Source organism: Apium graveolens, chromosome 3 (genome assembly GCF_009905375.1).
Source record: "Apium graveolens cultivar Ventura chromosome 3, ASM990537v1, whole genome shotgun sequence".
NCBI classification, from domain to species: Eukaryota; Viridiplantae; Streptophyta; class Magnoliopsida; order Apiales; family Apiaceae; genus Apium; species Apium graveolens.
Window position 1 is genome coordinate 4686040 of NC_133649.1, and position 71423 is coordinate 4757462.

The 71423-nt window shown below is 33.5% G+C and overlaps 8 protein-coding genes across 16 annotated transcripts in view; 4 read left to right on the forward strand and 4 right to left on the reverse strand.

The window, feature by feature from the left end:
- Positions 1–853, forward strand: part of LOC141713761 (small RNA degrading nuclease 5-like) — an 8449-nt gene extending 7596 nt beyond the window's left edge. Inside the window, exons 9-10 of the mRNA XM_074517336.1 lie at positions 329–364; positions 812–853. The gene's annotated coding sequence lies outside the window, so the exon portion shown is untranslated. The remainder of the gene's footprint in view (positions 1–328; positions 365–811) is intronic.
- Positions 854–13502: 12649 nt separating this feature from the next.
- On the forward strand, positions 13503–27385 carry LOC141711502 (uncharacterized). 2 transcript variants are annotated; one of them, XM_074513971.1, is made up of 7 exons: positions 13503–13632; positions 22393–22521; positions 25471–25596; positions 25707–26048; positions 26141–26224; positions 26789–27055; positions 27168–27385. In XM_074513971.1, exons 3-7 carry the CDS (start codon positions 25510–25512, stop codon positions 27213–27215), a joined length of 828 nt encoding a protein of 275 aa, XP_074370072.1. In that variant the 5' UTR covers positions 13503–13632; positions 22393–22521; positions 25471–25509; the 3' UTR covers positions 27216–27385. The 2 variants fall into 2 exon arrangements, with proteins under 2 accessions (XP_074370072.1, XP_074370071.1); XM_074513970.1 differs by lacking the exons at positions 22393–22521; positions 25471–25596; positions 25707–26048; ... (1 more) ...; positions 26789–27055; positions 27168–27385 and adding exons at positions 18378–20961; positions 21048–21147; positions 21233–22384.
- A 1737-nt stretch (positions 27386–29122) lies between these two features.
- LOC141710539 (syntaxin-61-like) lies at positions 29123–31798 on the forward strand. Of its 2 annotated transcripts, none has more exons than XM_074513100.1 (8): positions 29123–29267; positions 29365–29439; positions 29539–29652; positions 30138–30251; positions 30433–30611; positions 31005–31095; positions 31268–31333; positions 31467–31798. In XM_074513100.1, exons 2-8 carry the CDS (start codon positions 29386–29388, stop codon positions 31575–31577), a joined length of 729 nt encoding a protein of 242 aa, XP_074369201.1. In that variant the 5' UTR covers positions 29123–29267; positions 29365–29385; the 3' UTR covers positions 31578–31798. The 2 variants fall into 2 exon arrangements, with proteins under 2 accessions (XP_074369201.1, XP_074369203.1); XM_074513102.1 differs by having other exon boundaries at positions 29186–29267; positions 30134–30251.
- Positions 31799–33642: 1844 nt separating this feature from the next.
- Positions 33643–39537, forward strand: LOC141711503 (glutamate receptor 3.4-like). Of its 7 annotated transcripts, XM_074513973.1 has the most exons (8): positions 33897–34033; positions 34225–34566; positions 35196–36535; positions 37140–37417; positions 37511–37542; positions 37672–38081; positions 38707–39171; positions 39351–39537. In XM_074513973.1, the coding sequence occupies exons 1-7, from the start codon at positions 34003–34005 to the stop codon at positions 39160–39162; spliced, it is 2889 nt and encodes a 962-aa protein (XP_074370074.1). In that variant the 5' UTR covers positions 33897–34002; the 3' UTR covers positions 39163–39171; positions 39351–39537. The 7 variants fall into 7 exon arrangements, with proteins under 7 accessions (XP_074370079.1, XP_074370078.1, XP_074370077.1 ...); XM_074513978.1 differs by lacking the exon at positions 33897–34033 and adding an exon at positions 33643–33791 and having other exon boundaries at positions 38707–39537; XM_074513977.1 differs by lacking the exon at positions 33897–34033 and adding an exon at positions 33687–33791 and having other exon boundaries at positions 34199–34566; positions 38707–39537.
- Positions 39538–44293: 4756 nt separating this feature from the next.
- Positions 44294–47733, reverse strand: LOC141710540 (cyclic nucleotide-gated ion channel 4-like). Its single transcript, XM_074513103.1, has 7 exons — positions 47151–47733; positions 46332–46541; positions 45915–46234; positions 45719–45827; positions 45335–45571; positions 45139–45225; positions 44294–45059 (listed from the first exon to the last, which is right to left on the reverse strand). Exons 1-7 carry the CDS (start codon positions 47661–47663, stop codon positions 44547–44549), a joined length of 1989 nt encoding a protein of 662 aa, XP_074369204.1. The 5' UTR covers positions 47664–47733; the 3' UTR covers positions 44294–44546.
- Positions 47734–59636: 11903 nt separating this feature from the next.
- Positions 59637–60111, reverse strand: LOC141713762 (uncharacterized protein At2g29880-like). The gene is made up of 2 exons (XM_074517337.1): positions 60028–60111; positions 59637–59936 (listed from the first exon to the last, which is right to left on the reverse strand). Exons 1-2 carry the CDS (start codon positions 60109–60111, stop codon positions 59637–59639), a joined length of 384 nt encoding a protein of 127 aa, XP_074373438.1.
- Positions 60112–66516: 6405 nt separating this feature from the next.
- Positions 66517–67144, reverse strand: LOC141713763 (uncharacterized). Its single transcript, XM_074517338.1, has 2 exons — positions 66950–67144; positions 66517–66882 (listed from the first exon to the last, which is right to left on the reverse strand). Exons 1-2 carry the CDS (start codon positions 67142–67144, stop codon positions 66517–66519), a joined length of 561 nt encoding a protein of 186 aa, XP_074373439.1.
- A 114-nt stretch (positions 67145–67258) lies between these two features.
- LOC141713764 (uncharacterized) lies at positions 67259–67867 on the reverse strand. Its single transcript, XM_074517339.1, has one exon. The coding sequence runs from the start codon at positions 67865–67867 to the stop codon at positions 67259–67261; it is 609 nt and encodes a 202-aa protein (XP_074373440.1).
- Between the last annotated feature and the right edge of the window lie 3556 nt (positions 67868–71423).

Below are 71423 nucleotides of genomic sequence, written 5' to 3' on the forward strand. Positions count from 1 at the left end.
TTCAAACTGGTAACATATCAGTATGTGTATGTGACTGATAGCCTCTGCATATATACTATACACAATCAGAACAATACACTGTTCTATATTTAGAAAGGTAACAATGTCAAAGAAGTTAATTAGAAAACAATGGCTAGCTATACAAAAATCAGCCGAGTGTGTAGTAAAATTATCAATTTTCTAAACTGATTACTTTAATTTTTTTAACCTCGCCCATAAAATTTAACAATAATTTAGTTTATTTAGAAATATTTCTTTTCTTTTCTGCTCCCATCTAATAAGTTATAAATGATTATACACTTATATGTATGTTGTCACTGTGTCACAGGCTATGGCTGAACAAATGGAGGAGCTCCGCAGCAAGGTATCTGAACTAACTGTTACATATTAACATGAACCTCCCTATATATTTCTGCTTTCTATGAAGTATAAGAACCTATAGAGTAGTGTAGTATAAAAAGTCCTATTAAGAATTAATGAATGTAAATAAAAACCTGACCAAACATCCAATATGTACTCCATCTTACAACTCTTTAAATCTTGTACTAAAAGAATAACACTATTGAGATTAGTTTTTATAGATGTATACAAAAGGTGAAAAGCTGACCAAACATTAAATGTATTCAAAGACCCTTCAAGTGCTGGTCTGATTAGTTAGGCTTAGCTTGCAGGGATTTTATTAAGTGTGAAATTACTGGGAGCTATATGAATTATTAATTGTATGATCAGTTCTAATCTTCTATCATTTCAATCATTCACATATTGTAATAAATAAAGAGCCAAATTCTGTTTTACTGTTTTGTATTGGCAGGAACGTCATCTTGGAGATGTCAACAAACAGCTGAAAATCAAGGTTTCTTTTAAATTGTCTTTGGTACTCATTATCCCTATGAATTTAACATGTGTAGACCTGTGGTAGTGTATTTGCTATTTTTAGTGACAAGTAGTAACTTTTTGATTGTTTTGAAAAATGCAGAAAAAGTCAGGAGAAAGAGTCAGGAGGACAAGAGTATAGGGGTGCTCCTGCATTTGGATTTTAAAAATTGAAATAATTATATAACTTTAGATACTTGGGTATCATGTAACATGGATCACTAAAGATCCCTGTTTTATCATTCAGGAGTGTTTCACTTACCACTTTGAACTTGTATTTGCTTTTGCGTTTGATGTAATAAAATCATAAAAGTATACGTTGTTGGAATTATGCTTAGGAAAAATGTCTTTGGTTTAGAGTTTGTGATTGCATTAGACTTTGAAAGGTTTAGAATTTAAATTGGAAGCTGAAAATGGCTGAAAACTAAAAAATCAGAATTTGGTTATTCTCGAAATACAAACTTACGACGGTCGTTCATCACATATTCTGTCGTAAGTTGGCCCCAGTTCCTAACATACGACAGTTTTTTCTGTCGGAAGTTTCTAATTTACGACGTAAATTTGCGTCGTATATTTATGTTATATTTTATTAAGGTGGGACCCACAAGAAAATATCCGACGATTTTTCCGTCGTAAGTAACTAACATACGACGATATTTTCCGTCGTAAGTAGATTTATTATTTTATTGAGTATGTGGGCCCCTTCTTCCTAACTTGCTACGCAATTTTATCTTGTGACGAAAAAACGAACTTACTACTCGACCAAAAACGACGATTTTTTTCCGTCGTAAATGGCTCAATTACGACGATTTCAGTTCAAAAAAACCGTCGTAAATGGCCAAATTTCTTGTAGTGTATGGTTGATATTATAAATATTTACTATTTTGAAAATAATAATAAGAATAAGAAAATAATGAAGTAAGAGTGAGTCAAAAATACCCATCAAGTACCATAATTTGGTTTCCAGGTATCAGTATCAAAAGAAACCACTGGAAATAATTTTTGAATAGTTTTATAAACATCTTTGTTCATTGAAATAATTGAGCGAATAAAATATATTGGACCTTATTAGCCTTCAATCATTGATCATATTTCTCTGGAAAAGAGTAACAAATAATTCACTTATTCATCTCCTGAATCAATTATTTGTTCGATTTTACAATCATGAAACTTTTAAAGAAGAAATGTTGTTAATGACGATCAACAATAAATTATACTTTACACTAGAACCAACATATGTACTATACTCCGCTGATCAGTCGAAATATAATACATATATATGCCCATCCACATAGACCCACCATCATTTCGGGTACATAGACACACTTTGGCCTAATAAATCATAGGGTTCAGTCCATCCCTGACCCTTTTCGAAACCATCCAGTCCAACTTTGTTTAAAGGTGCTCATCAGTTTATTTTGAAATGTGATCGATGTGAACGTGTGGGTAATATGTCCAAGAGGGATGAGATGCCTCTTAATGTTCTTTTTGAGGTTGAAGTCTTCAATGTTTGGGGAATTGACTTCATGGGGCCATTTGTCTCATCTTGTAGCAATCAGTATATCTTGTTAGCGGTCGTTATGTGTCGAAATGGGTGGAAGTCAAGGCGTTTCCAACAAACGATGCGAATGTAGTGCTTAATTTTCTTCATAAGAAGATATTGACAAGATTTGGAACTCCGATAGTCATAATCAGTGATGAGGGGTCGCATTTTTGCAATCGCAAGTTCACTGCTATAATGCAAAGATATAATGTGAATTATCGCATTGCTACATCTTATCATCCTCAGACGAATGGTCAAGCTGAGGTATCTAACAGAGAGATCAAGCGCATTTTAGAGAAGGTTGTGTGTCCATCAAGGAAATATTGGTCTTTGAAGCTTGATGAAGCTATTTGGGCAACAGCTATTATGAAACTAAATTACACCTAATTAAACATGTTAAACATATCATGAGCTATGTTTTTTGTCACAAAAACATCGATTTTAGTGAAAAACACTGATGTCTATGTGATGATTTTTTTTAAAAAATGCTATAACAAAATTATTTAATAACTAAATTACACCTATTAAAACATATTAAACATATATTGAGCTATGTTTTTTGTCACAAAAATATCGATAATTTTGACATAGGTGGTGTAAAATGACATATTAAACATTTATTTCTTTAATGAAAGGTGATGTCTAATTTAGCGTCTAGACATCAGTGTTTTCTAAAATGAAGTGATTCTATGTATCATTTAGACTTGAACATGTTAGTCTTTTACATCAGTTGTTTGTCTGAAACTGATGTACATTGTGTTTTTTGACATTAGTTTTGTTTGGTTAAAAGTGATGTTTATAATGTTACTTGACATCAGTTTTATCTTAAACAAAGTGATTTATATGTTTCATTTAGACTTGAACCTAAATTTCGTTGACATCAGTTTTTTACCTTAAAGTGATGTACATTATCTTTTTTGACATCATCTTTTCTTAATTGAAAGTGATGTGTAAGAAGTTTATAGACCAAAGTGTGTAAAGGTTTACATCACTAATTTTCTAAAAAAGCGATGTATTCGTTATTATTAGACATTTGTTATAAATAAAACCGGTCCTTTACTACATAACCAAAACTAAAACATGGGAATAACAAACATCCACACAAATCCAACAAGTCAGTCATTCATACATTTAACCATTCAATCATCCAAAAACCACCAACACCAACCTCATCATCTGCATCAATCATCCAAAAATCATCTACACCAACCCCATCATCTGCATCAATCATTCAAAAACTACAGAATCGACATTACCAAATGTACAACCCCCAACATTTGCAAACCTATACACCAACCCCAGCATTCATACACTTACATTCTTACTACACCAAACTGTCTAAATTACCAAATGTACGACTACGCAAAAGAAAAGACCTTGAGTACAAGAATTGATCAGATATGCTCTTTGATGAACTGCATGGCCTCAATGTAAACTTCATCTGGTTGTTCAATGCTGTAACACGATCGAGTCTTGGTCAACCACTACAAATTCCAAACAAACAAAATTCAGTACATGAGTGAAAAGTAACCATATCGAAAAGTAACCATATCTCAGTATATAGCAAACTGGAAACGTCAAAATAATACCTTTTTAGCATTTTCTTGGGACAAGGAATTAGAGTAGTGTGCACAAGGACAAGGAATTTTCTTGGGGGTTTTAGTATTTTTCTCGGCAAATATCAAGAAGTTCTCAACACCAATTTCATACTGTAGAGAATTCCTATCGGCTTTTATCCAAGACTTATCCATTTAAAACCACCTGGCATGTCACTAAAAAATTCAGTATAAGACTTATATTTATTTTATAAGTCTAATATTTATTTTATAAGTCTAATTTGATTTTAAGTATGACAACCACACATAGGGCAGACTATAAACGACATAAAAAAACTGAGAATTCATATTATACATAATGCATATTATACATTTTAATGTTATACATTTTATTATAATATGAATCGATTTGTAATGCATTATGTAATTCATATTATACATTTAATTATAGTACTAGTATTATATATTAACTAGTTATTCAATACTTAATGTATAATCACTATATAATTAACTATAATTAATCATAGTATAATAGTCAGATCACGGATGCAAATTATCAAATTATAAATGTACTATTTTCAACTAAACACTTGCATACACAGTGACTAAATTAAGAACACGAAACTGAGATTTCACACCACACACTTGCATACAAAATTCAGAACACGACTACATTTAAATATAACATACTAATACCAAAATGAATTCTCCTGCACATAATTGCAAACAAAAGAAAACTGAGATTTCATATTATACATAATGCATATTGTACACAACACATATATCAACATAAGAACCAACTACATAGCACATAGACAAAAAAAACACCATATCAAAACTAACAAAACAAATCAAATGTATAAGCGTACAAAACAGAGTTGGAAAAGAAAACTCACTGAAGATCGAAAAATCAAACAACACTAATGTCCTGCAAAAACAAATCACAACATTACAAACAAATGAAAACCTAATTTACAAAAATAAAAAAAAACAAACAAAAATACAAATTTACAACCAAAAACACTCAAATTACCTAAAATTTTAAATCTTTTTCTCAGATTAGGTCCTGTATACAACAAGAAGAAAAGTATTAGCAACAAGTTTAGATACTAAATTAATAAAAAAATAAGGGCTACGAATTAGAAAAAACCCCAATTTACAAAATTAGGGTTTTGAATTCAAAAATCCTCAACTTTTAAAACTGGTCTTCATGCAGAGAAGACCAGTTCGATTCAAGTAGATACAACACTTACCGAAGTAGAGAGGTTAACTGAAAGAGACTTAAGGGAGAGATGTTCAGAGAGAGTGAGAGAGAGAGAGAGGTTCCAGAGACAGGTTTGAGAGAGAGAAAGAGAGGTTCGAGAGATTGTGATGGTGAGATCATGGCCGGAGTTCAGAGAGATTGTGAGAGGAGAGAGGTTCGATCGATCGAGAGAGAACAGTTTTCTGTTTTTTAGTTTTTAGTTTTTTGTTTTGATTTTGTGTCTGAAGATTGATTTGGGGGAACCAAAATTTGGTTAAGGGGGGAGAATTTTGGGATTAGGGGGGGAATTTAGAACTAAAATTGAATGAAAATTTGACGAGGGGAGAAGAAAAGATGGGCGTGAAATTATTATTTTTTGGTGAATTTTAGACATCGGTTTAATTATAACCGATGTCTACAAAGAACAAAGACATCACAAAAATACGGGGTGATGTCAATACTTCTTTTAACATCAGTGACAAAGTTAACCGATGTCTAATGTGTGATGTCTACTGACATTATTTTTGTAATGATATCATTTTTATCAAACTTATTATTTTATAAATTATTATTTCATCAAGGTTAATTTAACCTTGGCTAGCTTAAATAAGTTCTAACGAGTATTCAGGGAGTATTTGGAGTACTTACTTGAACTTATTTTCGACCCGATTTTGATATACTTAACAGTAACTCGGTTTTTACTTCATTTGGCTCAAACTCGGGCAAAACTCATGTTACTCGGGAAAAACTCGATTTTAGAAGGATTTTTTTTTAAAAAAAAAGTAATGTTTCCAAAAAAAACTCGTAAGTGGGTACTAATTTATAATAGATAAAAAAAACTTTTAAATATTTTTAATGTTAAAATGATTGTAAAATGCTAGCAAAAAAAGAAAATAATAATTAATTATATTGCATATCATTTATAAAATATTATAAGTTCAATTCATACAAAATTAAAAGTTATCGGTCGTTTAAAATTTTGAGTTTTATATTGAGTACTATTTTGAAATACTCGAAAACATAATTAATTATCTTGTATATCATTTATTTAAATATTTTTTAAGTTAAATAAATATTAAAATTAAAAATTAATATTTTATTATTCGAATTTTTAACCGAATACTCTTTTTGAATACTCTCCGAATATTCCGAATATTCGTTACTTTATTTTTTTTTCTGAGCCAAACCGAGTACCGATTTCTAGAACACATGTGAGTTTCAGTTTGGCCTTTTGGGATACTTTCCTTGCTTGCAGCTGTTGGGAATGGGGTCAGTTCAGTGTACCACAATCTTCTTTCAAAGCTTTAAGCAATACACTACCAAAGCTGCCAATGCACCGGACCAAACTGTTGGCCACAATTCTAGGTCGGATGCATCTCAAAGGAACTTCTTCCGCACTTCTAACCTAACTATGCACATTTTTAATTAACTAATCATTCTAAAATCTAAAACTATCACAAAAATATTGATTACTAGAGTTTGGTTTTTATTTTGATTTTTTACTATTCATCATGTCTGAAATTATAATTCTATGAGATTTTAATAATATTGATTTAGTTATAAGGGTTTTTTTTATAATCGATTGTTCAAAAGAATAATGGGAGGATTACAACATATATCTATATATCTATCTATACTATTATATTAAAGATAAAATAATAAAAAATTGGTTGGTAGTCGGTCTGGTCACCGTAATTATAATTTTATTTAAAATAAAATACTCTCATAAATATATTAATATTCACAATATAATTATATAAATACAGATAGAATTATAATATGTTTGATGGTTTTGATTTAAATAAAATAATATATAATATAAATAAAATTATACTATTGATCCAATCCTAAATAAAAAATAAAAATAAATTACGTACAATTAGTTGGATTTGCATCCTCAAATTAAAATAAAACAATAGAGACTGGTAAAAATTTGAAAGCAAATTCGTTTGGTCAATATAATTTCATCAGGCTAAAAAAAATAAAAATAAACGAGCTAAAACAAAACAAATTGAAAGTAAATTCGTTTGGTAGATATAATGCCATCAAATTAAAATAAAATTATACATATTATCAATTCGGTCTAAAACATAATAATATTCATTCCGGAATAAAGTAAAATTAAAAAATATATATATAATTATCTGGATTTTGTTGACATAACGGGTTTGAGACTAAATCAAGATTTGTTTTTTCAGGCTAAAAAAATATAATAAATACTACCGATTTAGCTAAAAAATATTTTATCAAACCGGGTTATAACATAATGCGTTGGTTGATATAATGTCATCAGAATAAAATAAAATATATTATCTATTTTATTTAAAATAAAATAATATTTAATTAGAGCTGAAATAAAATAAAATAAAAACTCAATGTAATTAGATGATTGATATAATGGGCCTAAATTTAAAACAAAATAATGTATATTATTGATCTACCGTAAAACTAAAATTAAATTTAAACTAAAGGTAATTCTTATATTATTGATATGTGTTAAAATAAAATTAAAATCTACCTAATTCGTTGTTAAGTATAATATAGGCTTAGGATTGTGGGATAACTGGGATACGACCTTAATAGCCGAAATTTTAAAAAGTTGATTGGAGATTTGTGTGTAAAATGTTTGGGTTTATATAATTATGGGGGTTTTCAATTTCTATATATCCAAAACTATTTTAATAAAATGAAAATGAAGATGATTCCTTAGTTAGTATAATTGCGTCGTACCAAAATAAATCAATACATGTTATGCATCCAGACTAAACTAATTATACAATTAATTCATGATTAATCAAAATTAAAATAAGAAAATAATTATATCAGTTGAAATAAAATAATATGTACTTTTATTCGGGTTGACATAATTTTTTTACTATTGATACATAAACTTTTTATCATTGATCCGGGTTTAAACAAATTAAACCAAAATAAATTGGAATATATTTAGTTAGATTTGTTCGGTATACCAAAGTGAAGATAATTCGTTTACTATTGATATGAGTTAAAGTTTATCTTTTAATTAAAATATAATTATTTTTTGTAAACACACCTATGAATTTCAACAAAACTAAATATTTCAATCCGTGATATTTTTTTAAAAACTAAAATTTCACTAAATTATACACATGCATATTTAAAATAATTATCAAATCATATTATCAAATATTTTCAGTGTTGTAAAAATGCTCGATTTTTTAAAAATCCGTGATTAATCTTTAAAAAATATTTGACCGAGCTATTTTTTGAAATCCGATTAATATTTATAATTTATTTTTGAATTATATATTTCATAATAAATAAGGTATATATATTATTAAAAAAATATTTAAATATATCCGATTTTTATTTCGATTAATCCATCCGATTAATCACAGATTTACCGATTAATCCCTAATTGGTACCTAAACCGTTTAGTGCCGATTACCGATTTTTACAATCATGAATATTTCTGATAAATAAATTTTAGATCTTAAAATTTATACTTTAAATTAAATTCAAAAATTATATAAGTTTAAAAATAATATGTGCATCACACGAGTTTTAGATTAGTATATAAATATTTAAAAAAATTGCTTGGTCTTATCCAAGATTAAATGATTTAACAGAAATCTTATTACGCGTTTATTCAATTTTGTTTATGTGTAGATGTTGTATGATTTTTTATTATTAAAATATTTTTATTAAAAAAAAGAAAAAGAAAATTGAAGGTAAAAGATTAGCGAGCAGAGGACACAAGGACAATATGGAATGGAGGACAATGTGGGCAGATAATAGAGTTTATGTTTTTGTATTCAACTGTTTGTATTTTATTTTACTTTTGTATAAATAAATTGGAAATGAATGAAGATCAAATTATATATGAAAGTCAAGTTTTGGGAGCTAATAAGGTGGTGGGTTTGGCCGGCATTTCATGTTGGCTCACTGATTATTGTAATAAATAAAAGTTCAATTTACCGGTCCTTTAATTTTCTTTTTCTCGCTTTCAGTTCTTTTGATTTTAAATATCAGAGGTTACAAGTTGCTCAAACTTTAGGGGGCTTTATTCAATGCACTTGTAATAATTTGTAGATATCTGATCAGACGGAACACATGTAAACATTCATGTTGGGCCTCCGAGGAAATGGGCTGAATAAATCTTGGGCTTCAGCCACCGAGCGTGCTATAAAAACTGTACAAAAGTCCGAAACTTTGATAATTTTGTGGCCTTTTTTATGAGGGCTAAACAATTTTTTTTGCTAAGTTGCATATATATATATATATATAATAGAGGAAAAGACTAAGTTAAATTGACAAATCCAAGTAAGTTGTATTATAATCTTAATTTGTATTTTGTACTTGTAACATTTAAAATCTGTAAAGATGTCAAAAGAGCAGACTGAAGTCTTTTTCTGTAAACAGAGTCAAGCCTAATAATTCTATCTGAAAAAAGATCAAGAAGATCATGCCTCGGAAGAATTATGAAGAAGTTTGGAGTTGAATAAATCTGTTTTGAGAAAAATATTTCTAAGTCAAGATCTCTACAAGTCACGGATTTAGTGTTATAGAGAAGTCACTCGAGAACTCTAAATGACTTATAGAGAACTCAGGAAACCTACTAGAGAACTCAGAGATATCGACAAGTCAAATTGAAGACATGAAGACTGGAGATATTGACAAGTCAATTCTTCACCAGAGAACTCAGAGTTATCGACAAGTCAACATTCATTAGAGAACTCTGAGTTATCGATAAATCGAATTCCACTAGAGAACTTAGAGATATCGACAAACCAAAATTCACAAGAGAACTCTGAGTTATCGACAAGTCAAATTTGACTAGAGAACTCTGAGTTATCGACAAGTCAATAAGTCACTAGAGAACTCAGAGATATAGATAAGTCAAAGTGAAGATATGAAGATTAGAGATCTCGATAAACCAAATTCTCTTATAGAGATCTCAGAGATCTCTACAAGTCAAATCAACTATGGAGTATTGGAGATCTCGATAAGTCATTATACTTATCGAGATGTCAAGATCTCTATATGCCTAACTGGAGATTTCGAGATAAAATCTCAAAGTACAAATTGCAGACCAGTTCAATATCCAAGATTAACAATCAGCAAACAATCCAACCACTTGGATTGACAAGTCCACAAAAGAAGCTTGAAGAGTGTGCAAGATCAATGATGAAGATTAACTGACAAAGGAAGATTAAAGTTAACACAGTATGCAGAGATATGCTAAGCCAGAAATGGAAGATATACTTTTCCTAAAATGGAAATGATAAGTAACAGTTTACTAAAGTAAAAAACATGTCTTATTATACATTGTATAAACCAGAAGTTAACTGAGATATAAAGTTAACACTGGTACTTTATTAGGTGTAACAATTAGATCAGGATTTCTTGTATTTTCTCTCAAGTAGAAGCTAAGCTCTTTATCACAAAGAGCCTAGAAATTTTGTAGCAAAACATTCTTAATTTTAATATAAAATTAAGTGAATTTTAAAAGATCTGTGTTATTCATAGCTGCATGTTTAATTTCTGTTATAACACATCTTACTACAAGATTTGATTTACTTTGTTCAAAACCAAAACAGTTCGAGAAAAGCATAAAAACACTAAAACACATTCACCCCTCCTCTGTGTGTAATTCATTACCTAACATAGAACCCCAAGTTTGAGCAGGATCAGGTTGGTGTAATAGACGAGCCAACCTAGTCAAAATATAACGACTATATATGCAATGAACAAACAGGTGTGGAGAATCTTCCTGACCACCAACACATAAGTAACAGTGCTAAAGAATATTTATCCCAAAAGAAGCCAATCAAGTAAGAGTAGGTAATCTATTGTGGCAAATAAGCCATTCATCATGTGCATACCTAGACACACGAAGACGATGCCAAACAATGTCATGCCAAGGAATTTGAGGAAGCTGATAACGAATTGAAAATCATATATGCCAAGTTTTAAACTTAGAAAGAGAGATCCCATTCCAAGCAATAAAATCCCTCATTGCAAGATTAAAAGGTTGATGAATAAAGTGGGCAGTCCAATGAAGCAAGTTAGCAGCCATGTGATGATGCCTACGGTTTGGTAAGGATAACCTCCTTTCTCCCGTATGAACTATACTATGCAACATGGCTATAAAAAAAGGGGCTGATTGGATGATTGGGAGGTCTCTATCATGCTGGGCAATACAACGACCACCCCACCATATATCAAACCAAAGGGAAACATCACGACCATCTTGAATATGGTATTAAATGGACTGAAGAGTTAAAGGGCGCGGTTTGAGAACCTGTCGAAAAATTCAGGAACAATTTGTAGGAATGGCCATAGTCCAAAAATGTGAGTATTTAAGGGCTGTATTATTAACCTAAAGAGGCCACATAGAAGTTGATTTGTTGATGATTTTATACAGATGTGAGAGAATTTGAGCTTTGTTCCACTCGAGAAAGTTCATAAGGCTTAACCCCCCTTCCATTCGGGGCAAACAAACCACATCCCATCGAACATTAGCTCCACCTTTATTCTTAATGTCACCTTTCCATAAGAATCTAGTTAAAATTGTTTGAAGTTTTTTATTAACCTCACAGGGTAACAAGAAGTGATTACTCCAAAATGATTGCATGAAAAAGGTACACTACAAGAAAAATGCCTATCTGCGACCAAGTTTATCAGCGACCGCAAAAGCAGTAGCTATTGTTTTGGATCAGCGACGGGTTTCAGCGACCGCCGTTGAAGTCGTCGCTAATTTAAAGTTAGCGACCACCTTTGGTCGCTAATCTGTAGAAACATTTGTTTTCCCCATAAAAAAATGCGGGAATAAATTAGCGCCAGTTGATTAGCTACTGAATCTTATTTTGCGACCGACTACAGTTGCAGAAAGTGCCACATCAGCAATAAAAGCAGCAACCGACGTCCGTAGCTAAAACCAGCGACCGAATACTGTTTTTTCAGCGACCGCAGTCGGTCCCAGATAGTTTAAAACAAATATGATTTTGACGCTTTTTTTTTAGCGACCAAAGAGCATCGGCGACCGACAGTAGTCACAGATACCAAAATATTAAAAATACCATTTTTTTACTATAAATATTTTCTTATTCATATATTATTTTTTTATTCAATTATATTTAAAAAATTCTTCAATTTTATTTGAATTAAAAAGGCAAAATTTATTTCTTTTAAATTTCGAAAAAGGTTTGACGCACTTCTTTTAGCGACCGAACTGCATTTGCAACTGAATGTAGTCACATATACCAAATATTAAAATTATAATTTTAAACAATAAGTAGTATTTATTTAAATATAATATTTTTAAATAAAATTACTGTTATAAATATTTATTAAATTTTTTTAATAAAAAATCAAATACTTTTCCTTTATATGTGGGAAAAATGTTTGGCTTAATTTTGTTAGCGACCGAAGAGAATTTGCGACCGAATGCATTCAGAGATATCAAGTATTAAAAAATTATTTTTTTAATATAAAAATTATTTGTTTAAATATAATTTTCTAAATCATATTATGATTATAAAAAATATATTTTAAAATTTTATTTTTTTAAATTAAAATTTATTTCTTTTAAATTTTGGAAAACAAATTTGGTGCGCTTTTGTTAACAACTAAAGATCATTTCTGACTAAATCAAGTCATACATACCAAAGTATTAAAAATATTATTTTTTAACTATAAATTATATTATTTTATTTATATTTATTTTTTTGAATAAAAGTTTTATTAAAAATATATTTTAAAAAATTTTTAGTAAAAAAATAAAAAAATTGGCGTAGTTTTGTAAGGGACTAAAGAGTATATTCAACCAAATGGAGTCATAGATACCAAGTACTGAAAATATTAATGTTTTAATTGTAATGGTATTTTAATTGAATCTATTTTTTCAATTTTTTTTTATTATTAATAAAAATATATCTTAGAATTAGTTCTTGATTGAAAAATTTAAAATTCATTTCATTTAAATTTGAAAATACAAATTTGGGACAATTTTTTTAGCGAACAAAGAACATTTGCGACTTAATGCATTCTTAGATACCAATAATTAAAAATAATATAAACCTAAAATAATACTTAATTTTAATTTTAAATTTAATTTTTTATTAAAAAAATATAATAAAATTCAATAAATAATTAAAGTTTATTTTTGTGAATAGTGATATATATACATTATGATTATGAATATATGTATACATAAATATTATTAGTTCCAAAAATTTAAAGAAAATTATAAAAATATAAATTTTAGATAATATATAGAACAAATACTTTTAATTGGCCCATAGCTGATGTTCCCACTTCCGACGACCCGTTCCAAACCCTTGCTCTTGATCATCTCATCTGCTCCTACTTACAAACCCACCCAGGCAACATCGTTCCATTCTCTAACTCCAGGACGTTCCCTTCTCTTACTCCAGGTAATCGATTCTCCCTTTTGTTTTGTAATCTTTTATTTAAGTGTCCCTCTCTCTGTCTCTATATATCTCTCTGTCTCTATATATTATCTATATTGTTGTATAATCAATATGTATTTATATAGATTACAACCGATTTGATTATCAACTACAACATCTGTGTGTGTAATATATGTGTATCTTGTGTTATACTTGATAATACTTGTAATATGCTTGTGTCAATTTCAAAATTTATATGATATGCGTGTGTTATACTTGTGTGTTTAATCTTCTCTGATTATGATTAGTTCATGTATGTTGATCAGAATACAAGTTGGAATATCAAAGGAGAATAGTTTAATATTTAGTACTTTTTACTGTGTTGTATATGTGACTCTGCTAATTTGCATACATTGACATTATTGTATTGAAGAGTACATACACTCTTCACCTTATACGATGTTTTTTTCTGTAAAATTAATAGGGTTGGTGTCAAAATAGTTTTTAAGCAGGTACACTACTGACCATCTGCATAGGATTAAAATTGGTTGTGTAGTCTAAATTTAAGATAGTGGAGAAAATGGTAAAATACAATATTTTTAATGATATTAATTATATAATCTGCCAAATGCTAAAAAATTTGGTAGTATTACTTGTAATGTTGTGTTGCTATCTGTGGTGACAAATGCTAAAAAATTAATTTTAAAATTTTAAAATAGGTTGGTAGTGATAAAACAATTTATCATTATATACGTATCATGATATCATGGTAAAACACTCACTACTACAAATTTGAGCTTGCATAGCATTTATTTTTTAGCTTCCATAGCACTTTTAAGTGCTATATAAGGCAGTGCTATTCAAGTGAAAGACAATTACATAGCTCTTTAATATATGCTATTGAAGTTTATCACTTGGACAATGGTTTTTCAAGTGTTATGTAAGCAAGAGTCTTCTAAGTAAAATTGCACTTGGATAGCACGTACAGGAACATTATGTGTTACACTTGCACAGCTCTTAGAGAAACGCTATGCAAGTACAATATTTTTTTAAAAAGAATAAATTAATTCTTTAGCATTTAAATGAAACAACTGATTTGCAATTTTTTATAATTTCAATTTAATTTTTTCTCTTTCATATTTGTACTTGAAAATAATCCTAAAACAATAATGAATTAAAAAAATGTATACATGAACCAAAATCGCAACAAAAACTAGTGTGACAACACATATTGACTTCACTATAATTCAAATAATTATTTAAATAAATTCTAAATATCATAATATACAAAACAATATATAAAAAGGGTATAGTAAACAAAGGCATCTTGATTAGTACAATACTTAACAAAATATTAAGTAGCAGCAACCAATTGCAATAACACATAATGCCCTTAGCAACCAGTTGTACAAGTATCATGCATAATTCTTTTCTCAAAACGAAATTAAGAAAGTAATCTTTCCTTGATTCTGATTTAACAAAAATCGATAAGAACCCCATGTATCCCTTCTGATACTGGATACTTTGGAGCACCATGTCCCTCATCAACATTTACATTCCTATGATATTACACTGATATATGTACCTATAAAAGATGGTACGAAATTATTAAATATATTGAGTTCCTGCTTCCTTTAATACATTAAATAATCTTATCATAAGTTTCATAAGAGATGAAGTAATCTACAAGGCATAAAGGTACACCAACTTCCGCAATTTGGTCCTTATAATGAAACATATAGAAAATGAGAATGATATTGAGTACCACAACTAAAAGAAGGTGTTTCAGGTTAGGAGTTAGTTTAGGTTAAAAATATTTTCAAACATAGCTAAAACTGGTATGGGAGCAAATATGTCTCTAAGTGAGTGAGGTCATCAAAATTACTTTGGTGAATAAGAAAACGAGAAAAAAAAATCAATTATTAAAACAGAACAAGCAGAGACAATGTGTTATGGACATGCATCATACGCCTTTGTAAAAGGTTGAACAAAAATTAATATTAATGTAAAAGGTTGGAAAAAAGTAATATTAATGTATCATTGAAGATGAGGGGGATATAACTTAACAAGTTTCTGTGTGAGGACAAGAACAAAAAGTCAAGAAGAGTTGTTAAAGATGTGACTTTATTTTAGCCACCACAAATATTTTTGTAAACTCCAATCCTTCGTAATTAACAAATCATGAACTTATGCATACCTGATATGTTTAAACTAATGCTTGTCATATCACGGACAGAGCTTAGAGACGTAGGAGAACGTTTTGGCCTCTCAACATCAGTATTTGTTCATCATTAAAAGATAACAATACACATGGAATCAAATCCCGCCAGTTACAGAATATTAAGTGAGCAAACAAATGCTAGAAAATGGTGACAACTGAGATAAGTTATAAAATTTTATCAGGTGATTAAATGGAAAGTAAACCAATTACCCACCTTTGGATGACATTAAGCACTGTTATTTTCTATGTTTGTGTGTTAAATTTGCTTTACTTCAATTTTCTTGATACAATAAAATAACTGAGAGAAGCAGAGTAGACTATAGCCATGTTGGCGAAAGGCAACAATGTACTCTTAGTCGGTGAAAACAAATGAAAATATAATACATTTACTTATATGCAATCTAATACAGTCAATCATTAATCACCAATTAATTAAGCTCAAATCATGACTATGAAAATTTGTAATCTGTATAAAGAAATACTAACTTAGTTAAACATTCTACATTCGATATTTTATTTAGATTTTTGCTAGTAAATTTGGTTTTCTGATTTAGTCACCATGAAATTTCTCAAAGTGAAAGTTCTGAAGTTTAGGCACATAGCCAAATAATCTTCTTGTCACTATTAAGATAACTTCAACTACCTAAGAAAATAAATATAAAAGTTATTTTATTTTATAACCATGCTATAAACGAGATATAGTTATAACATAAGACTCGCTTCACCTTGTTGTAATATCCAGCGAAAGAGCACTACGAGGACGTGTTGGTTCTAGAAAGGACGGTAAATTCAATAGCTGTAAATGTAACAAAATATATAATTTAAGATTGAACATGCATATGTCATACAAATAGTAACTTGTAAACATTTATAAAGAACAGTTACAAGAACAATCGGTGCATAGCCCATGAGCTCTCTCTCGCAAGTATTTACAAGTATTAGAAATATATTATTATAAAAGAAGTACATTTAGTGCTAAACAATTCTAACTAGTTGATTTGGTCACATAATAAAAAAAAATTAACTTAGATTCATAGATTTTTATCATATAATTGTCAATAACTTTGACCAGGATTATTGTTCTAACAAATCGAACAAAAAATTAAGTATATATAAACTAAGCAATGAACTAACCTACAGTACATTTTCTTTAAAATAATATGATTCAAAAAAACTCAACCATATTTTAGTTTAGACATAGACTTAGTGGAGTAATTTCATGAAATTAATTCTATGTAAAGAAGACAAAAACATTAGCAAACAAGAACAAACAGAGCAACCGCACTCACAAGTACTACAATACTGAAAACCAGTCTATTCAAACATGAGATTTCATTGTACTGAAGTTGACTAAGAAACTAACAGAGTATAATATACTAGAACTGTACAGGAGAGGGAAAAATAGATCAAACTAATCAGGGTTTCATTATTAAATTCAAACTCTAAATAATTTAAGAATGTCAAACCTTTTTTTGTTTGAACAACTAAATTTAATAATTAAGGATAGGTCAAGTAGGATTCAACGTTTGAACATTAGAGCCTTTTACAGGGGGTCATTTTCTCTAGAAACATATACACCACTACTACATGGGCAATTTTTATAATATATATAACATTCCTCGATGATAATTATTAACAAGATTTATGCACACATTGTAAATTGGTAAAGCTAAATCATGGGATTCTAAGAACAGAAAAAATTATACCTAAATTTATTTATAAAATGATTTTCCCATTTCATGCTCCTACTTCTTATCTGAAGTGTTAAAATTGAGATATCCTAATTGTGGAAATATAAAAAAGAGAAAGATAAACCAGATGCAAAAAACGTGCACACCATTTTGCAAAAGGGTGTTTTACCATTCCTTCTACTGGTCTTATGAGCTAACTACTTAAACTTGTTATTGACATAGTTCAGTGCTTCTTAAAATTCTACCTAATTTTTTTTAAGAACTAGTAATAGGATTAAAATCAATGAAATATTTAGCTTTGCAAATTTACCTTCATTTGTACACTAAGTGAAAAAGAACCTAGCAAGCAAAGAAAAATCAAAGTGCATCCAAATACCTTATAAGCAACTGGAAAATAAGAGCCTAAATGGATTTTTAATGTTGGGGCCAAAAACCCAAAATTGAAAACCCTAAATTAACTAATCAATTACAGTCAAATATCATATTAATCTATGAAAACTTACAAATCGATAAAAAGCCCGAGTGCTCGATTTGCAGAATAAAATCGTTCAATTTGCTCGATGAACAAGGATGTGATGTGAAGACCCGAAAAAAATGCTATCTAAGTTAATCACTTGTATAGCACATAGAAAAAAATGCTATGTAAGTGGCGACTCCTAAGTTAAAATTTGTAGTAGTGACTATTTTAATTTTGGTAAAATATAATACTTTTAATGAAATTAAATATATTGAATAGGATTTGAGTTTTAGATTTATAGATATTATATAGGTCAAGATTTAGTTAATTTGTGTTCCATATATAGAAATTGTTGTTTAAGTATGTTATTTGCAATACAAATGCACCTTTCTCTATATAGGTATTGTGATATCATGGACTTCTTTTCGGACCGTATTTGGATGACACGACGGAAGTCAAATACTGAGATAGATGCTACGGCTGAATTTAGAGCCGGTTGCGGAGTGTTTCTGGATTATGCGTATAGTCACCCGAAATATTTGAATGAGAAGAATCAGATTCGATGTCCATGCAAAACAAATAATTACCTGGACAGAGATATGGTAAACTACCATTTGCTAGTTAATGGGTTTATGAGAAATTATGAAGAGTGTTGGTGGGCACATGGGCAGAAAAGAGATGGTAGCTTCACAAGTAATTATTCGGGCAGTAGCATTACATATCATATGGATGAAATGGTTCATGATATTGCAGGGCAAGATTTTGATTGGGAACAAACTAGGGAGCAACCTATGAATTCTGATGCTAAGGCCTTCACAAAGTTATTAGAAGAGGGGAGGGAGCCGTTGTGGTATGGTTGCACCAAACACACTAAATTATCTGCAGTGGCAACATTACTTAACATCAAAGCTGATCACAACATCAGCCATGAGTGTTTTGAGTCCCTCTTGAAGGCTATTAAGAGTATGTTGCCCGATAATGAAAAATTATCGGATAATTATTACTATTGCAAGAAGATGGTGAAGAAGTTGGGTCTTGGATACCAGAAGATTGATGCTTGTCCCAATGATTATATGCTATTTTATAAGGAAAATGAAAAGATTACAAAGTGCACGGTTTGTGGTCATGATCGGTTTAAACCTAACAAAGATGGTGTGATTTTAAAAAAAATCAACTATACCATTCAAAATTCTAAGGTATTTTCCAATAACAGATCGGCTTAAAAGATTGTACATATCCTCGAGAACAGCTGAACATATGAGTTGGCATGCGAAATCTCCAGCTAAAGATGGAGAACTAAATCATCCCGCAGATGGACAGGCTTGGAAAGATTTTAACAAAACACATCCTCGATTTGCTTCGGGACCCAGAAATGTAAGGCTTGGTTTGTCCACTGATGGTTTTAACCCCTTTGGCCACTCAGCTGTTCCGTACTCATGTTGGCCCGTTATTGTCACTCCTTATAATCTGCCTCCTTGGATGTGTATGAAACAACCATACATGTTTCTCTCTCTCATGATTCCTGGTCCTACAAGCCCTGGAAAGAACTTAGATGTTTACTTGAGGCCTCTAATAGATGAGTTGAAGGTACTGTGGAAAGATGAAATACAAACCTGGGATGTTTCAACGCAAACAAAATTCAACCTTAAGGCAGCGCTTATGTGGACTATAAGCGACTTCCCAGCCTATGGTATGTTATCTGGATGGAGCACACATGGGAAGTTGGCTTGTCCGTATTGTATGGAGCATACGAAGTCTTTCATTCTACAAAAAAGTAGAAAACCTTGCTGGTTTGATTGCCATCGTCGGTTCTTGCCTGCATATCACCCATTTCGAAAAAATAGAGAAAACTTTAGGAAAGGTAAAGTGGAAAAAGATAAGCCTTTACCACGACTGTCAGGAGCGGAGATGCGAACTCGTGTGATGAGACTTCCGATTGTCCCATTTGGTAAGAATGATAAAAAAATTAGTGGGTTTGGTGAAGCACATAATTGGGTTCGGACAAGTATATTCTGGAAATTGCCTTATTGGTCTACAAATTTGATTCGTCATAATCTAGATGTAATGCACGTCGAGAAGAATGTGTTTGACAATGTGTTTAACACCGTGATGAATGTTACAGGAAAGACAAAAGATAATGATAAGGCGCGTTTGGACTTGAAAGATATTTGTAAGCGTCCTGCATTAGAGCTTCGGCAATCCTCTAATGGTAAGACTGTCAAACCACATGCAAGGTACACTTTATCCAAAAAGCAAGTTGAAGATGTGTGCACGTGGATTAAGTCCCTGAAACTTCTGGATGGATATGCATCAAACATTGCAAGGTGTGTGACGGATAAGACACCGAATGGGAAATTGAAAGGGATGAAGAGTCATGACTGTCATGTGTTCTTGGAAAGACTCTTGCCTATAGCATTTCGGGATCAACTTTATAAACCAATATGGGATGCTTTGACAAAGCTTAGTCGTTTCTTTAATGACTTATGTTCAAAAACATTAAATGAGAAAGACATGTCCATACTTGAAAAAAATATCATAGAGATCACGTGTAAACTGGAAAAAATCTTCCCACCTGGTTTTTTCGACTCTATGGAGCATTTGACAATACATCTTCCTTACGAGGCTCGTGTTGGGGGTCCCGTTCAATATAGGTGGATGTACCCTTTCGAGAGATTGATGGGAATGCTTAAGAGGGCAGTCAAGAATAGAGCTTGTGTTGAGGGTTCGATATGTGAAGCATACAGTTTTAGTGAGATATCTTTGTTTGTCTCGGACTATTTTCCGGACGAAGTCTTGACAAAGGCCAACCGCGTCTCAAGAAATGATGATGGGGGAAATGTTGAGCTAAATGGTAGGCTTTCTATATTTGGTCTATCAGGTCGTGCTTATGGAAAAGGAAAGTGCATTTTCCTATCCGAGACAGATTTACATGCTGCACACACATATATTCTTCTCAATTGTGAGGAGATTGACGAATTTGTGAGGTACACATCACATAAACTCTTAATTTTATAACCAAATCAGCATTTCTAATGACACGTGATATAGATTTTAATATGTTATTATCTAGATTGTATGATGATGAGTTAAAAGTGAAGCGTCCTGGAATAAATGATAAAGATATTCAAATCAACCGTTATAAAGAATTTTCACGTTGGATAAAGGACAAAGTAAGTTCAATTTAATTAAGCACAATAAGCACACTTTTTATTAACTATTTACTTAAATTAATTTAATAATATGATATATTTATAGGCTTTGACTGAGGGGTCGACGCTTCCAGTTAATGTACAAAGCTTAGCTATGGGACCAGACATGGACCAAGTAAGCCGTAATGGTTACAAAGAAAATGGTTATGAATTTCATACCAAGGCATATGGGCGCAGTAAAAGAACTACGAACACTGGTTTGTGCGTTTTAGGAGATTGTTACAATGAGCTTAGTCATGCTTTTTACGGGGAGTTGGAGGAAATCATAGAGCTGTCATACAAGGGTACGTACGGGGGTTATATTAACTTGTTTAAGTATCGGTGGTTCGACTCAGAAAAAGGGATACGTGTTGATAGACATGGAATTGTTGATATTGATGTCCACAAATCTGCTTACTCCAACGAGCCATTTGTTTTACCAACTCAAACAAAACAGGTATACTATACTCCTAGTCCTGGTAAAAGAAGGGATAGGCCGCCTTCAGATTGGCAAGCTATAATTCATACTCCCGCACGCAGACGTGAAGAAGTAGTTAATGGGGAATTTTACCAAGAGGAGATGCTTCGGAGGCCAGATGTAATAAATGTGGATGATAATGAAGAAATCCAATTAGATGGTGGAGATGAACCACATGAAATAGATCCCGAGTTAATATTAGTGCTGGATGACATTGATACAGAAGAGGAAGAATTATTGATCGACACCGACTCCGAGTCTGAGTCTGAAGGAGAAGATGGTTATGAATCTAAACAAGATGATTTTGATTTAGAAACTGAGACTTAACATTTTATTTTAAACATTTTAATAAAATGGTATAACTTGTTCAAATATTTTAGTCTCCATCAGCTCATTGTTTACTGTTATTTATATTCTTATATATAAGGCAATTAAGAGGCAACTAGAAAAACCTTATTGGCATGATCCTGTAATGCTTTTTTGAGGTATTAAGATAAAAAGTTGTTTACTTGTGACAACATATGTAGCTGAATATTAATGCGTCTTTGACCTGTTTTTTTTCTAACTTGTGCTCGTATATGTAGCTGAATATAGTAGTGACTTTTTACTTAAGGTAAATAGTTCTTTTGAAATGTGCTTCTCTTCAGGTAAAAAGTTGTATACTAGTTTTCTGAAAACTCATAAATTCCTAATACTTTTCTTATTTTATCTCTTTGTCTCTGAATTAGTTTATGTTTAAATATATTTAGGCAGATGGCTTCACAAGCAACAGCAAAGAGAAAGCGTGGTATGGGTAGGGGGCCCAACCATGTCCCAAAAGCACCTGCAAACCCAGAAGATCAGACTCTCATTCATATTCGTCCACCACCAAATAGCACGTATGTAACTACTCTTGTAACTACTGTGTACGCACATTGCAGATTACTTTTTTATAAATAACTTGTGGAGTTGAAATTTAATTTAACAGATTCTGCACTATAACAAATTAGGACATGACACGGGTTCTGCACTTGACTGACCATTTTACATTACTAGGCTTTGTTTGTTACTCCAATCTATACAAACATACAACCCACATTCATTAAACCTTTTATCATTCCCAATTTTCTCTATCTATAATTGATACATACACTTATTTTCAGTGTTTCTTGAATACCCTTTTGTTGGTTTTGTTTTAAATCTGTTGGAGATCAGCTGTTGGATCATTGTCTTTGTGTTTTTTTGCTTAAAGATTGTGTTCTTGGTTGATTCAGGTAAAAGAGTTGTTTTTGTTTAATCTGATTATTAATTAGCATCTGGGTATTTTAAAGTTTGGATCTTTATGGTAGTTGGGTCTTGAGATTCTGATCTCACCTATTGGGTCTTGATAGTTGGTTAAATTATTTTTGTATTATATGATTTGAATGTATTTCTTATATATTTACTACGTTATGCTTGCCTATTGTGATTTGGCTTTGGTCAATGAATGAATGTGTGTTTCTGAGTTTATCATGCAATATCTGCTTAGTAGTTGTAGCTTATTTGGTTTATTTTATGTGTTACTAAAATGAGGCAGGAGAGTATCTGTAAATGATATTGAATATATAGTCTTTATATAATCAAGGAAGAAATGTAATGCAGATCCATTGCTTTTATGTAAATACATCGTTGATTTAAATTGTTCTTTCAACAAGCTAAGTTGCAAAATTTGTGTCCATTTAATATAGTTCCAAATCACTATCACATAAATATAATGATGTAGTTTCTTGAAGCATAATGTAGTTTCTTATATAGAAAAATGATTGTAATAAAGAGACTACCATTAATACTAGCAGCACATTGCATTGCAATGGTATGCTCAACATTGCCACTTAACCATATAATTCATGTAAAAATCTGGATTCATTCTAGAAAGTGTGTGTGTGTGTTTGTATTTACATAGTTATGTCTTTTAGTTGATGAATAATAGTACTGATATGCAATTGTGTTTTTTTCTTAATTTTTCAGATATGTCTTTCTATCAAGAATCAAAAAGTTGTTAACTTTCTGTTGATATCTTTCCTGATACGGATATGTTAATTTAGTTATTATATATACATGTTGAAAGCTCTGATCTTTTAATGGTGTTGTGTGTGTCCAATTACAGCATTTTAGCTAGTTTCACTTCTGTTTATTAGCATGGATAAAGATTTTAATTGGAATCTGATATTAGGAAGTATGGTAGATCGATAGGGCTACTGATAATGGAAGGTGAAAATAGCGTAATGCAGTGAGTGTTCGGGTTCTGCTTAAATCGTTTACCAATGTCATTTTCTGTTTTCTCAACCTTATTATTATTATTATTGTTGTTGTTGTTGTTGTTGTTGTTGTTGTTGTTGTTGTTGTTGTTGTTGTTATGTTTATGAAGTTTTTTTATGGCATAGGTGATGTTGTGAGGAACTTTTCTGGAAAGTAGAATTATTGAGATAGCTAGCTAAAATGTTGAAGTGCAGAAGCAATCTACTCCATCCTAGTTTAAGATTACTAAAAGTGTCAATTTTTTAATTTTCTAACTTTATATAGACATAAATAGAACTTCATTATTCACAACTTAATCATAAATCATACATTTGCAAAGGAGTTTACAGCTAAAAATTCAACTTCACCATCGCTCCAAAGCTCTTATATTCTTTTGATTAAATAATATAAAACAATATTAAAAGTATTATATTATATATATAATACAAATAACAATTATCCTAATAAACATAAATTTAAGTAACAATTAACAAATCATTTATAATCGAGTTAAAGTTGTATTTGATTTAAAATATTTTTGAATAGATAATTTTCATCTTTATCTTATAAAATAACAAAAAACATTTATATTATATTTAGGTATAAATATTATATTAAATATATAATTACAAACAATTTTTTGAAAAATTATATTATTTACGAAAAAAATAAAAGTATTGAGAAAATAAAAATATTATAATAAATTTAATTAAATAAAGAAAAAAATTAAAAAAAATTTATAAAAAAATGATGATCATACGATGCATAGCACGTGTACAAAGCTAGTATACATAATGCACCTAATGCAGCATTGACAGATTGTCCCTTTGGCTTTTCATTGGGCACCTAATGCAGTCTCTACCTTTCACAAACAAGTATAATTGGCTGACAAATTTGGATTCACTCTTCTTTCACCTCACTTATTATAGCCCATCCTCTCATAAACTTTCTAAGTTCACTATTTTTGTACACAGTTAAGGTTCTCTATATCATGCAGCTTTGTGTTCTATGTTTCACTCATTTGACCAACTAATAGTAACATTAACTTCTTTGAGTCTCTGGACTGTTTTCTTTCTAATTCTTGAGATTTAAGGCCTCTAGATCTGCTTCAAGCATTGATGGTGTTGTATCCTTCACAACCAAGATCTTATTTTAATTCTATCTCAGTCCAGATATAGAATTGCTCAATGATCTTAACGAGGGAAGATCATTCTGGTTGTTCATAGCTTTAGTAATACTTAACTTGACTTGTCTTAGCTAGCTCTAATATAATATTTTGTTGTCTCCTAGGGTGCACAGAGTTCTGGATATATTATAGGCCTCTAGCTATACTTGAACAACTGAAATTAGCAGTTTAAATAATTGAGCATTCCATGAAATTCTATAAATGAACTTACCTGAAGATTTATTAATTCCAGAACTCAGAAGTGAGTTCTAATCATATTTATTAATGATTATATCAGATTTAATTATGATCATATTTTCATATATTTTACTTTATTTTTACAAGTACTGACATATTTTCTTTGTAGTATACAATTAATCTTATAATCAATGTTTTATATTACAAGGATTTTGCGGATCATAAAATCGTGAAGTGCATCTCTCAGATGTGCCTTCAGAATTGGCCTACTCCTGCGATAACGTGGGCCAGCATACCTCTCGCCCATAAGAATGCAGTTTGGGCTGAATTTCAGGTATAAAATCTGTTATAAATATGTCATCATTTGATGTAGTCATCTAGTCATATTTCTTTGTATATGGTAAAATAACTTGTAACTATATCCCTTGGTAAAACTATTTGCAGAAACGTTACAGGTGGGAGGACGAGCAGGGGGATGTTATATCTAATCTTTTTTGGCAGAAATGTGCCGCTCGGATGAAAGATATGATTGCCAAAGATCGTGGGAAAGCCCTGCACAATGCTGGAATTGACTATGAAGACGAGGATGCTATGGAACACATGCACAAGTATAGCCCCTGGTGGTGCACCGCTGATATATGGGAGGCAATGTGTAACCAGTGGAGAGACGAAAAATGGCTTAAGAAAGGAAAGATTGCTTCAAGTAATAGAGCTGCAGGCGGCGAGAAAGCCAAAGGTACCTACAAGGGCGGCAGTATCTCCCAGTTGCAACATATTGTTGTCAGGGTATGAATGAATAGTTTAAATATGTTACAATCATAAATTCCAGAATTTCACATATTTATTACATTTTAATGTTTGAAATGTATCTTGTATAGGAGTCTGAGTCTCAAGGTCCTGTCAATTGGGTGGATGTGTACGTGAAAACTCGTGATGGAATTCCTGAAGCTGTTACAATAGCGGTAATAAGCTTTAATTGATTTAATTTTATTGTATCCAAATTGAATTATTTTTTCAATTATTGTATTCAATAGTAATGTAAAATATTATGGTTTAGACTAAAACTAAAAGCCTGAAATCAAATTAGGTAACTTAAATTTAATTCTAACTTGAGATGTTAGCTTTTCACTTTTCCTTACTAAGAATTAAATTTTGATATATAGACTATCTTAGCAACTAGGAAACCATGATCTTAGGAAGCATTGTAGGTTATTTTTTAATTGCCTTTGCACACGTATATAAAAACCCAAGAATCCTACCAACTAAAGAAAAATCTATTAATTTTTTTTTTCATTCTAGGCCGAAAAAATATTAATTTCTTCTAACTGAATATTTTTAACTACTCATTACAGTATTAATGTGTTAATTAGTTTATATTTTATAGTATAGGAATATTAGCATCGTTCATGTTTAATTTGGGACTAATTTAGTTTTTTGTTTAATTGGTAAAATGATGACATGGTGATTATCGACGTTTATTTGATGAGCGCTATCCTGAGGGGACTGAGCGTCCATATTTTGATCAGGAGTTGTGGGACAAGGCAGCTAAAGTGAAAAAGAATTATGTCAAAGGTCAAGGACAACGACGACGCCCATCCATCTATGGCTCCTCATTTAGCACACAGTCATCGAGTCAGCCATCTATTCATACTCCGGCTGATTGTGTGAGGGCTATATGTCGAGATCTGGGGCTTCTTCGTATACTAGGAGGCCATCTGGGAGCTCTAGATCCTGAGGAGTTAGCTCGTGCAGTGGCGGAGGTGAATGCATCACAACAGAGGGATGACTCTGAGGTATTTTATTTAGTGATGCTTCCTGAATTTTAGTTTTTTTATATGTTTTTGAATGACGTAGTTAGTACATAGTGGATATCATTTAATTCCTTTATTGCTTATTTAATTACAGGGAGCACATCGTGATGATCATGATGAGGAGTTTGGTGGATCTTCTTAGTGTGCCTGTGTCGCATTTATGTTTTTTTGTACTTTAACTTTGTTGCATTTGTGATTTCGTGATGAACTTTCGTATTTAGCCACACTTGAACCTCCGTTTGTTTTTATCACTTTTTGGATATTGTGGACGTATTTGAACTTTTATATTAAGGCAATTTGGATTTGAGCAAATATTTTGTTGCATGTGTTGGGGAAACAGGTATTAAATATTTGGAAATATGCTCGAACAGGAATATATTTAAATTCTTAAAATTATTTTTAGCGACTGAATTTAGTAGCTAAATTCTGCCATTAATAATTTAATTAGCGACTGAAAATGGTAGCTAAAGCATGTCAGAGGTATTAGCTACCAAATTCTGAAGCTAAAAGATGTCGCGGAAAATTCTACAATTAGCGACAAAAAATTAGTAGCCGAAAGTAGTCGCCAATATTAGCGACCGTTCTCGGTAGCGAATAGTGGTAGCAAGCTTTAGCGACAAAGAACTGTAGGAAAAACTTGTCGCTGATTTAGCGACAGATAGGGGTAGCTAATTTTGGTCGCAACTATTAGCTACCAGAATTCGTAGCCAAAATCCGTCACTATTGTTAGCGACCAAAACCGGAAGCCAGAATCAGTCGCAGAATGCAATGACAAAATTCAGTCGCTAACATTGGTCGCCAGTTCATTGCGACAATTTTCAGTCGCAAATTATGTCGCCTCCACGTCAGCTTCTGCCAAACTGATGCTGACTCAGATTAGTGACGGCATCGGTTGCTAATAGCCGACGCTAAATAAGCGGTCGCTAAAAGCCGTCGCGGACGAGCACATTAGCGACCAGTTTTTGTGCGACAGATAATAGTGACATAGTGCGGTCGCTGATACGTTACTGCGACCAAAAGCGGTCGCTGATACCCGATCGCTGATAGACCTGTTTCTTGTAGTGGTAATTGCTATAGGCAACTGATTTCGTCTAGCAAGAGAGAGCATCAAATTAGTCAGGCATAGTGACGACCTATAATCTTGGCAAGCAGTGGAGCACAGTCATTGGCTGTCAGTCTTGAGGAGATAAGCGGGACACCCAAGAATCTTATAGGGAGATCACCATGTGGGACATAGTAAGCCTGATTAATTAAAATCCTCACATTTTTAATATTATTTGTTTCATAATTCGTACTATACAATATTTCGTGTAAAAAAATATAACTTTTTCACAAATTAAAATATTTTTATGTTGAACAATACAAGTATTTAAGAACTTATTTACAATCATCTAGATCCTGATCACTTTTCACAAATTAACATATTTTTATCTTGAATAACGTACATGTGAACAAGTTCAACACGTGTCTTATATGTTTTCCTAAGTTAAAATTTAAGGTACTTGATATATAAAAAGTAGATCGAACAATATTTTAATAATGTCTTATATCAATAGAACAATCTCTTCAAATCCAATTTTTAAGGCACCAATACGCTTGTCTTATTTCACTTCTATTAATAAAAAATTGATTCCTCCTTTTTACAGATCTGTCTCCTTTCATTTTTCCCTTTCAATTATAATTATGATATATTATTATTTTAATATTTAGGCACAATTATAAGGCAAATTATTGGAGTGTATGTACCCAAATTATGTGCTAAACTACTCCTACACTATATTTTATAAAATTTTTAAGGTAACTAATAATGCAGTCTCGAGCTTGCTCCTGAAAACTTATTTTTATACATAAATCCCACCAATAAAAATATTCAAAATTGACAAATCACAAATATTAAATTATTTGTGATTAAACTTTAATATCAAATTCGATACATGTAGTTTTTATCTGGCTTTCACAATTATTAACCAAAATTTAAAATTAATCAAATATTGAAGAACTAAAAAAATACTATACATATCGTAATCCATATTTATATTTGATAACAACATATATTTAGACTGGGCCTTATTTACTCTCGAAGCTGAAAAGAAAGTGGATCGGGTATTCGGGTCGGATCCCAAATCTCAACTAGGTTTCAATCCCCACTTCTGAAATCACTACAGAAGCTCAATCAGAACAACAAGATTTTTAGGTACGCTTCCGATCTAATCATTACTTTAATCACTATTTTAATTAATTTATTTATTTTTATCACAATTAACTTGTTTATATATTTGTAAATTTTGTAGTGATAAGTCTAGAATTTTACAATGTCTTCAGCTCAAGATCCATTTTACATTGTCAAAGAGGAGATTCAAGATTCTGTTAGTTTATTTATTTATTAATTTTTGTCACAATTAATTTTTTTTTTTTAATTGTCGTGGGATTGTTTTGATGTAATGTGATTTTATGTGGTTTGTTAGATTGAGAAGTTGCAATCTACTTTTCACAAATGGGAGGAAACCACATTGGATGCTGCGGAACGCGATCATCTTACTAGAGAGATTCTCGCGGGCTGTGAGAGTATTCAGTGGCAGGTGATGTGATCACACCTTTCGTTTACTGTTATTGATGTGGAATTGGGTATTTTTCGATATGTTTAATGTTATAAGAATAATTACGGTGTAGTCTTGAGTTAATCTTAGATAGGGGTATGCGGCATTACTGATTTGTTATTAGGAAAGCTCTGCTGTTACGATATTTTAGAATTAGAATTCTCACCTTTGATTGGTTTTTTGTACACCTGACCATATTTAGTTAGTGTAGTGATATACTTTAATGGGGCTGGTTAGTGATTAGTTCAGTGACTGCTTGTAAGCGGTAATTATATGGACATAACAAATTATGCACACTTATGTAGATTCTGGAATGATTTGCACGTTGGTTTTGCTTTTGCCAATGTTATTACAGATGAAAGTTTGGTTTGTCCATAACTTGATAAGATAAGCTTGTGCATCTAATTATGCTTTTATCGATAAATTTGGCTTGTCAAAACTGAAATCTTGTTTTTTCTGATAGAAAGGTAGTTGAGTTGGAGAAGACAATTTCTGTAGCAGCTAGGGATCCTTCTTGGTATGGACTTACTGAAGTGGAACTTGAAAAACGAAGGAGGTGGACCAGCACTGCTCGTACTCAGGTTTCCCCTGTTAATATATTTTAAATTATGTTCAAATAATTATTACTGTTTTTATCTGAAACGGCTATGTGGCATTATGTTCAATTTTATTTTAAATTCAAGCTCATTTATCTGCTGTTTTTTTTATCTTTTATAATTAAATTAGTTTCACATGCCTTGAAAGATTAACTGTGTAATTCAGGTGAGCAACGTTAAGAATGTGGTAGTGGCAGGAAGGGACAATCTGAATGCGGGGGCCATGCGTCGTGAACTTATGAGGCTGCCAGATTCCAATCAATCTGATAGATCTAATCAGTATATTGCTAGAAACAATGATGACTTCATATCGTCGGAGTCAGACAGACAGTTGCTTCTCATAAAGTAGAGCTTTACTTCTTCTTTCTCAATGTTTGTTAACTGGTATTTTTACTTTAATTACTAGATTGAGCACCATCATTTCTTATTTTTGACATAATGTTATTTTTGTTAAAGATGTAGCTGATAAATGTACCTAGGATTATCAATTGGAGCACATTTTAGTTAATAAGTTTTATGTTAGAATGGAGGTAAGTATTATGACATTAAAAATAAGCTAAATTTTATCCAATCTATTATTTGTAAACATTGTAATCTGGATTTGAACATGATATTCGAAACTTTAAGTATAAAGCATTAAATATTCAGTGTTACATCCAGTTGCGGTCTTCAATTGTGATTTTTAGAATATGTTTTTTTCTAATATATATTGTATTCATAATTGATGGTTGCTTGTAGGCAACAAGATGAAGAACTGGACGAGCTTAGTGCAAGTGTGGAAAGAATTGGAGGTGTTGGGCTTACAATACATGAAGAACTCCTTTCACAGGTTAATATTCTTTGAACTTGAAATCAATCTTTTCAGTCACATTGGTGGAAGCCAATTACACGTTTGATCCTCGGTCACTCAATAAAACTTTATTTTAGAATCTGAATGACTTTAAAAAAAATTGTGTTGATATTAACCTACTTAAATTGAGTGAATATTTATGCTGCCACAGGAGAGAATATTAGATGAATTGGGCACTGAGATGGATAGTACATCAAATCGTCTTGATTTTGTTCAGGTAAGCATTTATGTGCGCCATTGGTTGGAAGTTTGAACTACATGTCATATTTATAATATTTGAACTTATTGCACAAAAAAGCTCTTTCAGTTTGAGGCCTATTGATATCTCCCTTTACATATTCGAAATGCAGAAAAAAGTGGCTATGGTTATGAAGAAGGCTAGTGTCAAAGGACAAATCTTGATGATTTTCTTCCTTATTGTTTTGTTTATAATTTTGTTTGTTTTAGTATTCTTAACTTGAAGTAGAGTATGAAACTGTGAGGATGTGCCATTTTTACACAAGTAGTATACAATAAATAGTCGAAACTAAATGCCCTGGTTTTTAGAGGCTCGCTCACAAGGCGATGTTAGATTTTGGCAAACATGGAGTTGCTTAAACTTTGTTGATAATAACTCTCTGCCATCTCTATGAGAAACATGCTATTCGAATACTAATTTACATATGTACCCTTATATCTACCAGTGTAAAGTTTTATCTGGATTATTATTTTCTTTTACATCTAAGGTAGAGAAGTGTCCCAAATTGCATTTTTGCAATTAAATTTTGAAAATTTGAATACGAATTAGAAAAAGAGAAACTGTAGGAATACTTCTTTAAAAAATTCGCTGATATTGATAATAACTCAGTGGGATCACACATACGATTTTTTTTGATAAATATAGCTTGTAACCTTACAAATAAATAACTCTGATGGGATAACACATACATATTTTTTTGATAAATATAACTTATCGCTTTACAAATAAGTACATATATGTTCTCGTAAATTTTCGGGGTGAGCGAAGATCGAATCAACAACAGAGGATAAACTCTTAATCTATCCAACCGTAATAAACTCTTAACTACTTGAACTATCCAACTGTGCTCGGATCACATATACAATTAATTTCATGTTCAATTAAAAATATTAGCAAATTAATTAATTCGATTTTAGTTAAAATTGAAAATATGGAAATGATCAAAACGAGAAGCAAACTAGCCGTGGCACGTCTATAGCACACTCACCATGGCCCAAAAGCCCAATACACACAGACAGACATGTGATAAATAATAGTCCATCAAAATACACATTTAAAATGCTAGTGTTTATTACTATAACTATTTATTAAATTAATTTATTTTTTTCCCAATTTTTATATAGCTTAATTTATAATTGTTCCATGTTATCCTTACATTATTAGCCATTTTCTGTTATCTTTAAAAAATAAAATTTTATATATTTAAACTTTAATCTATACATTTTATCATTATAGATAAATATCAGAGTGTTCTAAATTTTTTTAAATTAATCAATTAATCCTCAGATTAATTTCTATAAGATGCCTTACTGATTCGATTTATAAAATTTGATTAATTAAAATAAGCACGTGTTATTTATCAGCCAGAAAGTGAGATTCTTGCTTAATGCCGGTCCCATCAGAGAATGGCAGACCATTCACATTGCCATTGGTATCTAATCCTTTCCCATTCTCTCTAAACCTGCTCCCCCATTCATACATTTTTAAAAAAAAATTAATATTACTCGTAGTCATGGTTGTAAAAATTGATAATCGGTATTAATCGGTTTATGTACCGATTAGAAATTAATTGGCAAATCAGGAATTAATCGGAACAAAAATTGGATATATTTAAATATTTTAATAATATTTAATATATTTATCTTATTTATTATGAAATATATAATTCAAAAATAATTTATAAATATTAATCGGATTTCAAAAAATAATTCGGCCAAATATTTTTTAAGAATTAATCGGGGATTTTCTTAAAATCGGGGATTTTTAGAACAAAGCTTGCAGTAAATAAATTATATATTAGATAATTACTTAAAATAAATTATATATTAAATAATTATTTAAATAGTCTCACTTGCATGATAGTACTATATTTAACATAGGATGTCTTATATAAAAATTAACTATTTTTCTATCATATGTTCATGATATATAACAAACGTGAAAATTTATAAATTTTTATCATGTACTTTTTTATATGCAGGGAGTCCACACCGATTAAAATCACTTAAATTTATAAATTTTCGTAATTATTACTCTCTCCGTCCCAATGGATTGTTTACGTTATTTTTCGGCACGCTTTTCAATGTTCGTTTACAGTATAGTTTCATAATATTTTTTTAAATAAAAATTTTATGTTTAAACTTTTATTAATTTTTTTTAAAAAAAACAATATAAAACTATAATTTATAAAAATGCCGAATAATAATGTAAACCAGCGGGACCGAGGGAGTACATAAAGGTGACATGGCAGAAAATTAGAAAAATTAAAAACCAGAACTGTAGCAGTTCAGAGTACTAGTTATGTCTGATTCTTTACCCACTTGTCAAGACTGTTCTCTCTTTTTCTAAGTGATATTCTTGAGTTTAGAATAGATACAATGCTTATATTTATAAGGTACTTGAAATAGTTCAAGTTTCCATCTTTGGATGAGTTCAGGTAATCCTCTCTTTATTTTATTTAATCACTCACTTTCCATTCATTTATTTGTATAATTTAATTTTGACTTCTTAGCTCTTACTTCATTTTCAACATTTATTTGTTCTTGCAATAGGGATTGTTCTCTTTCTTTTTATTCTCTAAAAACAAGCATATAATTGTGTTTTTGCTGATGTGAACTTCATTTGTTTAATGGATACTTGGGAATTTTATGCTGTTCAGATCAAATTATTTATTTACATGTATGTGTTCATATATTCTTTCTTGCTTGTACTGTAGTTGTCTTAAGTAGTGCTTATGAAACTATATGTTTTAGGTTTGATCTTTGCTTTTGAGTTGGAATATTAAGGTTGATTTTGTATTCTTGATTTTGTCACTTGTAAACTCAGAGTTTATGCTGTTACCAGCTTCATTTTTATGCCTGCTCTTGTAGATAGTTTGATCTCATCAAGAAATGGTAATTTGAGAGTAATCGATTGCCCGGTTTTTGCAAAGATGGGGGGCTATGTTCTTGCAAGGGCAACACTTTGTGTAATGATTCTTTGTATGGGGGTGCCCATAGGAGTCATGGGTCGCAATGTTTCAGCTTCGGAACTGACTGTTTTCAATGTTGGAGCTCTGTTCACAGTAAATTCAGTGATTGGTAGGTCGGTGAAGCCCGCAATTGAAGCTGCTATAGATGATGTCAACTCTGATTCAAGCATTCTTCAAGGAAAGCAGCTGAAGCTGATTACGCGTGATACAAACTGCAGCGGTTTTTTAGGCACCGTAGAAGGTATTTCATAATCGTTCTCTAGTAATGAGCAATATTGGTAACCTGGCTTCTTATTTTAAGTACTTATACTAGTACTGATTAGGCAACAGGATTATAGTTATTTTATTTAAAGTACAAGCTTGATCTAGTGACTTTATTACATTGTTCTAGTCTTTAAAAGTATAATAGGAGGGTTACATTTTGATAATGTAAGCCGAGGAATCAAATTAAACAATAATTAATAACTACCTAGATCTTGTGTTTGTGTCTTTTGTATGCATCCCCTGCTCACTTGCACCAAGTATAAATTCAAACTTGTATCATAATAATTACCCTGCCCCTACTACCTGCTAATTTATACAACTTATCCTACTATATGATCTGACTTTAGAATCACCTTCTAAACACATGTACTACACAAAGTTTTCCACTGTTTGGTATGTTTTCTTTAGTAGATAGTGCATTATTGCATTATTAAGAATGAGTCAAGGATATAAATATTTCCATTTAATCTCTCTCCCTCCCTCCATCCATCCCCCCCTCTCTCTCATGAACACTCACACACACATACGTGGCACTCTTCTTGTGTTACTGTTTCTCCCAATAGATATTATGTTAATGATTTTTACTTTGCATCCTTGCTTATGCAGCTTTGCAACTGATGGTGAACGATGTTGTTGCTGCAATTGGTCCACAGTCATCTGGAATAGCTCATATCATATCACATGTCGTGAATGAACTTCATGTACCTCTTCTGTCATTTGGAGCTACTGACCCCACTCTCTCTGCCTTGCAATTTCCATACTTCCTTCGGACTACGCAGAGTGATTATTTTCAGATGCAGGCAATAGCTGATTTTGTTGAATATTATAAATGGAGAGAAGTAATAGCCATCTTTGTTGATGACGATTATGGCAGGAATGGAATTTCTGCACTTGGGGATGCACTAGCGAAGAATCGTGCCTCAATTTCTTACAAGGCCGCCTATACGCCCGGAGCTCCAGTAAGCGACATCAATGATTTACTAGTTGGAGTCAATCTGATGGAGTCTCGGGTGTATGTTGTACATGTTAATCCCGACACTGGTCTTAGAGTATTCGATGTAGCAAAGCATCTTGGGATGATGACCAATGGCTACATTTGGATTGCTACAGAGTGGCTTTCTTCTGTTATGGATTCATCGGAAACAATGAGTTTTGATGAAATGGATCTTTTACAGGGAGTTGTTGCTCTTCGCCATTACACTCCAGATTCCAGTTCTAAAAAAACCTTTTCGACTCGGTGGAGACAAATTAAACATAAGGAAACTATGAACTTTAACCCATATGCACTGTATGCTTATGATTCTGTTTGGTTACTTGCCCGTGCTCTCGATGTTCTGCTGAGTGAAGGTGAAAGTATATCTTTTTCCTATGACCCTAAGTTGAAAGAAGCGAAAGGAAGTACTCTACAATTGTCAACACTTCGCAGCTTTGATCAGGGAGATAAATTACTTCGTATACTTACTAGAATGAACTTTACAGGTTTAAGTGGTCAAATTGAATTTGATCAAAATCGGAATTTGATTTATCCAGCATATGAAATTCTTAACATCGGTGGCACAGGTTCACGCAGAATAGGTTACTGGTCTAATCGTTCTCGTCTTTCTGTCACAGCTCCTGGAAGTTTATATATGAAGCCTTTAAACGATTCTGCCAAAGATCAACAGCTATATGATGTAATATGGCCTGGTGAAATTACTAAAGTTCCTCGGGGTTGGGTCTTCCCTAACAATGGGAAGCCTTTGCAAATTGCAGTTCCTTATCGAGTAACTTACAAAGAATTTGTCACGAAAGACAAAGGTCCTATTGGTGTGAGAGGATACTGTATTGACGTCTTTGAAGCTGCAGTTGACCTCTTGCCTTATCCCGTTCCCCGCACATACATACTCTATGGAGATGGTGAAAGAAACCCTAGCTTCAGTAATCTTGTTCTTGATGTCTCTCAACATGTGAGTGTCTAACTTCAAGTTACATTAGTACTCCAAGGGAAACAAAATAGTTAAATGGTTTGGTCTGGGTAAAGAAAATAGTTAAGTGGTTAGGTCTGTTGCTGTAAACTCGCCAATAGCCTAACCACATCTGCACAAGTTACTACAATCCTTTAATCTGACAAGGAGGAAAAGCTAAAAATCTGTAAAAACACGTAACACACTGAGGTTTTATTTCACTGACTACATATTTTGATCTGATAAAAGTGTACTTGATGAATTGGTGTACAGAGTGGTAGAGACGTCTAATCCATATTTATAGGCTGAGTGGACTTTTCTAGTTTCTGTGGTCTTCTGTATTATTTTCTTTTGCCTAGGTCGGTCACATAATTGTTTCTTTCCCTCCATTAGTCCCTAATATGTAATATATGTAAGGCTGCGTTCCCCATCCCGCTAATGCTGGAGTCTTGTGAACATGATTATATTCACCTCTTTATTTGTTTTTATCTGCTAATTAGAGATTTTATGTTGTCTTCTTATTTGATATATGTTCAGTTTTTAAATTCTCTATCTGTGTGATTATGTTGTTGAATTTTATGGCAATGAATATGTGTTTCACTTTCAGAAGTATGATGCAGCTGTTGGGGATGTCACCATTGTCACAAACAGGACAAGGATTGTGGACTTTACACAGCCTTTCATGGAATCTGGACTTGTCGTAGTTGTCCCAGTCAAAAAAGTAAAATCTTCTGCTTGGGCTTTCCTTAAACCATTTAGTTGGGAAATGTGGAGTGTTACGTGTGCTTTTTTTCTTTTCGTTGGAGCTGTTGTTTGGATTCTTGAGCATCGGATGAATCATGAGTTCCGTGGTACCCCGCGACAGCAACTCATTACAGTCTTTTGGTTAGTAGTGTCAAAATTGAATACTAATCTATGCTAGACAATTTATGACAGCTACTTCGGTCCAGCTTACTAATTTGACAATCAACCTTTCAGGTTTAGTTTCTCCACTATGTTTTTTGCTCATAGTAAGTAGCTCATGCCAACTCTGATAATATGTCTTTTTTGTCTTTTCCTTGATTTTAATGAATGGTCGTGATGCTGGAATTTTTTTAAGCTTGATTCCCTAATTTTTTCCGTGCTTGGAACCAATTCAGGAGAGAACACTGTGAGCACTATGGGGCGCTTGGTGCTTATTTTATGGCTATTTGTAGTGTTGATTATCAATTCGAGCTACACAGCTAGTTTGACATCAATCCTCACAGTGCAGCAGTTGTCGTCACAGATAGAAGGGATAGACAGTTTGGTCTCGATTAATGTACCGATTGGAGTTCAAGATGGATCATTTGCATTAAATTATTTGATAGACGAACTTCAAATAGCTCCGTCGAGGATAAAAATTATGAAAACTCAGGATAATTATGTTGATGAGCTTCGCAAAGGTCCAAAAGGTGGTGGTGTAGCTGCTATTGTTGACGAGCTTCCTTATATTCAGCTCTTCTTGTCTAATGTAAATTGTGAATTCAAAATAGTAGGACAGGAATTTACAAGAAGCGGATGGGGATTTGTAAGTACTCCTTTGATCCATCTTAATAACTGAAATTATAATTACCTAAAGAACTGAAATAATGGTTGAACTTAACTTTAAGGATTTCATACAGGTACAAGCACCTATGTTCTGTTTGGTCGGGGTGAATGAAATTGGGTGGGAGTGGACGATTGTACAATTTTAGGGTTGCATTTCATTCCCTCCATTTGATTTCTAGCAATTTAAATAAGAGTTCAAACCCACCCATAACAATAATCCATTCTACATCCTCATTATCATTACATTTTACAAGTCTCATCGTAAAAATTGCATTACATCATATTTTTTTTTATTCTTCTCTCCTATCTCCATTGTTTCACAATTAATCTTGTTCCTTGTTCACAATTTATCATTTCATTCCATTTTCCCCAACCAAACAGAGCGTTAGTATAAATTTACATGGCGTGCTTGCTGCTAATGAAATTTGTTTTCTGACATCTGTAATTTAAGACTCACTTTACTGGCTGCCCGGAAAGACAAGTACTTGTTTCATTTAAATGCGTACACACACACATCAAGGTCACTTTAAAAATCTAGAGTTAAATGTTTTAATTTTGTAGTACCTGTAAATTGTTTTAAAGTTCAGAATTACATTCCTTCTCAGGCATTCCAGAGGGACTCTCCTCTTGCAGTTGACTTATCAACTGCAATTCTTCAGCTATCTGAGAACGGCGATCTCCAAAGAATCCATGACAAATGGCTATCAAAAAATGTTTGCTCCGCACAAAGCAATCAAGTTGACGACAGCCGGCTCTCTCTAAATAGCTTCTGGGGATTATTCCTCATCTGTGGCATTGCCTGCTTCATATCTCTTACCGTATTCTTTTTTAGAGTTTACATTCAATATCGTAGATATATCCCAGAAGATGAGGAGAATGGATTTGAGGACCCGGAATCTATAAGGACTAATAAACGCCCATCTCGTGCCACTAGCTTTAAAAAGTTTGTTGATACGAAAGAGATAGAGATCAAGGATAAGCTTAAGCGTAAGGGTAGTGATAGCAGTAGCAAGCAACAAATCAGCCAAATTGCAGACGGGCAACTCAGCTCACCTTCCTGAAAATATGAGGTGATGATTTTTCATTTAATTTTTTAGGATGCCTCTGCATTATAGAACACAAGTGTCAGAATTTTATAATTCTTCCGACTATATTATATAACAAAAATTTAAGCCAGCATTTTGGAGCTATAGTATATTGTACAATTGTTAGATTATAATGACGATCTCGGTTGTACCAATTTCAATAGGACTTGGGAGTTATGCCCCGGCTCTAAGTTGGATCCAAGAGTAAATTTCAAATGTAATCGTGTAAGTTGGTTGTTCACTTATACCAGCTTGGTGCTTCTGGACTCGTTCTTAAGTTTGTAAAATTTCGTATCCTAGATCCAAGAGTAAATTTTAAATGTAGTAGTATAAGTTGGTTGTTTACTTGTATCCGCTTGGTGTTCTTGGACTCGCTCTTAAGTCTGTAATTACCGTGATAGATTGTGAGAAGGGGTGGTAGGGAATCGAATCTCCATATATTTAGGTTCTGAAATCGTATCCATAATCACTAAATTCTTGCGGAAACACGATTTCTCGAATGGTCTCGTTGCTCAAATCAAAACACTTGACGTAGGAATGTTCAATCGTATAAACAGTGCCACCTACAAACTTAGAGTCTATAACAGGAAAATAGCCGTCACGAGACGAATGGATACGAACAGTAGCAGCCTTAATAATGTTCCAATTACTAGTTCTAATAAATTTCCAGTTATTAGTACGGAGACTATAAACACAAACAATATATGCACTACCAATAGGAGCAATTACTATCACCTGATAATCGTCATCGTAATAACCAAAACTTACGAATTCTGGGCTTTGGCCCTTTTTATCACAATTTTTAAAAAAATGGCCCAAAATCTCACAATCCGGGAAAATGACTCTTTTTATCCCATGAAAACGCATTTATTATTTACGTTTTTACAAAACGCATTTTTTATTTACGTTAATATTGATTTTTAATATAAAATAATTTTTCAAAAAAATAATTTTTTTTTTTGAAAAACGCAAGTAAAGGTTGCGTTATGTAATAAACGCATAGTTATATTGCGTTTCCAGCAAGTTCCAACATGTTCAACTTTGCCTAATAACGCATATAATTACTGCGTGATCTTCAACATTTAGTAACGCAATTAAAAATTGCGTTTCTTTATAATATAAAGGGCCATTTCGCGGGCCATTTCGCATTCTTATTTTGGACCATTTACTCCCAAATTGTGAGATTAAGGGTCATTTTTCACTAATTCTTTACGAAAAAACCAATCGGCCTCATCCTGGATGGACTCGTCAAGTTCCGGAAGCTTTTTAATTTTTCTACAAATAGGGTTCCACAAATATATTTTATCGCAACAATACTCACAATCAGATAAACATAACAACCCTTCACATATCCCGTAAAATTTTGGTCCCAGTTCATAATCAGTGTCATATCTCTCTAACATCTCATCCGCACAGTATAGTGTAGATTTTTCAAGAGTACTGTTAAAAATTGACTGATAATCAGTAAGTAGCGTCCACCAAAAGCACACTGCATAGAATATAAACTTGTCCTTGTTTGAGGGTGAATTTCGATAGGTGAGATGAGTTTTAGCAAAGGAAGGAGTAGTAATAAGATGATGCCATGTTGTGCAAACACACATGAATCGAATTTTAGATTTAACTGGAAGTCTGTAGAGGATAAGTATTAAGATATCTTCAGGCAAATACTTTGGTGGCTGAGACTCCATTGCATGTGTTTTTCTCAACCTATGGAGACGCAGCAGGCAGCAGCAATATATATGTGCACATTAATTTGATTAGGGTTAGAAAGAGCCCGTACTTTTTTGCATTAAAACAATAATAATAAACATTTTTTTCTAAAAATAAAATAAAATAATAATAAACATTTGTTACATAATTAAATTATTATTACTCCCTCCGTCCCTTTCAATTGTTTACATTTTTTAGAGAGTGTTCGACACTTATTTTAAGGTGCATATTACGTATAGTTCTGTAATTTTTTTTACAATTTTGTTTTTCTGAATAAAAATTAAAATATTTAACTTTTATTCAGAAAAAGAAAATTGTAAAAATAAGTTACATAACTATACTTTTTATGTATCTTAAAATGCGTCCGGACACTTCCTCAGAAATGTAAACAATTAGAAGGGACTGAGGGGAGTATATATTTTTGGAAATTAATTAACCCATTGCAGAGCGGTGTTTGCATTATGTAGAGTAAGTAGATGAAAATCTAGGAAGCAAGGGTGCGGTTGCGGGTGCGCGGTGCGGGTGCGGGTGCGGGTGCGGGGTGGGTGCGCGGTGCAGGGATACAAGAATTCGGTAAAAATAAAAATATGGGGATTCGGGTGCGGGGATACGAAAAATAAAATAAAATAATATATATTATATATAATATTATAGAGATATCTATGATCCAAAAGTTGCATTTTGATTAAATAAAGTAGTCGAATAAACAAGTTCAACATCCTGAATAGCAATACAGATTCAACATCCTTAATAATTAAAAGACAAATAACTAAAGAAATTCAGTCATTTTCAATAATCAAAACGTATGAATTAAACATGCATGTGCATTATAACCATTCATACTTCTTATTAAATAAACTGCATATACTCATCTCGTACTTTAAGTATTTTATTTGTATAGTACAAATAAAATAAGGAACTTTCAAGTGTTGAAATAAAATACAATTTTTTAGTGACATTACCGTTTGACAATTCCGTTAAGTGGGCTTATTGGCTTATAAGCCCGTAACAGCTTATTGACGAGTGTTTGTCGACCCAGCTTATAAGTTGAATTTACAACTTATAAGCTGATAAGTTGAATGTTGGTAACAACGTACTTTTTCACAACTTATTTTTGATTTTTTGTTTTTTTATCAATTTTAATTTTAGATAATATTTTTTTAAATGTTAATATAACTTAAAATATAAGAATTAAGATAATTATATATAAAAATTATTTATTTTAATTCATTTAAATAAAAACAATTTTGACTTATAAGTTAAATTATCTAAACACTTATATAATTTATAAGTATTTATTAACTTATCACTTATTACTCACTTATTCACTTTAAGTCATAAGTTACTTATTTTAAAATTTCCCAAACGGGCACGTGTAGTATGACTCATTAATCACATTTTAAATACACAAACACAGAAAATAGTTTCGATCATATTTCTAACATATAATTACATGAAATAATCCTGAACAAAACAATAGTTTATATATATTTAGAATATGAACATACATCACACTAGCTAAAGATTGCATTATGTCTAATTAGTGGACCTCCAAGATATATTTTATTGTACTCTATCGCTTAAATCGATTAATGCACCATTTTTTTTCTCAAGTACTGTTGGTTACATCTTTGAAGTATTAAAAATTTACGAATTAGATATTAAAAAAAACTTACAGTATTAATAAAACATATGATCATGTTGGTTTACATGTCATAGTGTGAAAGAATATTATCGACCAAAATGGTTAATCTTGGTAAAGTTTATATTTTACGAGTAACTAGAAGGTGCCTAACATGTCCATAGATGTGTATTTGTTTATATAGAACGAGGAGGAAGGAGAAAAGTTAGTAAGGTCCATAATAAAAAAATTTAAAAGATTAAAATTCAAATAACAATTATAAAAAAAATACTATATTCTACATTAGTTCAAACATCCACAAATAATTTTGCAGGAACCCATGTGGATCGCCCTCAGCCATGGATAACGAGGAATATCGATACAAATGTTGTTTAAGTTTAATGTCAAATGTCGAAATATTCAAAAATGCCACCATAGCCAACTACTTCTGATATACACAAACAAATATATCATCCATCCACTAAGCAAAATTAATATACAATCAATAACTTGATGAATATACAATTAACAATCAGAGCTAAAAAATATTAATTTATGCAATTTAGACCATGTCCATACTTTACAAGGGTTATACGGCTAGTTTGATCTAAAAGGTTTACACTTTGTTGTTATGTTATAACATGGAATATGAATTCATATTTAACGTATATTCAAAATTTTAATTTTTTTTATTAACGTTATATTTTATCTCTTTCTTATCATATAAAAATATATAGAAATGTGCATTGTCATGTCAAGAATATGAATTGCCTAACTCACTAGATATTTTTTGTCGTGTAATCTTTAATTATCTAAAAATATGTATTTGTAGCCGTTAGAATCACACCATATCTTATTTGAATTTTTATGTTTGAATTTTTAAACGGTCACCGTAGTTTGAAAAATGGATCGAAACGTAATTTAAATCACAACGGTTATTTGAATTGTGAAAACGTCATAGAATAATTTAATCTAAATTACAACGGCTAGATTTATCTCTTTATATGGACGTACTCATTCGATTATTATTTAGGAATCACATCTTTCTCCCTTCGTAGTAGTAGTGTTTTAGTTCATGTTTTTTTTATTTAAACTATGCAAACTTTTCAATTTTTTAGGCTTTAATTTTCAACGACAGTCGATATTTCAGTAAAGATAAGCTGATGAAAAGGAAGATGAACCGAAGCAGATGTAGATGATTCAAACTTTGATCAACATCCTGCAGCATCAAGGTACGCATATATAATTATACATTGGTCTCTTTGTCAAATTGTGTATGTGATGATCGTTCATGAATAAATCAACGTGTTGATTTTAAAACTAACCAGGTAACTAAATAAGGTCAGCCAGTAAGGATAATGTTTTTTTTTGACTAATTTGACTTATATGTCTTATAATTGAGTATTTGTTCTAACAAATCTCGGGGTGAACGAGAATCTAACCCAGAACATGGGACGACAAAAGATAAGCCCTTAACGACCTGAGCTATCGAGAATGTTGTTAAGAGGACATCTACAATGCGGTCAAGTAGTTTGAAGTGGACTCAACAGTTGTTGTACACTAGACCCCGGAAACTTTAGCAGTGAGGAGCTCTTGTCATGATGCCTGAGGAAGCCATTCATCGAAATTCTCCCACCGTCTGTATCTGTGCTGATCATTCTTGAAGCACCAGAAGCATTGGGTCTCGAAGCAGAGGATGGGAACTATGTAACACTACATATTTGCTGGAACGAAAAATGTGAAAATGAGTGCTGCTATTTTTCTCCTGGTTGGAGAAGTTGGGCAGCTGTTGCCATTCGGCAGGCCGAAAAATTTACAAGTAAGATCATTTTTAAACCCCATTCTGTAATTTGGCCATCTCACGTTCATAAATTTATCAACCAAGTACAAGTTGTCGGGGGAGAATCTAGTAAAGGGCATCTGGGACACGTGTCCCCATAAAATCAAATTTTAAGTTTTTCTACTATTATTTTTTTTTAAAATATATGAAATCTTTAATTACTGAAATATTTCTGAACTTGTACAGTTCTCAGTTATTAAATCTAGGAACATTCTCATCTTGATGAGGCTTAGGTGAAGTAAGCATTGCAGTATAGCGCCTGAGCCTTTCCTCCCCAAGCGAAGCAGACCTCAACAATGTTCTCCTAGGCACGATAAATGGAAGAGATGAAAGTTTTAGGCGGTGCCGCAGCCAAGCTAGCTGAATGGTAACAGCTGCCCAGGTTCTCCACCCAGGGGAATAATAGCGAGCACTCATTTTCACCTTTTCATTCAGGCGAAAATGTTGTGTCACGTACTTAACATCTTCTGCTTCCAGCCCGAATGCCTCTGTTGGTTCGAGACTGATTAGCGTTGATGAAGACGGTGGGAGAATTTCTATGAATGGCTTTCTCACACACCATGACAAGAGCTCATCTCCGCAAAAATTTCCGGGGCCTAATATGCAGCAACTGTTGATTTCACTGCGAACTACTTGATTGCATTGGAGATGACCTCTTACAATAAATAGCATCCTCTGTACTGGATCACCTTCTTTAATTACCTGCAATTAAAATTGATGTATAAGATCATAATGTTCTAAAATAATATTCCTATGTATCAAGTTAATTTTAAACACTCACAATCTCTCCTTTAGGAAATACAAGGGATGTCACTCTATCACAGATGTTCTCCAGTACCAAACTATCCATGTGCTGAAACAGTGGTACCTGAAACATGTAGAATGCGTTGGTTCATATTTAAACCATCATCTTACTTTATTCATGATTACAAAGACAAAGTAAAGCTAAACAAACCCTTAAAAGTAAGGCTAATTACCCGTGTCACCAAGTCCAAGCAGAGATGGTACTTGATGTCTCTCCTAAGACCCTCGGGAAGGCTACGTATCATGTCACGCTCATCTACACCACGCATTGCAATCCAACGCTGTCGCTCATAGTTATGTACTCTCTGCCGCAGTCCTTGTGGCATGTTTCTCCTATTCATCCACCAGTCGACATTGTTTACATATACTTTCCTTGCAAGTTTCTTTGATGATGTTGCCATCAAGAACACCTGAATAGAAACATAATCGTGAAGTAAGCTAATGATTCATGGTAAAAAACCTGAACTATAAAGTTTAAATACATTCAATATTGTCTTTTAAGAGTCCAAAGTCATTGTCTCTACTCAAACCTTCAACTTCTCTAAGAAAATGATTACCTTAATGTTGCCAATTAACATCGTGACCAGCACGAGGCCGCATAGAGTAACAATTATCATGAACACAATTTCTAACCAGTCATCAGTGCTCACCAGATTCCCAAAAGTGCTGCATCAATCATCAATAAAACCAAGGGTGATCATTATGTACGCGTTTAATTAACAAAAAGAATACACTAATGGACAATGAACCTACCAAAGCATCATGACTCCCCAAAAGAGAGGAAGAAGCATCTTCTCCACACGGCTGTTATTGCAAACCAGTAGAGTTATCCATTCAAATGATCCGTAATCATACTGACTGTTATCACTGCTCTGTAGGCAGTAAGATCTGGCATCGTTGTTATTTCCCCATGACATTCGCAAATTGTCTCTCACCTTATATGTGCTCCCAAAGAAGAAAGGGTTCTCACAAGAAAGTAGATTAAATGTACAACTCTCTGTTTCCTTGCATTGCTCCATCAAGCACCTAGCTGACCTCTGTATTCCTAGCAAGTAGTAACACGCTCCAACCACCTGCAAATAACACAACATGAAACTGATCAATATGCTTAAAACCTCACTACTTACATTATAAGTAAACTGTGATAATCTATCTCTGTGTCTTACTAACATGTGAGGCGACAAAAATTGCAATGATGTTTAGGCCGATCCCCCACCAAGCTGTTCCGAAAATGTATTGAAAGAGCATGCGACGCAATAAGCAAACAGCATTATAAATCTTTGGGATGTATTGGAATAGAAACATTATGAGCATCAAAGTCATTGCTCTTGCTTGTTCACCCTTCTTCAACATTGCTGGAACCGCAAACCATATTACAACCTGCAGCGATCATTCAGTTCATACAAGTATTAATTATTTCCGCATAATATTAATATTTAAGTATTTTGCAATTGAAATGATCGTAAAACAAAATTTGAATTTTTAAAGCAGATTAAAAGAAAAAAACAGAAAAAGGAAGGTCATAGCAATTAATAAGGTGACATGCATAAAATTGTCATCTTTATAAACCTTTAACCAGTTAGTACTCATTCAAGTACATGCATCCAAATAAAAGTAAAATTTTCAACATCTACTCATCTACTGCCTACTGCAATATAATGCAACAAACTATGGTATCTAATTTTCCTTTGATACATAATCAACACCAATAACCAATACCAATACAAATAATTAAATTAAACAAGGAGGGAGGACTCAAACCCGAGTCCCTCCCTAAACCAAACTCTGATATCATGTTAAGTAACAAGTCGCTCTAAAATCTTAAGCTGATAGAGAAAGGCTCCAACCGGATCTTACACTCTTCAACACTACTATGGTACCTAATTTTCCTTTGATTTATTTAATTTGGATTGTGCATATCGTTTTCAATATTTTGGTGATTAAGTATGATTAGATAAGTATAAGGAATTTCTGGAAATAATATCTGACCTGTGGCAAAGGTAAGGTGACAAACACAAAAAGGAGGAAGTCCATTTTGCCCTTGAAATTCTGCAATGCTAAACCACCATAGATCTTCCTGACACCGTGCACAGACGATGAGCTGCGGTACTGACGCCAAATATTCCAGATGTGCAAGCCATCTGTGACTGATCGGAGAAACGAGAGACCGAGAGCAAACCAGCCATCAATATAAAAACACATTCCATCTTCATTAACAGAGAGTGTGTAAAAGAAAGTAGGATCAATAAACAAACATAGAGCTGATATCAAAGGAAACACACGGTCCCATTCTCGTAACCATGACATTCTTGATGATGATCCTAGTATTCTTCTTCGAGTTTCACCAACACATCCATAGCTGCTATTTCTGTCCTCCTCTGAGCTTTCTTCCGAGCTGTCTTCCTCATCTTCTTCTTCTTTTTCTTCATCAGTGGTGATGGCATCGTCGTAATGTGGATTATTGTTCTCGTGCTCTTCGTAAATAGTCTCCATTCTTCTCATATGTGTGCACTACTTTTTTTGTAGAGTCTTTGAGAAAGCTTATAAGATGAAGAGCAATGAAAGATAGGAAGGGGCTTGTGTATTTTTCTTTTTAAAGGAGTAGTTGTGAGTAACTGTCAAATTACCTATCTCTAAATAATAATTTTAAAGAACAAAAAGTAATAAAATGCTATCTTTAATGGAATTAATTGATCAAATTTAGGGAATCCTAATTTCTATATTTTAATTGATGGGCTCGACACTTACAAGATACTCAAATAATTTAAATTGAATTATAAAACATATCAGCACTACGCACTAGAATAAATTTAAAATGAAAAAAATTAGTAAAAAAATAACATCTTGACATAACTTTCTTTTTGAAAGATATTTACTATATATCAGAAATTTGTTGAACAAACTGTCTCAATATGCCAATGTTCCGAGAGCAATACTAGGTACCCCAAATATTTTTCCCAAATGACGTGACTGACACATGACTTATTTTAATTTGTGGGCGCATATTAATACACACGGGTCCCATTTTATTTTAGAAAGGTTGCCAACTATTTATGTGACACATCAGATGAAGAAATTTTTGGGATAAAAATTTGGGGTCTTTAGCATTCCAATTCAGTATCAATATGTTTCCGAGGGTTGCTTTATAGTAGTTACACAACTAATTATTTGAACAACTTAATTTTGGCAAGGACATAGCAATTTCTGAGTGTAAAAAATATCTTTACGTTCACTCATTTTTGTTAGAAAATATTAGCTGATCTGGAAATAAAAGGGGTAATATTAGGCAATCCTCTCTGGCAAGAATTGAGCCAAAATGAAGTATACATGTGTTTCAATGGCTAAATGTTAAAACAAAGATATTAAGATACATTGAGGTTTAAACAATAGAAAAACTGAACCTCTGATATCAGTTTTATCACAAAATTAAAACTGAAATTGCATTTCCAGAGCGTATCCCAGAGCTTCAACGTTAGCATCCATTTCCTTGTTCATCGGAGGTGGTCCACAAAATCTCCCATTTTTATTTCAAGAAAATTTCAGGTACTTTTGGAATGTTTATTACTCCCTCCGTCACATTGAAATGTATATGTTTGATTTGGGTACGGAGGTTAAGAAAAAGTGAAATGTTACGAGAAAAAGGAACAAAATAGTTATAAAACTTTTCCTATTTGTTTAGTAAGTTTTAAAATGTACGGAATGGGATATCTAAAAAGTAAATTGTATAGAAATGAATAGGACAAGAGAGTACGTCGGTATAGACCAAAATCTACCTGAATGTCGGATGCTGGGGCGGGACAATTAGTTTGGATCATTTGCTTGGTTAGAAATCCTGCACCACCGTCCCATATTACCAGGGGCTGCAGAAGCATACACATAATGATTAGTCCTCTCTACTCGACACAAAGTGTCAACATAATACCATGAAAAGAAGAGAAAAACCAACCTGATTAAGTACGTAGTAAACTGTAAACTTTGAATCGGTCAGGGACGTAGTTGGAAGCAAGCCCTTCTATTTCTTCCAGAAATGCATAATAAGTTGAATCAATTACTTACGGGAGCAAAATATTGAGGGGTTGTATTCATTTGAGATTTTAACAAATTGTTAATCCATGAATTTTAATGGATTGTTTAAATTACACATAGATTTGGATGTTGATTTTTTTAATTCTATGCAGATTTTGGTGGATTTTGATGGAATAATTTTAATGGAATGAATAAAATCTCACAGATTTTATTGGATTGTTTTACTAATATTTTTTTAATTAATAATTTATATATCAACTAATAGCAATGTTGTAGTTCAAAATAAATAACAAGATTCAAATGACAAGTCCAACTCATCAACTAAGAGCAAGTCCAATGGTAGATGCAGAATGACTATAGCCATTGCTATAATTTGGCACCAAAAAGTGTTTTTTGGTGCTAAAATTAAAATTGCACTCCAATGCTAGTTTCATAACTAGTTTCAAATTTTCATAAATCTATTAACTTCTACTTAATTTAATATTGTTTTGATACTTTAAGATGTACAAGATAATAATTATTTAACTTTTCCCCTCAATTTGTAGTAATAGATGATGTGGCAAAGATGCATATATGCATCCTTGATTTCAAATATAGAATCAAGGATGCATATTTGCATCCAAGTATGATACCCCTTTGAAGTTTGGTATTTTTGCATTTGGTGCTATAATATAGCAATACCACCAAAGATAGCATTGCATTGGACTTACTCTAACAAAAAAAAGTATAACTCATCACTCAATATCCGTTATGTTCCTCGCTCTCATCATATTGCTCTTGTTCATATTCTTCGTTTACCGAATTACGAGGCCTATCTTCCCACATAGAATTAGCGATGGTAGCTCTCCAAGTATTTGCTTCAGTCATTTGTTGTTGTTGGCTTGACATATTTGATTCAAGGTTATCAGATTCCTCCATATCTGAAAATTGGTCATCTATTACTTCAATACGAAATTCATCAAAACGACATTCTTTTCAAAGAAAATTATGTAAACCAGCACAAACTTATACCAACTCTGCTTGTAATTGAAATGAAAATGGAGCTTCAACTTTAAATATCGTAAATCGAGATTCGAAGATACCAAAAATTCTCTTGATCACATTTCTCAACGAGAAATGACGGATATTAAATAGCTCATTTGCATTTTTTGGGTGACAACCTTCGCCACCAAACTCTTTTAGATGATATCTTACTTTACGAATTGTAGATAAAAATTGACGACGATTAGCAAATCCGCAATCAAAAAGATAATATTTTCCTGAAAATGAAACATTTTTCATTATTTTATTTTGATTTATAAAATGAAAAGTCACAGGACTATAGATAGAAGAAAAACAATAAATAAAAGTGTAAATAAATATTACCCTGAGGAACTTCCAACCCGTTTCTCCTCGATAGTGCATCATTTAACAATTTTGAGTTATGTGCTGAACCTTCCCACCCACTAAACACATAAATAAATTCCAAATCAAAGTTACAAGCAGCCACAACATTTTAGCAATTAAATCCATGACGATTACGGTAGATGCTAACATCTCGACCTTTTATCATAGCCGGAATATGAGTTCCATCAATAGCACCAACAAAGTCCTAAATTAATATATCCATAAAAATAAACATTAGAATTAAAAATTAGACTAGAATATAGTAAAATTATTATACTTTTAGTGTAAAAAGTTACCTTAAAGTAAGGATAAAATCTCGTACTTCCAGAAATTTTCGGGGAAATACCCCCGGGCTTTACCATCATTTGTGGTGCTATACTATTCAAAGCCTTCAAAACTTCAAAGCCTTCAAAACTTTATTAAAATTTCTACTAGCAGTGAAGTGTGAACAACCAAACCTCTGTCGGATATTATAGTAACAATCATTATGTCCTACAACTAGTAGAAACATAGCAACCATTTCCTCAATAGACACATATCGTGTATCTTCTAAATTAGTTTCCTTTCTTATAATGCCACAAAACTTGAGAAACACATTTGGATACATTCTATGTAACTCGTGAAAATTTTCAGGATCTTCTTTCATCATATTATTTATAAAAAAGTACCCAATCCTAGATATTGGTCGTCGTGTTAGAGAACGACCAATAGGTTCAGTCATAATAGTTAAATTAGCTTTTAACATTATTGATTACCATTAATAAATACTAACTGTTTCATAAAACTGATTGTCAATTTCTTCTTCGAATTCTTCTTCTTCTGTTCTGTTTTCCAGCATTATCGCTTATCCATTTTGTTAAACCTGTTAGAATTCAAACTCTTCCATAATTTGAAATAAATAACATACAGCTGGGTTATAGATGTAGTAATATGAAGGAAAGAAAATAAGAGCAGCAACCAGAAGTTAATTCCTAAAAATATGGTGGGCACTAGATTACCAATACATGCAAGGTGGCGTGTGTAATAAATTATGGTGATAGTATTCAAGGTTGACACTACACCAGGCACCAGCTATATATCCAGCAACAGAGAAGCATATATTATGGTAGGCAACCTGCATGCATGGTCAAGAATTCATACAAGAGATGTGATGAAGTCTCCCTTGAAATGCGTAGCATATAACAGTTGTTCAAGATTAGAAGGCTGGGTTGTCAAGATAAGGTCTGAAGGCTGGCAATAATTATAGATACGTAAAATATGGTAGGCTGCATGTTAAGTTAGTCAGTATTGTAGGCTGGTAAAAGTCTATGTAGTAATAAATAGTAGTGATGTAAGCCCTGATGTAATGCATGCATATATGAAGCCTATAAATAGGCTGGTCCTCTCTGAATGTAATAATATACACAGAAGTGAGTTTGTAAAGCAACAGAGAGAAAGAAATAAGGCCGTAGCCTTGTGTCAAGCTGTAGCTTTGTGGTTGTGAGATTTAAAATAAACTTGGTGTTTGTTTCAATATCAAAGATATACAGTGTGTGTTTGAGTCATATCAATTTGATCTATATTAAGCCCAAGCCCATATACGTTTCCAACAAGTGGTATCAGAGCCAGCGTTCCGTTCAAGAAAATGGCGAATATGGTGCAACCAAATATTCCAAAATTGACGTCCACAAATTACGGGAATTGGAGTATCCAAATGAAGGTGTTACTCGGTTCCTACGACAATTGGGATATTGTCGAAAGTGGGTTTAACGAGCCCGCAGATGCAACCGCTGAAGCAGCACTTCCAAATGCCGAGAAGATGGCGTTAAAGGAGTCCCGTAAAAAGGACAAAAAGGCGTTGTACACAATTTTTCAAGGTGTTGATGAATCTACCTTTGAAAAAATTTCAGAAGCAAAAACAGCAAAAGATGCGTGGGAGATTTTGCAGAAATCATTCCAAGGCGTGGAGAAAGTAAAAAAGGTGCGGCTCCAAGTTCTACGCGGGGAGTTCGAAAATATAAAAATGAAGACCTCAGAAAATATTGGTGAATATGTTACGCGTTTGAAAATGATGACAAATGAGATGAAGAGAAACGGAGAAAGTCTCGATGATGTTCGGGTCATGGAAAAATTACTCCGCTCATTGACAAGAAAATTTGACTATGTCGTTACTTCTATCGAGGAGTCAAAAGATTTGTCCACAATTTCTATTGATGAGCTAGTTGGTTCACTTCAAGCCCATGAGCAGCGGATGAACCAGTATGATGATACAAGCCATTTAGAAAAGGCATTGCAAAGTAAGGTGTCCATTGGTGAAAGTTCAAGCAGTAGCAGTTCTGGTCGTGGAAGAGGTGGCTTTAGAGGTGGCTACCGTGGTGGAAGAGGACGTGGAAGACAGTCCTTCAACAGAAGCCAGAACACTGAAGGTTATCGTCCATCTGGACGTGGTCAGAATTTTAGAGGTCGAGGACGAGGAGGATTTCAACGAGGTGACAAGTCTCAATTTCAGTGCTATAATTGCAATAAATTTGGCCATTTCAGTTATGAATGTAGATCACCGAAAGTGGAAGAAAGAAGTCATTTTGCAGCAGCAAAAGAAGATAAAGATGTTGGCACTGCTATGTTCCTCACTTATAAAGGAGACGAGGAGAGCAAGAAAAATATTTGGTATCTTGACTCTGGTGCGAGCAACCACATGACAGGCCACAAGGATTTATTTACGGAGATAGACGAGACCATCAGCGGAGAAGTTACGTTTGGTGATTCATCGAAGATTCCAGTCAAAGGCAAAGGTACAATTACGATTGTATTGAAGACTGGTGAGAAAAAGTTTATTAATGATGTTTACCATATACCTGCTTTGAAAAGTAACATCATCAGTCTTGGCCAACTTGTGGAGAAAGGATATTATATACAGATGCAGGATAATTCTCTCGTCATCAGGAATCAGGATCGAGAATTAATTGCAGATGTGGAGATGTCAAAGAATCGTTTGTTTACACTTGATATGCAGACGAAGGCGCAGAAGTGTTTAAAGTCGGTCATTAAAAATGACTCGTGGTTGTGGCATTTAAGATTCGGTCATCTTGGATTTTCTGGCTTGAAATTATTGTCAAAAACAAAGATGGTGGACGGTTTGCCAGAAATAAATGAACCAGAAAATTTGTGTGAAGCATGCGTTAAGGGGAAGCAACACAGACAAAGTTTTCCCGTTGGAAAATCATGGAGAGCCAGGAGGCCACTGGAGATTGTTCATACAGATATTGCTGGTCCATTTGATATTCCGTCACTTGGAGGTAACAGGTATTACCTAACATTTATTGATGATTTTAGCAGAAAAAGTTGGGTGTATATCCTGAAAGAAAAGTCAGAAGCTCTTGATAAATTCAAGGAGTTCAAAGCGTTGGCGGAGAAACAAAGTGGTCATTATTTGAAGACACTTCGATCAGACAGAGGAGGAGAGTATACCTCAAATCTCTTTAGAAGTTTCTGTCGAGCACATGGAATTAATCATCAGCTAACAACGGCATACACTCCTCAACAAAATGGTGTTGCAGAAAGAAAGAATCGCACTATTCTTGACATGGCAAGGAGCATGGTCAAAGCAAAGCATATGCGGAGAACTTTCTGGGCTGAAGCCGTTCTATGTGCAGTTTATTTGTTGAATCGTTGTCCAACTAAAAGTGTCAGAAACAAAACTCCAAATGAAGCATGGAGTGGTAGCAAACCATCTGTTGGACATCTCAGAATTTTTGGGTGCATTGCATATGCACATGTTCCAGATCAGAAAAGGAAGAAGCTGGATGATAAAGGCGAGAAGTGCATCTTTACCGGATATGACAAAAGAAGCAAGGCGTACAGACTCTACAATCCCCTCACGAAGAAATTAATCATTTCTCGAGATGTTGAGTTTGACGAATCAGATTACTGGAGATGGAGCAAGGAAGAAAGAAAAGTTGCTGGTTTGTTTTTTCAGGATGAAGATGATGACGGTGATGACACCAATGTTCAAGATGATGGAAATGATGATCCAACTCCTCCACAAAGTCCAAACCAACAAACTCCTGCCTCGACACCATCGAGTTCAGGAAGCAGCAATAGCAACAGTTCAGGGGGAGCACCAAGAAAAATGCGGAGTCTAAATGATATCTATGATGCAACAAGTCCGGTACAAACTACCTTTGATTATTCATTGTTTTGCTTAATGGCTGAGTGTGATCCCGTTACATTTGAAGAAGCTTCTGAAGAAAGCAAATGGAATAAAGCAATGGATGAAGAAATTGGTGCAATCAAGAAGAATGATACTTGGGAGCTCACAACTCTTCCAGAAGAACACAAAGCAATTGGTGTCAAATGGGTCTACAAGACAAAGACCAACCAAGACGGTGAAGTGGAAAAGCACAAGGCAAGGTTGGTGGCTAAAGGCTACAAGCAGAGATATGGGATTGACTATGATGAGGTATTTGCTCCGGTTGCAAGAGTTGATACCATAAGACTTCTTACAGCAATCGCAGCTCAGAATCAGTGGAAGATATATCAGATGGATGTGAAGTCAGCATTCTTGAATGGTTATCTTGAAGAAGAAGTCTATATCGAGCAACCACCGGGATATGTTCAGAAAGGCAAGGAAGATAAAGTCTACCGACTAAAGAAAGCACTGTATGGTTTGAAGCAAGCTCCGCGAGCATGGAACACAAGGGTTGATGAATATTTCCAGAAAAATGGTTTTGTGAAGAGTCCCTACGAGCATGCACTTTACACGAAAACAAATTCAGGGGGAGATATTATGATCGTGTGCTTATACGTGGATGACATGATTTTTACTGGAAACAACCCTGGTATGTTTGATGATTTTAAGAAAGTTATGACTAACGAATTTGAGATGACAGATATTGGTCAAATGTCTTACTTTCTTGGAGTCGAAGTCAAGCAAAGCAAAGATGGGATCTTTATGTCGCAGAAAAAGTATGCTGAGCAGATTTTAAAGAAATTCAGAATGGAGGAATGCAAGCCGGTGAGCACACCAGCAGAAGCAAGCATAAAGCTCAGAATTGATTCAACAAGGAAGTCGGTAAATCCGACGTTGTTCAAAAGTCTGGTTGGAAGTCTGAGGTACCTAACTTTTACTCGTCCAGATATCATGTATGGGGTTGGACTAGTTAGTAGGTACATGGAGAAGCCGAAGCAAGATCACTTCATGGCAGCTAAAAGAATTTTGAGGTACATAAAAGGAACACTCGATCATGGTCTATTTTATACACACTCTCAGGATTCAAAATTAGTTGGTTACTCAGATAGTGATTATGGTGGTGATTTGGATGACGGGAAAAGCACTTCTGGATATGCTTTTCATATCGGTTCGGCGATATTTTCGTGGTCATGAAAGAAGCAGCAAACAGTTGCTCTCTCAACATGTGAGGCGGAATACATCGCAGCAGCAGCATGCGCGTGTCAAGCTATGTGGCTAGGCTACATATTGGGAGAGTTAAAACTTGGCAATGAAGATCCGGTTACTATTTACGTGGATAATAAATCTGCTATTTCTCTAGCGAAAAATCCAGTGTCACACAGTCGAAGCAAGCACATCAATATTAAATATCATTTTATTCGAGAACAGGTGAACGACAAAATTGTGGAATTGGTGCACTGCAGGACTGAAGAAAATTTAGCGGATATATTTACGAAGCCATTGAAGCCGGAAGTATTTCACAAAATGAAGATGAAGCTCGGAATGTAAAGTCGAGTTTGAGGGGGAGTGTTAGAATTCAAACTCTTTCATAATTTGAAATAAATAACATACAGCTGGGTTATAGATGTAGTAATATGAAGGAAAGAAAATAAGAGCAGCAACCAGAAGTTAATTCCTAAAAATATGGTGGGCACTAGATTACCAATACATGCAAGGTGGCGTGTGTAATAAATTATGGTGATAGTATTCAAGGTTGACACTACACCAGGCACCAGCTATATATCCAGCAACAGAGAAGCATATATTATGGTAGGCAACCTGCATGCATGGTCAAGAATTCATACAAGAGATGTGATGAAGTCTCCCTTGAAATGCGTAGCATATAACGGTTGTTCAAGATTAGAAGGCTGGGTTGTCAAGATAAGGTCTGAAGGCTGACAATAATTATAGATACGTAAAATATGGTAGGCTGCATGTTAAGTTAGTCAGTATTGTAGGCTGGTAAAAGTCTATGTAGTAATAAATAGTAGTGATGTAAGCCCTGATGTAATGCATGCATATATGAAGCCTATAAATAGGCTGGTCCTCTCTGAATGTAATAATATACACAGAAGTGAGTTTGTAAAGCAACAGAGAGAAAGAAATAAGGCCGTAGCCTTGTGTCAAGCTGTAGCTTTGTGGTTGTGAGATTTAAAATAAACTTGGTGTTTGTTTCAATATCAAAGATATACAGTGTGTGTTTGAGTCATATCAATTTGATCTATATTAAGCCCAAGCCCATATACGTTTCCAACAAAACCTGCACTAAGATTACAAAAAAAAACAGAGATTAAAAACGTTCACAGGAAGTAAGAAAGCAAAAATGACCATAACTAATATGTATCTGTCATTGTTTTGTAATTTTGTTACATAATTTTCCAAAGATGGCTACTAAACTAAGCCAATTACGAATTGTAATTCTGATCCCATATACAATTAAACTTTTGTCTGCCTTAAAGATTCGAGCTTCTAAAGTAACAAACGCACAATTTTTCAGTATGTAATCTTCATTCTTAGGCGAGATGACCCTGACTAGATTACAGAGTTCATCTTAACTAATTAAAAATGTGTTAAGAGTTACCATTAAACTAAACTCAGTAGAATGCATTCAAGCAGCCGGTGCTAACTGATCATAGAGAAAGATGCACATTTCAGCTATTTCACATCTTATTAGTTTTATTTTGCCTGGCAACTACTCAGCATGCACTGTAAATCATAGAGCCATGCATCCTGCGAGAACTAACAGAAAATAGACAGCATTAGGAATATAATTCCCAGATGTCAATTAACAGGATCTATTTAAATGTAGCTTATAAAAAAGATCAGAGGGCTGATTAGACAAAAAGTCTGGTGGTGTAGAGATCAGAGGGCTAATTAGATGCATGGCTGGACCACTGCTCGTTCAACACACGCAGAATAACAGAGGAAGGTTCCCGGTTAAAGTCTCTGTCAGTACATGTCCATGTCGAGGGACAGAGAGGAAACTTCTCTATATGGAAACTGATCTCCCGGGTGATCACTTCGTGAATATAAAAAGCGAGGTTATTGATCTAATTACAATTTTTCAGTAGCTTAAGGGGTCTTTACCAAGTAGAAGACGAGCACATAACAATTCACTTGGTAGTAGTATTGTCAACACAAACCAGCAATGCAAGTACGTCTAGAACACACACACACACACACCTGTGACCTTTTGTTCGTATAAATGAATTGTGACCACATTTGTAATATAGAAAATTTGAGATAAAGATGCAAGGTCCTGGGTAGGACGAACAAAAAGAGAAGTTAGATCATGACTACTCAAGGTAATTACTTCTTCAAGTCCTTTACAGAAAGCAGTTAATTTGCAAGTTCCCAGTGGCATGCACATATCCAAGGTGAACGAAATCACTTCATATGTAGTGACTTGTCGCTGTTCATTGTGGACTCATACGAGGAATGTCGTGGTCCCCCACGCCTGCACTTGGTTGACAAGTATGACCCTAAAGACTTGCTTCCCACAACCCTGAAGACTCATCATACAGCTCCGCTATCCCCTTCTGCAACACCTCAATCTCCGTCGAAGACACGGATGCGCTAGGCGGCTTCACTGCTTCCTGGCTCCGACAGAACTAGGCGAGAAAGGCTTTGGCAGGGTGCCAATGGAAATGTTCATCAAAAACTGGCCTTGACCAGAATAAACAGGGGATTGCATGGTTGGCAATAGACAGACGGTGATGAGATGCCAAGCCAAAACCAGTGGCTAAATATTTATGGCATGCATTTTTGCAAAGACTTCTAAAACATTCTTTCTGTTATGACACTATCGAAACACTGTCAAGAAAGAAGAGTAACAACAAGAGGAGGTTCAGTGATGATAATAAAATCTTTGGAAACCATGTTTGAGTGTGACACCAAACTTGAGCCTAAAAGGAAGTTGCAGGTTGCGAAAGAACTTGGATTACATCCTCGACAGGTTGCGATATGGTTCCAGAATAAGAGAGCTCGATATAAGTCCAAGCAGCTCGAGAATGATTACAGTGTATTACAGGCTAAATACGATAATCTTGCTACTCAGTTTGACATTTTGAAGAAAGAGAAGCAATCATTAGTCTTACAGGTAAAACCAACCTTTTTTAAAAATAATTTAGCAAGTTACTTTTGTACTATTGGATTCTATTGGTCACAAATTGTAGCAACTACGAACAAAGATAAGCTCACAACCGTACTTACTAAAAACCAAGGCGAAGAAACGCAAGCTCATAAACTAAATAATTATCATACTTTGCAATTGCAGAAATATTCCAGCATGTAATATGAGCTCACAAGCTTCAAACTATAATAGAGTTCAGGCCTAATATGCAGAATTATTACTAATCTGAAGTGTTTAGATTCAAGACGCTAATACATTACTAATCTAGCAGCTTCTAATTTGCATAAATACTTACCCAGTAAATATCGATTAGACATAAATTAGCTTGAGAGAGATACTTACCCAGAGAGAACGATTTAGCTACACAACTGAAAAAATTCTTGCTGAACTGCAATAATAATTAGTGAAATCGATTAGATTCAGGACTTTATCTTACTAATAGCAACAAATAGTAATATTTTTTTATTAAAACAACTTGCGATAAACAAATAGAAAGTCATACAACCAATCAAATAAAAGTTTTAAACAATAAATATCACTTAAAAATTTATTCTCAGTACTTGTAACATTGAAAATTCACTAATTTTTATCTTTACTCATTATGATGTGAATCCATTTTGCTCATTTTTCGAGAGTCATTTTCATGAAACAATCTTTTTTTATTTTGGTGTCGAGCAAGTTCAACACCTCTAAACGGTTTTCTTCATCTATATTTGGAACCTCCTTAATAGCATCCCATGCGGTATATCATATATGTTCTTTCTTGTTCCCTTTTTTTCAATAATTGATAAACTCCTTCAAAAGTTGTTGTAAGTTTATCAAGTTGCACTAAAAGATCAACATCAAAAATCAAGCCGTCAATGCGCAAGTCCCTCACTTCCTCAACTTCTAGTGTTCTTGCTTCAATAGAACTACCCAATCCAATTGCATTTTTTCCAACTGCAAACTCATTCCCAATAGCAATTTTTAAGTCCTCATAATCATCAAATGTCTCATAGCGCAAGTTGCCATCTTTTGGGTGAGGCTGACAGAAAAAATATTGTTAGCGTAACAATTTCTAACAAATAAAATATTTAATGGTTCACGTGAATAATAGCATAAATATTTTGATTTACCTTTATGTACTCTTCCCAGACTTCAATTGGAGCGGTGAATCTCTTAGAAATAGGGTCATATCCAAATCCAGAACTAAAACTCATAAGAGTTGAATAAGAGAGATACCGATTTTTGAACCATTTTAGTCAACTTTGATAATTGTTACAAGTCTTATTACACTTAAATTTTTCATTAAGCTGAGGAAGAATTCGATCGATTAATATTTGTTTAGTAAAGATACCACTATTATCACGCCATCCTCGACTCGCGACATCAACCATAAGCTCTTATAACGCATTACTCTCGTCTACCGTCCATTGATCATAACCAGCTCTCTTTTTGGCACTTTACGAATCAACCATAATAGATCTAAAACATTTTAAATTTTTAGAACACATATATCACATAACGATGCATCAAAATTGACAATTGACAATATACTATATGATATGTAACAAAAAAAAACTTACCAATATACATATGTTCACATCAACTATAGAGAGATATAACTATACATATATAACTATATAGATATAACTATACGGAGAACAAAATATATATGACATGCAAGTACAAAAAAGATATAAACATATAGAGAACGATAAGAAAACAAACCTAGAAAGAAGAAAATAACCCTAGGAGCACCAGACAAGCATGAACACCAGCTGATGAAAAAATATGTAGGTATAAATACTTGCAAGTAATACCTTTTTCACTTTTATTTTTTGATTTTCTAGTAAAAAATTGTTATGATTTGTAAATCCATCAAAATCTTTACTCCAAGTAAGAGATTTGAGGTTCATGAACCTATATTATACTATAAATAGGGTATAATTTGGTTCAACGGTTATTCCCTAATTTTGGTTATTAAGAAAATAAATAAATAGTATTATATATTCACTAAACTACTAAATTATTAAACTACTATATACATAGTCTACTTATCCTACTAAACTACAACCACATCTTATCCAATTATTAAAAAAATAAATAAATAGTGTTATATATCCGTTAAACTACTAAATTGTTAAACTACCAGATATTATATATTTATCCTACTAAACTACGATCACATTTAATTCTATTATTTTTATTCTAATATTTTTATTATAAATTTATAGTTATTATATGTTTATATAAATATTTTAAAATTATAATATGACAGAATAAATAAAAATTTTAAATATTAACGGGAACCCGTGCGATGCACGGGATTTAAGCTAGTTTGTATATAAAATATGAAACAAATACTTCAAAATCCACGACTCTTGAAAATATGTTAAAATTTGAATACATAGAGATTTTATTTAATTTTTTAGAATCTGGATTGAATACCTGCAGATTTAAAAAAAAAAATTTAAATCTCAAAAGAATACCCACATATTTATAAGGATTATTTGAAATCTGATTTGAATATCTCCAGATTTTAAAAGATTATTTAAAATCCTTATTAAATACCTGCTAATTTTAAAAATCAATAAAAATCTTACATAATCTCAAATGAATACACCCCCTGATTCTCCACCTTCTGACTTCTAGATTGTAACTCTTTTACTCAAATTTAACTTGGGACGTTACAAGGGTCTTGAGAGTTTAAATAAACTATCACCCATATAAAAAGTTATACCACTCTACCCTTGGAAAACAACTGTCAATGGTCATCACTACTATTCATTTTGTTTGGTTATCTATTGTAATGTTTCTTGATATATGCCAAAGATCATTCCACCGGAAGGATATGTTTAAATTTAAATTTAGCTATATGGATATGTTCAAATTTTAACGTAATTAAGCGTCTGAAATAAGGTCGGGAAAATTTGAGCGAGGTATTTTTTTACCAAAATTTGTAGATTACTTACTAAGGATTAATTTGATCAATTCAAGTATTAAAACTAAAAAAACTAGAACAAGAACGTAAATAACATGAGAATTTGGTAACGTGGAAAACTTATGAATAGGTAAAAACTGCAGATGGGATTGTGTGCCCAACCTAAAGAGTTTCACTGGACTTTGATTTTGATTACAAGGTTGGATTTGTTCTACATAGAAGAATTTTCAAGTACAAGGTTTATGTTCATGTTTCTCATGTTCCCACTCGAGTGTTTGTGTCTGCAGCATGTGTGTGTGCTTGTTCTTGTGTTGTGCTTATTTGTATCTCTCGCTCCTGGTTGTTCCTCTTCTTCCGCCTCATTCAAATTCACGCATATCCTCTCTTCCCCCATTATCTTATGCTGGTGTACGTTACTAGAAAATAGGGCTTGCTGTTAGCTTTGATCCTCACAAACTATGGTTGTTGCTGGACTGAGTCTTCGTACTTATCCAAACAGCTGAACACTCATGTGGTCATGACTTGCCTACTGCTTAGTATCATGTCTACGATTAGTCTCCCGTCTCACTTTGTTTCTTCCCTTCTCGTCATGTCTGTTCTTCACGTCCAGGCCTCATTGAGACCCTCCTGTCAAAACTTATCCCATCATGTCGTAGTGAAAATTCAGACATAACAATAGCCCCCAATTTTATTGAATTAAGGAAATTTTATTAATAAAATCTTAAACCAAAAATTAAATTAACAGCTTTGACCGTAGATGTAGGTAGTGTATGTGAATCATGCACCCCCTTGAAACGCGTGTAATCAGCCTAGGGATATACATGCATTGGCTACTCGTTCGTAAAAAAACCCTCTTCATGTTTATTTGCTATCTACCCATCTTCCTATATACACTCCTTATAAACCTCCTTTCATTGTCTTTGTCTCTCTGTATTCTTCTTCCGTTTTAATAAAAAAAATCCTCTTATTGCTTTCAAGCAATGGCTAAGAAAACCACATGTAGTTCTGAAAGTCACAACAACGAATCCCCTATAATGTCAATTGAAACCTCCGATTAGATTGCTACTAATCTACTCGATGCTCGTGACAACCAACCTAGTGTTATGAAACCAGAGAGTTGAGGAGATGAAGTTGTTTTTCCATACCAACGCCAATATCATTATGCCTGACTCATCTATCCGAGCTGACTCATACAAAAAAGGTTGGGTATACTTCTATTTTTACCCTTTTGGTGTCGGCCTTACTTTCCCATTTTCCAAGTTTATTGTGAATGTGTTGAAGACATTAAACGTCTCCCCTGAACAACTCATGCCTTTTGCATGAAAGACATTGGCGCGTATGAATGCCATTGAAGAGAAACATAGATTAAAGATTGACGCTGAAGTTGTGAAACACTCATACGGTCTCAAGAAGTTTAGCAACTGTAGGATTGGATTTACAAAAAAAGACATTGACAATCCCATGATTCTTAACAACGACACAGGTAATGGCAGGAACTGGAAAAAGAATTATGTTTTTTTTTCAAAAAGAAAACATTAGGTGAAGGTGTTGATTATCTCCTGGAGCGCTGGAACAACCTAGGTACTGTTTCTGGAACATAACTTACTTTTATTTTTGCTCACCTTCATGTCTCAAATTCATTCATTGTACACTTTGTGCGCGTTATACTTCTCCGTTCTTGCATGTCTATTTGTCAATACATCTATAATTTTCTTCATTTTCATCAAGTATATTGATATCATGTTGTTTCTCTTCAATCTACTATGTAATAAGTTATCATTCTATTCTGCATTTGCATAGATATTTTTGATTTTTTTTATCATAATTCGTTGTTATCTTTGTCATACATATGTTGTGGCCTAATTGTCTAGGTAGACCCATACGGAGTGTTGGACATGTAAATGTTGAAGAGTTTGTTAATGATATGAAGAAGACGCACTCCAAGAGTGAGGCTTGTGTTTCAAAGAAAATTGCATCCAAGACTGTTGCAAATAGGACCAGGGGCTAGTTGGCTGTTTCCCCTGTTGTCAGGACATCTCAATCAATCCAGAGTCTTTCTTCTGAAACTTTGGAGAGCCCAAGAGTGATCAAAATATGGAGATGAGTTCAGGACGTATGTACGCCAAAGGTATATGTCGTGTATTTTCTTATATGACATACCTCTTCTTGGCTTTGTCTGAGTGGATTTTTTTACTATCGTGGATTGAGCCATGCTTTTTGATTATAGAATTTAAGCCCCCGATCATTAAGCCCTTATAATTTCTAGTAAAGATCTGTTCAGCAAACGATCCCGTGAGGAAAAGTCCACAAAAACTGGGTCTTCCAAAGCCCCCATGTTGATGAGTCCCAAGATGAGCCCTACTGCAAGCCCAATGACTAAAAAAGTCAGGGTCAGTCCCTCTGTTACCACTATCAGCTCAGATCCATGCCAATCCCTCTACATTTTCCCACTTTCTTGACGACATGTTACTTCCACAGTCAATGGAAGATCTTTCGACAAAAGAAGTTGAAGACATTATTGACGATAGTGTTGGTTACTCATTTCATGTATGTCTTGACATAATCTTTTTCTTTTTAATATCTTTGTTTTTATTTGATTCCTGCTGCTATTTTTTTAACTTGTCCTTTGTCATTATGCAGAAACTCCAAAGCATTTTAGTTGCTCGTGAGGTTTACAATCACAAGATGTAAACGATCAAAGAGCTTGAAGTGGAACATAGTACTTGTGCTAAGAAATTAGAGATTGCAGAGGGTCTTGCCCAGGAAAGACTAGTCGCCATGAAAGATTTGCAGAAGAAGTTAAATGACTTTGCCACCAAGGTATAGCCTATTGAGCATGATATGCGTTCTGAAGCTGAAAAGGTTATCCACCAACAAATTATGAGGACCGAGTTAGATACTATATTGAAGTACCACAGAGGAGAATGAAAGTTTTGGGATGTGTTTGAGACCATGAATATTTATAACAAAGATTGTTCTGATGATGCTTTCCCCTTGGACGAATTCGACATTCCAGCTGATGATGTTGAGATGAAATCCCCCAAAGATGACAACCCTGATGACGAGTGACTTAATGTTTATATATTCTTCCTGTCTACTTTTGCCATGAACTTGTTTTGATCTCCGTACTTTTTCATTTCAGTTTTATATTGGTTTTTCTAGCCTTATAGCGGGGGATCTTGGTTTATTTTTCGTTGGTTTTTATCTTAAATATTTGATATACCTTTGTGTATATCATTATGGAATTCTGTTTTTGGTGTCGCAATATTTTTTCTTCTATTTATGTGCCTCAAGTGTAATTATGTTCTAAATCCTGTCATTGATTGTTGTTATCTTCTCTTAATGATGTAGCGCACACTCTTATTTGGACAATTTGTAAGACAAAGTTTGCTTAACCGTTACTGTTTAAAATAATAGACTTACACTTGACGATAGATTAATGTGAAATATTATAATTAATTGCTTGCCATAATGAACTTTTATGTAGTCTTGTAAAGCATATTGTTTTAAAAATGAGTGTATTTTTGCCTTATCGTCATAAGATATTGTAACAACCTTTATTTTTACTTTCATAGATAATGGCACTTGTCAAATAAAAAAACACATTTTCTATATGTTATCATACGTTGGTGCATGCACTCGTAAAGTGGTTAATAGGCCTTTATCCCTCTTAATACTCACTGACAATTCATGTCATATGTTATTGATATGTAAACATATTTTAGTATTCTTGTCATAACGTTATCGGCCCTATAAGACACTCATGTCGATCATACTGTCATCTCTTTATTCTTTGTTCTTATTTGAAGCAAAACATCTTAACAGGGTGATCAACCCTTGTATTCGTAATAACACTTTTGATTCGATAAATTGGTAAACACAATATTTATAAAAGCATTCTTAATTTTATTATGACAAAGTACATTAAATTAAACATTTCATAACATGAAATCCACAAGAGCCAACATATTTGATAGGAATAATTCACATAATCATGTAACATATAATGCAAGATAATAAAGAGAAACAATTTCATCAAGTGAAAAGTCATATTAAAAGCATTGAACGAAATTAAAAAAATAATTGTAACTATATCCTAATGACTTATTCTCAGATTTTCCTAAGAATTGAAATAACGAGAGAGATTAGAAAACTTTAGACGTCATAAAGTTTCAGCTATAAAGCATTCCAACTCCTTGGTATTTGTGTACCATCCAAGCGAGACAACTGATAAGCCCCACGCCCGACAACTGAATCAATGAGGTAATGACATTTCCAAGTGTCAGCAAACTTTCCCGCCGTCATGTCCATGGTGTTTTGGAATGTCTTCCTCAATACTAAGTCACCAACTCGGAATGCTCTCAAATGTACATATTTGTTGTAACTGTTAGCAATTCTTTGTTGGTATGACACCATATGCGTCCTTGCTATGTCTCAAAGTTCATCTATCATGTCTATTTCATTGCCAACTTCTTGTCATTCAAATCTGTAGTTAACAGTCCATAACTGGAAGTGGGCATCATGACTTCAGTTGGTAGGATAGCTTCTGTCCTATAAATCAAGCTATAAGGCGTCTGCACTGTTGATGTTTTTGAGATGGTCCTGTTTGACCATAATACCCAAGGCAATTTCTCAGCCAATTTCCCTTTACATGTTGTTAGCCTCTTCTTAAGATTGTTGATTATGATTTATTACTTGATTCAGCCTGTCCATTAGCTTGGGGGTATCTTGGTGTTGACTTGATTAAGTTGATGTTCCACCGTTTACAAAATGCTTTCATCTTTTTACTTATGAATTGCGATCCATTGTCACAAATGATCTCAGATGGCACATCGAACTTGCATAAAATATTCCTCTTGATGAATGATATCACTTCTTTTGACGTGACTTGCTTGAACGCCTTCGCTTCGATCCATTTCAAAAAATAATCTGTCATGACTAGCAAAAAGACTATCTGTCCAGGTGCAGGTGGCATCTTTCCCACAATGTCCATTCCCCACTTCATGAAGGGCCAAGAAGGAATGGACATGTTCAGGAGCTCAGACGGCTGATGTATCACAGAAGCATGTCTTTCACAAGTGTCACATTTCTTCGTGTACTCCAAGGCGTCTTGCCTTAACATTGGCCAATAATAACCTAAGCGTAATATTTTCAGTGAAAGGTTTCTCCCATTTGGTGTGATTCCCACATTCTCCTTCATGTGCATCCCTCAAAACCATGTCGGCCTCATACTTTTTCAAACATCTTTGAAATAGTCCCGTAGAAGATTTTTTGAACAACTCATTGTCCGCAATAGTGAATCTTGACATTTTTATCCTAAGGATCCTGGCTTCATTGTTGTTTCTAGATCGAATTCCATGTTTTAAGTAATCCTTGTATGTTTGGATCCAGCTGTCTACGACTTCATCTCCATTGCCATCGTATTAATTAAGGGCCAACACTTTCATTTCATAGGCTAACCTTTCGACAACAGGCTTTATGATATGTACAATTGGGATGTTGTTCAATCTAAGGCCATTGAAAATTACCCCAAGCCCAGCTAGTGCATCAACTTGAATATTACTCTCCCTTGGTATCTGTTGTATGTTGAATATGTCAAAATAATTTGTCAATTGTTTAGTGACATCTAGGAACCATTGACATGATTGACAATCAAGTGAGTCACATTTTACGTCGATGTGTGTAACTTTCATGTCTTTGGCAGTCGTCAATCCCAAGATTATTGCCTCGTACTCAGCCTCATTATTAGTAGTTTTGAAACCACAACATATTGAATATGCTATTATATTCCCTTGTGGCAATTTTAACACAAGCCCCAAACCTGTTCCATTCAAGTTTGAAGCCCCATCAATGTGTAACGTCCATGGGTTGACGTCTGCTCTCGAAACAACTCGTTGGAACTCCTCTTCAGTTGCTGTCATTTGGCTTCGACTGAAATCAACCACAAAGTCAGCTAAAGCTTGCGATTTTATGGCAGTTCTAATGTCGTATACGATATCATATGTACTTAGGAGGATGGCCCATTTAGCCATCCTTCCCGTCAATTCGGGCTTACTCAAAACGGTCCTAAAAGGGAAATTTGTCATGACATATATTTTATGAGACTCGAAATAATGCCTTAGCTTCGTAAAATTCATGTCCCCACATCCACTAGGCTTTTGCTGACATAATAAATAGGCGATTGGACACCTTCATGTTCCTTGACAAGTACTGCACTTACAGCGTGATCAGTGACAGACAAGTAGACATAAAGAGCTTCACCTTGTGATGGTTTGGATAAGAGTGGAGGAGTGGTAAGGTAAGTTTTCAAGTCATCGAGTGCCGCTTCATGTCTGCCCGTCCATTCAAATCCTTTCTTCTTTCTTAAGACGTCATAAAAAAGCTTGCACCTGTCTGAAGACCGGGAAATAAATCTATGCAGGGCTGCAACTCTCCCCATCAGTTTCTGTACTTTTTTCATATTAGATGGACTTTTCAACTCGAAGATTGCTTTAATTTGTTCTGGACTAGCTTCAATTCACCTTCTTGTTACCATATGTCCAAGAAACTTTCCTGAAGATACAACAAAGTTACATTTGGATGGGTTGAGCTTCATGTTATATAATTTTAAAATTTTAAATACTTCCTGTAGATGACGAACATGATTCTCAGCATTCACTGACTTGAATACCATGTCGTCTATGTAAACTTCCATTACTTGACCTATTTGATCTTTAAACATTTTGTTGACAAGTCTTTGAAAGGTTGCACCAGCATTACATAATCCAAAAGGCATGGCTAGATAGAAATATATCCCCCTGTCAGTGATGAACGTTGTTTTCTCATAATCAGACAACTCCATTTGTATTTGATTGAAACCACTTGATGTGTCTAAGAATTTAAGTAACTCATGTCCAGCTGTCGAGTCCACCATGGTATCAATATGGGGTAATGGATAAGGATCTTTGGGACAGGCTTTGTTCAAGTCTGTATATTCAACATAAACCCTCCATTTTCCATTCTTCTTTTGTACTATAATAACATTGTCCAATCATTCAGGATAATCTACTGCTTTGATCATCCCAGCTTTCAAGACTCTGTCTACTTCATCATTGATTATCTTATTTCTTTTTCCTGCAAACTTTCTTCTTTTATATTGGATAGGAGTGTAAGTTGGATCAACATTTAGCTTATGTTTTATCACATCAGGATCAATACCCGTGATGTTGTCATGCTCCCATACAAATCGTCCAGTATGATGGTCAAGAACTCAACCAAGTTTGATTCAATTGTTGGTGAGAGGTCTTCTCCTATCAAGACTTTTTTGTCCCTTTTTTCAAGTCAATCTCAGCTAACTTCTCAGGTCCCATTATTGTGGCTACATGCGCTTCATTCTCATTGTGTTGGATGCTTTGCTTCAAGCACGTCTTATAGCATTCTCATGCCGTGTTTTGGTCTCCTCAAATTTCTTGTGCGCCCCATGGTGTTGGGAATTTGAGCACTTGATGATATGTTGACGGGACAACCTTTAAATTATGAATCCAAGGTCTTCACATAAATATGTTATACATGGAGTCAACATCAATTATGTAAAATTTCTCCAAGAGATTATCTCTTTGTGCATATGTAGGCAACATAATTTCACCCATTGTGCGTTTAGTCTCTCCACTAAATCCCACCAATGTTGTCGTCTTCTTTATCATGTCACTTTCTGGCCAAACCCATTTGCTTTAATATGCTTAACATCATGATGTTGGAAGCACTCCCGTTGTCCAATAAAATCCTTTTGATCAAGTAATTTCCCACTGGAAGTGAGATGACAAGACCGTCCCGTTGTGGTTCTCGAATATTCCCCTTGTCTGATTCGTCAAACATTAAGGATGGTAAATTGTTGTTCACTTCTGCTTGAGCAACTCATATGTCTGTCTCCCTAACCACTCTTTTGGCTTGAGAATATGTCGACCCACACACTTCAGAACATCCTGCAGTGAAATTAATCACTTTATGGTGTGGTGGGGGTGGTGGCTGTCTCATTGGCATTTTATTATCTCTATTTGGTGAACCTTCTCTCATGACATATGCAGTCTTATTACCCGTCATGAACTCAATTAAATAGCCCTTCTTGATCAAGAAATGTAATTCCTTTCACAAAGCTACACAATCATCGACTTTGTGTCCATAATCTCCATGGTAATTACACAATAGCTTAGAGTCTGGATCCGCGTTGGGTTTGTTGCTTTTTATTGGCCACTTGACAATATCTCTCAGCTTTATGAACTCCTTCATCATGGCTTATGGTGTTATTGAGAAACCATAACTATTATATGTTGGTGGCAAATTGGGGTCTTTCCTCTAGTCTGTACATTCATCCTTTCTCCATTTATTACATTCTTGCGTCGTATTGACATATGCTTCTTCTCTAGTAGGCCTTGAATATGGTTTGTATTCCCTAGACCTTGGTGTCCTAATCTTTCTTGAAGGTCTATAGTACTTGTCATCATCTTCCCTCCTGTCTTCTTCCAGTCTGACTTGTGCCATAGCTTTTTCTTATACATCTTTCATAGTCCTATATGGATACTTCGTGAGTTCTTCATAGAGTGGTAATTCTCTTTCCAAGCCTCTCATGAATGCTTCAATAGCTGTAGGAATATCACAATTGATTATAGTCACTTTCTCTCTATTGAATCGTGTCAAGTAATCACGTAATGGTTCTTTATGGCGTTGCACAATCTTGTATAAATCACTTATAGTTTTCTCGAACACTCTACCTCTTGTAAAGTGCATATTTAATGCATCTTCTAAATTGGAAAACGTTCTTATACTTCTATTTGGCAAATTTACGAACCATTGTAGAGCTGGACCCGATAGTGTTGAACCAAATCCCTTACACATAAAGACTTCTTTCAAGTCCCGTGTAATGGCACTGTGAACATTCTTTGTTTATACAGTGCTATGTGTTTCAATGGATCGCTGGTTCCATCGTATAGTCTCATTTGTGGCACAATGAAGCGTTTTGGTATTTCCACCAAAGCGATGTTGTCGTCAAAGGGCGAATCATCATAGCTTGTTAGGGTCACTTTCTCCAATGGCTTGGGGACACCCGGGGATCCTTTCGATCAATTCCCTTACCTCTTGTAGTTCTCTTTTAAACTCTTATGGAACATGATTACGAGATTTTGAACTCATATGTCGTAACCTTCTCCTGTCACGATCCTCATCTTGTTCCTCGTAGTCATCATAGTGTCGTTCATCATGTCGTCGTTTCGTGTCATCATTCTTATTTGTTGCATTCTCGATCTCCTCTATTTCAATAACATCATCAATATCCTTTCTTGGTTCCTCATGTTCATCACATTCTTCCGCGTTATCCATGTTTAAACGCTTGACCATAATTGAGATTGTTTTTTTGTAGCAGTTTTCATCTTCGATTTAGCCGTAGTGATCTTCTTCTTCAATTCCTCATTTTCTGAACACATTTTCTCCATCTCCACTTGTAGTTTCTTCAATATTGCAGTTATTTCTTTGTTGATCTCTGTCTCAGCTCCTTGGTTTGTGGTTTCTACTTCTGGTTCGTTGCTCGTCATTGTAACAAATCGATTGAATCCTTAG

Excerpts from the sequence above, each read along its gene's own strand:
- LOC141711502 (XM_074513970.1), top strand. The coding sequence starts at position 19,235 with ATGAGTTGGCATGCGAAATCTCCAGCTAAAGATGGAGAACTAAATCAT. Across the intron at positions 20,962-21,047 it reads GAGATTGACGAATTTGTGAG|ATTGTATGATGATGAGTTAA; the intron begins GTACACATCACA and ends GTTATTATCTAG. Across the intron at positions 21,148-21,232 it reads CACGTTGGATAAAGGACAAA|GCTTTGACTGAGGGGTCGAC; the intron begins GTAAGTTCAATT and ends ATATATTTATAG.
- LOC141710539 (XM_074513100.1), top strand. The coding sequence starts at position 29,386 with ATGTCTTCAGCTCAAGATCCATTTTACATTGTCAAAGAGGAGATTCAA. Across the intron at positions 30,612-31,004 it reads AGACAGTTGCTTCTCATAAA|GCAACAAGATGAAGAACTGG; the intron begins GTAGAGCTTTAC and ends GGTTGCTTGTAG. Across the intron at positions 31,096-31,267 it reads ATGAAGAACTCCTTTCACAG|GAGAGAATATTAGATGAATT; the intron begins GTTAATATTCTT and ends ATGCTGCCACAG.
- LOC141711503 (XM_074513973.1), top strand. The coding sequence starts at position 34,003 with ATGCTGTTCAGATCAAATTATTTATTTACAT. Across the intron at positions 34,034-34,224 it reads ATCAAATTATTTATTTACAT|ATAGTTTGATCTCATCAAGA; the intron begins GTATGTGTTCAT and ends CTGCTCTTGTAG. Across the intron at positions 37,543-37,671 it reads CACTATGTTTTTTGCTCATA|GAGAGAACACTGTGAGCACT; the intron begins GTAAGTAGCTCA and ends GAACCAATTCAG.
- LOC141710540 (XM_074513103.1), bottom strand. The coding sequence starts at position 47,663 with ATGAGAAGAATGGAGACTATTTACGAAGAGCACGAGAACAATAATCCA. Across the intron at positions 46,235-46,331 it reads CAATTTTTGTCGCCTCACAT|GTGGTTGGAGCGTGTTACTA; the intron begins GTTAGTAAGACA and ends TGTTATTTGCAG. Across the intron at positions 45,572-45,718 it reads TGTTAATTGGCAACATTAAG|GTGTTCTTGATGGCAACATC; the intron begins GTAATCATTTTC and ends GTTTCTATTCAG.
- LOC141713762 (XM_074517337.1), bottom strand. The coding sequence starts at position 60,111 with ATGAGTTTTAGTTCTGGATTTGGATATGACCCTATTTCTAAGAGATTC. Across the intron at positions 59,937-60,027 it reads TCTGGGAAGAGTACATAAAG|CCTCACCCAAAAGATGGCAA; the intron begins GTAAATCAAAAT and ends TTTTTCTGTCAG.
- LOC141713763 (XM_074517338.1), bottom strand. The coding sequence starts at position 67,144 with ATGTCAAGATTCACTATTGCGGACAATGAGTTGTTCAAAAAATCTTCT. Across the intron at positions 66,883-66,949 it reads TATTATTGGCCAATGTTAAG|CCGTCTGAGCTCCTGAACAT; the intron begins GCAAGACGCCTT and ends GTGATACATCAG.
- LOC141713764 (XM_074517339.1), bottom strand. The coding sequence starts at position 67,867 with ATGGCTAAATGGGCCATCCTCCTAAGTACATATGATATCGTATACGAC.